Here is a 60,596-nt window from a genome sequence, read left to right as displayed (position 1 = left end):
ATTATATATATATAGGCAGCCAAAAGTTTGGAATAATGGACAGATTTTGCTCTTATGGAAAGTAATTGGTACTTTTATTCACCAAAGTGGCATTCATCTCATCACAATGTATAGTTAGGACATTAATATGGGAAAAATTACTATTGCAATTTGAAAAAAATCTTCAGAACTTCTTGAACTACTTCAAAGAGTTCTCATCAAAAAATCCTCCACGTGCAGCAATGACAGCTTTGCAGATCCTTGGCATTCTAGCTGTCAGTTTGTCCAGATACTCAGGTGACATTTCACCCCACACTTCCTGTAGCACTTGCCATAGATATGGCCGTCTTGTCGGGCACTTCTCACGCACCTTACAGTCTAGCTGATCCCACAAAACCTCAGTGGGGTTAAGATCCATAACACTCTTTTCCAATTATCTGTTGGGATTAGGGTTAGGGTTAGCCCTAACCCTAACCCTATAACCAGACAGTTATAGAAGTGCAGAGGAAAGACTCAGTGTCTGTTTCTTTCCCTACTCTAACCTTTTGTTTTTGTTTTTCTGTTTCAAAAGTGGCTTTTTATTTGCAATTCTTCCCATAAGGCCTGCACCCCTGAGTCTGCTCTTTACTGTTGTACATGAAACTGGTGTTGAGCGGGTAGAATTCAATGAAGCTGTCAGCTGAGGACATGTGAGGTGTCTGTTTCTCAAACTAGAGACTCTGATCTTATCCTCTTGTTTAGTTGTACATCTGGCCTTCCACATCTCTTTCTGTCCTTGTTAGAGACAGTTGTCCTTTGCCTTTGAAGACTGTAATGTACACCTTTGTATGAAATCTTCAGTTTTTTGGCAGTTACAAGCATTGTATAATCTTCATTCCTCAAAACAATGATTGGCTGATGAGTTTCTAGAGAAAGCTGTTTCTTTTTTGCCATTTTTGACCTAATATTGATCTTAAGACATGCCAGTCTATTGCATAGTGTGGCAAATCAAAAACAAACACAAAAACAATGTTAAGCTTCATTTAAAGAACCAAATAGCTTTCAACTGTGTTTGATCTAGTACCAAATTAGCAATTTAGCATGATTAGTCAAGGATAAGGTGTTGGAGTGATGGCTGCTGGAAATGGGGCCTGTCTAGATTTGATCAAAAATGACTTTTTTCAAATAGTGATGGTGCTGTTTTTTACATCAGTAATGTCCTGACTATACTTTGTGATCAGTTGAATGCCACTTGGTGAATTAAAGTACCAGTTTCCTTCTAAAACAGCAAAATCTGTACATTATTCCAAACTTTTAGACACCAGTGTGTGTATATATATATATATATATATATATATATATATATATATATATATATATATATATATATATATATATATATTATTATTATTATTATTATTATTATTATTATTATTATTATGACTAATAGATTGTGACTATTATTTTTAATATTGTGATACTGGGTTTGATGGGATGGATGATATGTTAAAAATGTTAACACTTTATGAACAATTTCATATACACAAATGCAAAGTTGCTGCATCAAAACCCAACTTAAGGCTTTTTTTTTAATTGATTTGAAATTATTTCATGACTCCCTATGCTCTACATCTAACAAGAAATTGATTAAAAAAACATCTCTTTTGTTGAAAATAATGTTGGACTCACAAGGAAGGGAACTGCTTGAGTGTGTTATCTGCATGTGTTTTATTATTATTATTATCAGTATCATTATTTGTGTATTTATAATTTAAATGTATCTAATTTTTTTTATTGTAAATGTATTTAAGTGCCCTAATCTTAATAATTTATTGACTTTGCTGTATTAGGCCGGCTCTTTGATGTACATCCACTGTACAGCATAAAAAAGGTCCTCAAGCCAATATTCATATTATTTGTTAGACCAATATGGTTTTATAACCCCTAAAAAAATATTTTCTATTGTGTTATCATTTAATACGTATGTATGCACATGTTGATTTTTATCGGTCTGTAATCCCATGTATTCTCATAGAATTTTTACTTTTATTGCATTGTTACAAAGTTTGAATGTAATTAAAAACAGCTGTAGTACAAAACTGCATTTCTGCAAGTAAAAATGTAAATGTTGTCAAAAACTTGTAAATGTCAAGCGTCTATTCATGTGATTTCAATCACAGATGGGCAGGCGGAGTTTGAATTTGATGTATAGATGCGCGGCCATAATCAAGCTCAGCCTTCTCAACTCAATCCTCAAAACTAAACGCCATTACAGAACTGATGATGACAGGAGGTAAACATAATTTAAAAGATAAAATAGATAGAAATGGTGTCCGCAAATCCACGCGATGTCGCCAGAGAGATTCAGACACGTTTCCTTTAGATGAGGTCATTCTGCTGCTGTGGATTTCCGGTTTATGAGGTCTGAGAACACGCCTACATACAAATCCGCGATTATATTCTAGAGGAGAGCAACGCTTGTTTACAGTATCAATCTGGGGCTGAATTAGTACATATAAAATCAACGATGAAAGCGTGCAAGTCTAAACAAGTGCATAAGTGACTGCACGAAGAAGCACTCCATATTGAATAACATCAGGCATTTGGTTTTTGTTGAAGTAAAATCAGATTGGTGAGGTGAGGAAACTCCAAAAGAAGTTAAGGCAAATTGAGAACTCGGAGATCAGAGATTCTCGCACTCCCGAGGAAAAAATAAAGGTGCAGAATTATCCTGCTCTTCTTCTCTATTTGTGTATTATATTTGTGTATTCTTATTGCATTCATTAGTACAGAGCTTACTGATGCTCAAAACACACCTTATCTCTTCAGTTCAGCTAAGGACACACTGGTCTGATATAATCACCAGGTCAGTGTACTCATTCTTCTTAAGTCATAGACAGCGAACACACATGAAATGATCGCAATTACTCAGATCTGACTCAGTAACAGGAAGCGCATCCTTTCAAATCTGGCTAATGCATTGTTATAAACCATAATGTTGATGTTGTCTTTTCTGATTATGTTTAATTATACCATGCCATGAAGTACCACCACAAGACACCTCTGTCACTCTTTGTAGGTCTCAAAGAAGGTGGAGCTTTGCTCCAGATTGGCTGAGCTTCTGCTGCAGCTTTCTGGCCCTTAGCAAACTGATGGCATTGTGGGAAAAGAGAACGATAAAATGAAAAGACAAGTGTAAGAATGAGCGACTAGGTAGGGCAGGAGAGAGAGTGAGACAGTCAGCGTGCCCGAGATTGAACTCTAGTTCTCTCCCCGTGGCGAGTCCTTTGCTCTCTGCTGTCTAGCCAGTATTGATTCATCATATTTCTTTAAAAAGACTACCCATGAACTCCCACCATCCTGCTTTCTGTCTAACACGTTATTATTTAATAGTATACTTGCTACAACAAAGCTATAAGCAAGACAGGCATGTGATTAACACCTATGGCTGGCGTGTGAATCGTACAAAAGTGTATTTGCTTGATGATATGTTATCTTTCATGATAGGGAAAAGGTCACAGAGCAACATGTTGCTCAGCCTCCTGTGCTGAAGATAGCATGAGAAGAGAGAAGAGAGAATGAAGAAGCGATTGGAAGCAAGGCAGATGGCGGAGGAGAAACACATTAATCTCCAGTGAGCCCCAATGAAGAGGAATAAGAAGGTCAAATTAGTGCAGTAATCACACACACAATTACAGTTACTCACACAGATTTTGATTGCATGCCTGCGTGCTTTCACAGGAAATTCTGCCTTATGGCTGTCTCATGTGTTGGTTTAATTAATTTGCATTTACCAGAGAGAAATAAAAGACCACAAATTATATGTGAATTGTATTTTCCTGGTCGGGCATGGACCCATGAAAGGTGGGTTCGATCATATGGGAACACACCAATAAATATACTGATAAAATAAATAGTCGATTTGGATAAAAGCATCTGCCAAAAGCAGAAATGAAATATGAAATAATGTTTGTTTAAACAAGGTCTGAATTCACAGAGATGTACAAGCCACGTTTACTTCTGCAATCTCACTCTATGTTCAGTAAGTAATTTATAAATACAGAGAAGAGTATGAAATAAAATTGTACAGAACTAGGCCTGTTGCGATTATTTCATAATTGCCTGGTCTTGATTATTTGATCTAATTACAATTATTTGACACGACCATGATGTGTTGTTCAGTTTAAATTCCAATTACATATTGCCACCCAAATTTTTAAAAGGGATAGTTCCACCAAAAATGAAAATTCTCTCATCATTAACTCACCCTAATGCCATCCCAGATGTGTATTACTTTCTTTCTTCTGCAGAACACAAACAAAGATTTCTAGAAGAATATTTCAGCTCTGTAGGTCCATACAATGCAAAAGAATGGTGGCCAGAACTTTGAAGCTCAAAAAAATACATAAAGCTAGCATAAAAGTAATCCATACAACTCCAGTGGTTTAATCCTTCCAGAGGTTTAGTCTTCTGAAGTGATCATGATTTCAAGCTTCAACAATTACACTTCCTAGTGCTTGACGCATGTGCAATGCATTATATGTCGCTTGGAAGTGTAATTGTGCTTGAAGTTATGATCGCCAAGGAGACTGCTGATGTCACGATTTATAATGAAAAAGGAGCTATATTTTGTTCTGTTCTTACCTTAAACCGAGTAGATCGCTTGAGAAGACATGGATTAAACAACTGAAGCCGAATGGATTACTTTATGCTGCCTTTATGTGCTTTTTGAAGCTTCAATGTTCTGGTCATCATTCACTTGCATTGTGATGACCAACATTGCTGAGATATTCTTCTAAAAATCTTAATTTGCACTCTGCAGAAGAAAGTCATACACATCTGGGATGGCATGAGGGTGAGTAATGAAGAGAGAATTTTTATTTTTAGGCCAATTATTCCTTTAAGCGAATATAGTCGTTTTCAAGTCATGTCATTTTAATTTGTATAGCGCTTTTCACAACATACATCTTTTCAATGCAGCTTTACAGAAAGTCTTGCTTTAATACCTTAAAGCCCTCCAGTGAGCAGCTAAAGGTGACTGTGGCAAGGAAAAAACTCCACGAATTTTAGATCAAGTGATCAGATTAAGTGATAAAAATTTCAATATACAGTTTATTGTAAGTAAGGCAATATATAAATGTAGAAATGCCACAGAAATGTACATTGGTTTGTTTTTCTTCACAAATCACAGATGCTGAGTTCAGATTCCTCAAACAAACTTGGGAAAAAGTCAAGTTTCATCTTAGAACTCTAGAGGGTCACAGTGGCATCATCATCTGTGCCATTGCTGTCAAAAAACCTTGTGATTTCTTGCAGGTAGTGGAAAGTCTTTCAATAAGTAATTATTGAAAGACTTTAATAATAAATGTAATAAATTTATGACCCTTTTTTATGGGAAATTGCTGACTTATCTATTAGCGCATCTTGTCATCTCTCTGTCCTTTTCTCTCTTTTCTCTGTTTCACACTCTGTTTCTATCAATTTAAGTCTTGGTACAACAGTTAAAGTGTGGCATGTTCCTACGGCTACAGAGCATCGCAGTTTGCGAGGTCACAGCGGTGGAGTCACCTGTCTCATTGCACCACCTCCAGAGTACTGCAGAAGAATGGGTACACACACACACACACATATACACACACACACACACACACACACACACACACATATACACACACTCTCTCAAGGGCCTCTTAATGCTGAAAAGTAGAGAAAAATTGATCCTGTTGATGGGAGCAGCTGGTTGATACAGATGTACAACTTTTCACTCATCCTTTATGCTCTCTCTCTCTTTTCTTCCACCTCTTTTGTTGCAGCTACACATCCCCTCCTTCACATCTGTCCCTCTTGCATTCCATCATTCCTTGTCTTGCTCTCTTTGACAGGGCATTTGTTCCCCACGTCCTTTGTCTTTCTCCCTTATCTCTTGTCCTTCAATCACGCTTTTCTATTTATTTTCTCCTTCTCTGTCTTTCACTCATTCACTTGCTCTGTTGTTCGCAGCACGGGAACTCGAAGTGACTGAGAAGGAAAGATTTGTTATAAGTGGTTCCACACTCTGTTCTGTGAAAATTTGTCCATTGAGCACAGGTGAGACACACACACACACACACACATTATATGGCCTCAGCAAACATTCTGAACATACTTTTAGCCAAAGCCTTTTATTATACTAATCAATCATCAAATACTGCACTCAGTAATTTGTTTTTCTAATTAATTTTTATTTATTTTTTACACAAAGAAAGAAATAAGAGTACTTTGAGAAATATGATTAACATGATGTTCACTCACAAAAGATGAAGGCTGCAAACATATCAGTCTTCTAGAAAAGCTGTTTTATTCTGCATGGAGCGGGGCTCCTCCTCATCAGAATCAGAGTGAGCTTTATTGCCAAGTATGCTTACACATACAGGAATTTGTCATGGTGACAGAAGCTTCCAGTGCAAAGAGAATACAAAAAATATACATATACAACATGTACATACAACATTTGAATATAAATATAAACATACAGTATATACGTAAACAGTGAAATAAGAATAAAAAATAAGATACAACAGATAAATATATAGAGGAAATTACAGTAGGGCAATAATGTTGTTCAAATATGTTATATACAGATATACAGCTATGTGCAAGGTGATTTAATGTATTGTGCAGAAAAGGTAGGATATGTCAAATAAATATAAATGTAATATAAATATGAATGAATAATTGAATATGCACATGACTGTATTGCCACAATGGAGAGTATTGGGGGCAGTTTTAACTGTTAATAAGGTGAATGGCCTGAGGGAAATACTGCTCTTGTCCCTGACTGTTCTGGTGCGCAGAGCTCTGTAGCGTCAGTCAGAGGGCAACAGTTCAAAAAGGTAGTGTGCTGGGTGAATGTGGTCCAAAGCGATTTTTTCCAGCCCTTTTCCGCACTCTGGAGGTGTACAGTTCTTGGAGGGTGGGAAGGTGAGAACCAGTAATCAGTTCAGCAGTCCGGACTATCCTTTTGAAGTCTTCTGATGTTTGACTTGGTAGCTGAACCTAAACAGACAGTTATAGAAGTGCAGAGGACAGACTGAATGACTGCTGAATAGAACTGGATCAGCAGCACCTGTGGCAGGTTGAACTTCCTCAGGTGGCGATTAAGGTACAACCTCTGCTGGGCCTTTTTCACAATGGAGTCAATGTGTGTCTCCCACTTCAGGTCGTGTGAGATGTTAGTGCCCAGGAAGCTGAATGACTCCACTGCTGCCACAGTGCTGTTTAGAATGGTGAGTGGGGTTAATGCTGGGATGTTCCTCCTAAAGTCCACTATCATCTCCACTTTTTTTAAGAGTGTTCAGCTCCAGGTTGTTTTGACTGCACTAGTGAGCCAACCGTTCAACCTCCCTTCTGTATGCAGACTCATCGTCAACCTGGATGAGGCCTATGACAATAGTGTCATCTGCAAACTTCAGGAGCTTGACAGAGGGGTCCTTGGCAGTGCAGTCGTTTGTGTAGAGCACACATCCCTGGGGGGGCACCAGTGCTGATTGTACAGGCGCTGGAAGGGAATTTTCCCAGTCTCACTAACTGCTGCCTATCTGTCAGAAAGCTGGTGATCCACTGACAAATAGAGGTGCGAACCGAGAGCTGGGTTAATTTATTCCATAGGAGAGCAGGGATGATGATTTTGAAAGCCAAACTGAAGTCCACAAATAGGATCTTTGCACAAGTCCCTGGTCTGTCTAGATGTTGTAATGCAGTCCCATATTGACTGCATCATCCAATGACCTGTTCGATAGGCAAATTGCAGGGGATCCAGTAAGGGTCCAGTGATGTCCTTCAGGTGGGCCAACACCAGTCTCTCAAATGACTTCATGACCTCAGATGTCAGGACGATTGGTCTGTAGTCATTAAGTCCTGCAATCATAGGTTTCTTTGGGACAGGGATGATGGTGGATGCGACCATGATGAGATCACATAACCAGCCATGTCATGCAATAAAGTGCAACAGTCTGGTTCTGGAAGTAAAAATCCCATTTTTTTTTTCAGAGGGGAAATAATTATTAACCATAGCTTTTAAACCTTTAAAAACAGACCTACTGTGAGTTTCGAGGTTGTTAATTGATGGTATATGCTTTCGCTGAAGCTATCAGTCCACGTTATTTCAACTTCAGTTTAAAAAAAACCGGAACCAATCAGAGATTCAAACATGCCAATTGAGCTCTGCAGTGACCGTGTACTCCCATAATGCACTGTGAATTACGTAAATGAGTCGGTCACCCTTCACCTTCAAACTACTTCTATATTTGAAAATATCTGAATATTGCGTAATACACTTAAAATTAATTGATTCTACACTTATAGTCAATAACTTTTAATCAAAGGTTTTATATTTTTCCATAATTTATTTATTTGATTACATAAGTCACAGTGCTTTTTTTTTTTTTAATGGGATTGTAGTTTGTTCCCTTGTGAATGAGGTTAAGTACACAGGTTTGTACCTTCATCTTTTTGTTTGATTTCAAATACTTTTTTGCTTTAAATCAAAGTTTTTAATGTTGTGATTCACCTCCCTGGTAGCTGGTTGGTTTGGTTCATGGTTAAAACTCTTTTATGTAGGATTTCATGAAATCTCTATGAAAAAAATCAATGGAAAAAATACTTCTGGAAACAGTATGACTGAAAAAGTGGGCTGGCTTTATTGAGTTACTATTACTAATGAAACAACATTAATAATATGTTTACTTTATTCATCACTTTTAGCCAGGGCTAAAGGCACTTTACAAGGCAGAAACATAAAAATACATCTAAACAAAACAAGCAAACATACAAACAACCTCACTATATGTACTATATACACAACATAACAACAGAGCCCATGTAAACAGCATAGTCCAGAGTGATGGTATAAATCAGCATGGGTGTGAACGACCAGCCTAATAGAATGAGTTGGAATCTCAAACATACAACAGCCAAGGCCACCACACCAAGAAATGCCTCCATCCAAGACACAGCCACGACAAGGACAGAGCTCCCTGCAGTCCGGTCATGGTGCAATGCAGCAGCCAGCCAGCCACGCACCAGCACCAGAAAAACATAGATGAAAAGGGAGCAAGTCAAAAGATAAACAAACACCTTCACAGGGAACTTCAGAATAAAGTCCAAGAACACAGTGTGCTGAATGGCCATTATCTGAATCTCAAATAGCAGTCATTATCTAACTGGTGGAGAAGCTCCTAGTTGTTTTTTAGACACCGCAGTGCCTTTTTATACCCTCTGTTGATGAGGGTGAATTAAATTCAAGTGTGTCACGTTTTGTTTTTTGTTTTTTTTTTGTGTCCTGCTGGTCAGAGTGTTAAGTTCATTTACAACTTCAATGCAGTTGCAAGCCTCTGCTTCATTCCTGAAGGAGAAGGCTTCATCGTCACTGGCTCAGGTAAGCATCTGTGTGGGCATGTGTGTTAGGGTAAGTTGTATATTTATGTACAACCCAGTTACTGCATGATTTTCCCCCAGTTACAAAAAAAAAAAAAAAAAAGTCATATTCCTTAAAATTGTAACCATCGTTTGGATCCTTTCTACACTAAAAAAGGGTAATTGTTACCTCAAGGATCTATTTCTACTTGATATAACCCATAAAAAAATTACTTTTGTTGCTGTAAACTAATTTTTGAGGTTCACTTAATCTTGAACTGAGGAAAACCAATTAATTTTGATGTTACCACATGAAGCACATTTTTTTAGGTTACCTGACAACACATTTTTACAATGTACAGCAAGGCTACAGTTTGTACAAATATTGTGTTGACTGCATTTTTCAAGCTCAGCATGCAACACTGTTAATGAAGTTATTGAAGGGAAAAAAAGGCCATCAATAACTACAAACCAACATTTAGTCCTAAACTATCTGCTTCAGGTTGTGTTGACCATGCCTTGCATCATTCTCATGGAGATATCGTCCTAACGATCTTCCACTAGATGCTGGGAAGCTGCAGGTTTGGAGCTGAAGCTCACAGGAGAACTGTCAGTCAGTGAACGCACACCTGGACACAGTCACCACACTACAGGTGGGCGAGCGCCATGGCAACAGAACTGTGCTATTATCCAGAACTTTCTAAGTCTGCACATGTTAGAAAGAAGATCTTGTGCCTCCACTCAAAACTGAAGTGTTACTGGTACAGGAATATCCTGAGAATACTTTGGCTGCCCCGGCGATCTTATAACACAATCTAAAGTTCACAGAGATGTACCAGGCATTGAAAGGGCAACATTCAAACATTTTCACTTCTGCAGTCTCAGTCTCTGCTTAACAAGAGATTGACGAATACAGAGAAGAGGATAAAATAAATTTGAGCAGAAATAGGCCTGTTGTGATTATTACATAATTGCCTGAATGCAATTATTTGAAATAACCATGATCTATTGTGCACTTTAAAATCCAATTGCATATTGCCACCCAGATAGGGGATTTTAAAGCAAAACGCCACAGAATACACATTTTTAGGTCTGTTTTTCTGGTGCAGTAAATTGTTGTGCTAGCGGAGCACTCCAAATAAACTGAAATAGTTTTGCCCATTACATGTCACCATTCAAGGTTAATAACACAAAAGAAGAGTTGAGCCACTATTTCTATAACAATGAAAGAATGAAGAATATATTAAAAAGGAGAAATATACACAGGAACTCAAAGGCCAGTTATGATATTTAAAATATTATTCTTATATTATCAGGAAGTAATGTTACGAAAAACAACGTTATGAATGGAAAGTTGACCAAGGCCACATCATTAATAATACATTTTTGTTCCCTAACATCATCGTTTTACAAAGTTTGGGGCACTTGAGAGCATTTTTTCAGTTTTTGGTGGAGAAAAATGGCCTTCCACTGTGGAATAAGAGGTGATAATGTTGGAAAATTGTCAATGTGGCCTGCTAAGACTAAAATGAACTTAAATAAATATAAATTGTTTTAATTTATAAGTATAAATAAAAAAATATATATATTTTTAAATGTTTGTGAATATAGTAATTAAAAAAGTATAATTATTTATTTTAAAAATTTAAATATTAATTTTTATGTAATTCTACCCTGTGCAATATGTCTAAAACGCTTTAAAGAAATTCATACATTTCATTGTTTGATTCCAAGTTCAATGTGAATAAATTACTTAAAGGTGCATGTGTATCAAACAAACTTATTGGCTGCTGTAAGTGACATGAACAGAATAGACAACTAAACTGTTAATTGCAATTATATTTGGACAATTAATCATCAGCCAAAATTTCATGATTGTGACAAAACCTTGGAAGAGCAATACAATTAAAGGAATAGCAATAGATATAAAATCAAGTAAATGCTTTCAAGAGAAAGGAGGGCAAAATATCATGTAGCATATTGTAAGGTGAAAGAAGAGGAGAAGATAAGAAACAGAATACTGTTGCATCAAACAGCAGTGACTCTTGTTCCATATTTAATACTGTTAAGTTGGCAGGAGTTGTCATGGAAACAAAGTGGCATTCACCCTCAGTTCTCCACAGTCCCAGGGTCCTCTGGTGTTCAGAGGCTCCGCTGAGGGACATGTGTGTGTGGGAGGTGTGACGAAATGCCGGAGTCCCTCCGCAGGCTGCACCTCTGGGTGCCAGATGTCACTGGGTGTGTTGGGGATGACGGAGTGAGCAGGAGGCTGATTATGAGCCCTCGCGGCAGCAGTGTGTTCCTCTCATATGGCAGGGCCAGCATACAAATTCTGAAGAACGGGTATTATATATTGAAAATCTGGGATTTAAAATCAAATTTAATACAAAATGCAAAACAAAGAAACATTATGAAGTACAATAAATAAGAAATATTTAAAGGGATTGTTCACCCAAAAATGATTATGTATTTCATAATTTACTCGCCCTTCATATTGTTCCAAACCCTGACTTTATTTCTTTTGTAAAACACAAAAGGAGGTGTTTTAATGGCAGCCTAAGTCACCATTTTAATTTCCTTGTATCTTTTTTTTCCATTCAAGTGAAAAGTGGCTAACATCCTACCTATCTTCTCCTTTTGTGTTCCACAGAAGAAATAAAGTCATATGGGTTTGGAACAACGTGAGGTTGAATAAATGATGATTTTCATATTTGCATGAACTATCCCTTTAAGAATCTGCACTGTTTTCTTAATGCAAAAGGTCAGATCTTACTTTTCAACTTCAAATACCACTTAAATGATTATGCTGATATTTTAATAATTTGGAGTTAAAAATATTTGATTACATTTGAAAAATGCAAAGTGCATTTTCACTTAGATGCACTATATGCATGTCAACAAAATCCAGTATCTGACATCGACACCAATATTTAGTCAAGATCTCATTTTATAATGCACTTCTCATGGATATTGCTGAATTCCGTAGTGATAAATATTTGATCACCCCCAGTGGACCTTAATTTGTTCTTTGACTCAGGGCTATTTAACAGATTTATTAATGAAATACATCTTGACTGAGTCTATTAGCCCAGAGCTGCTAATATCATCTGTGTCAAAGTCCCAGTGGCTAAGAGAACACAGGCAGGAGAGAGGCTGTTTGCCCCGGGCCAGAGGCAGAAAAAAAAACATGCGGCACTTTCTTGTTTATATCCAGTTTCTCACAGGAGAGTTCTGCTCAAGGCTATGATCTCAAAAATCCTGTAAACAATTACATCAGATAAATCACAGTTACTGGTAGCAACACACTACATGATGTGATCTTCGAAATTGAGAGCACTGAGCTTGATAATGACGCCAATTCATCAAATAACTCGTTGCTGGAGCTCTCAGAGAAATAATGAGCTTCATACAGAGAGAACAATATTTGTATTAATGACATAAAACACACAGTAAAGGTGGCAGTTATTGACAGAATGTAGGAAAGGAGTACTATGAATAGACAAATGCATGGTTTATTTGTATTCAATGTTCTTTCAGTTTCGGTTAACCCTCAAACGCATACTTTAGTGATCCGGGACCTCATTCCACCCCCTGTACCTCATCCAATTTTTGGAGTTGTGTCCACACCTCTTTAGTATTCCTCAATCTATCTCTTATAAATAGTGTAACACACACAAAAAATATATACATAAATAATGGTTTAAGTACCAAAAGTGTATAGGGTCATTAGGGACCCTAGGTATGTAAGAGTGTTTTTTTTAATTTATTTTTTTAATATTAGAATTTTTTTTTGCACTTCCATAAATTATATTTAAATGATTATTTCATATCTGTATATGTTTACTATCACATTATATCTGTTTCTTTGCTTATTTCAAGAGAAATTAGTACTATATTCATACAAATATATACTATATCATATTGAATTTCTGCGCAACAATTAATGATCAATAATGGTAATTATTCAATCAGTATCCCATATGCGTATACATATATATATATATATATATATATATATTTATTATACATGCTATTTCTTACTCATGGTGGCGCTGATGTTTCAGTGAATGACTTGACTTACATTTGACATTTCTATTTGATGAAGAAACAACATGGAAGTAAACTATAGCAAGGACAACACATGAACAGGATGATATGACGATTGTCATTTGGGTGTACAATTGAAATGATTACACTCAATAAATGCCTGTGAAAATACTTATGTGTAACGTGTAGCTTATGTGTTATGTTATCTCAATATGTTTTTGAAAGCCTCATGAAATTTCAGTGTAGAAGTAAAGAATCCTATTCTAGATTTGGCCTGATTTGTTGCAGTATCTCTTTGATTTATGAATAATAAAACATCAAAATATATTTTATTCTATTATTTTCTAATTGCCTTGAAAATGTTTTGAAAATTTTACACTATCTGGGCATTTTGTAGATTCATTTGTAATAGATATAAGTTCCGGGTCTCTAAAGACTCGAGTGGTTGGGAAAATTCCCATGCATTTAAGGGTTAAATGTTGTTTAAAACCGGTTCCTTTTGGTTTCACATCAATTCTGTGTTCAAATACTTAGTGTCTGATGAATTTTTGATTGTGTCGTTCTATTTTAGTGAGGGAAGTGTTATAAAAATAATTCCTAAAGATGTGTTTGCTCTATCTAATCATTTGCAGGTGTAGTGACCAGACTGACCAATCACAGCAGCACTGCTGGTGTCACAGATTGTGTCAATCAAATACCAGGTCTTTTGATCAGCTCATGTTTTGACTGAAAGTACGATAAACCGTAAGTGATTCTAACATCACATTTTCAACAACCCTCAATGTGCAAAACACTCTCTCTGTCTTTTTTTCTTTTCTTTCAGTGTTCTCTCTTCCCCATTGTAAGTACTTGGTTTCGCTCACATCTTCAGATCTTCCCAGAATTCTTTGATTTGCTGCATGGCTAACAGCAAGTGGGGACCATCATTGGGTCACAGGGGGTCGTGCCCTCTTTGTCTGGGAGCAGCTTCCTGGAAATTTTGAAAAGAGGTGTGTCTAAATTCTTCAGAGTAATACATGCCACACTGGTTTATATATAATCCCTATATCTCAAGCCCAGTTGAAAACCTCTGTCCAGTGTACCTCAGCTACCCCCGCCCATTTCCTAGTCCTTCACACATTGCTGTATATTATGTATTAGCTTATACTGTATATCAATTCACTGACATTCACAGAGAGACTCCTGTACCTTTATTACTAATATAAGGCATTCAAAGATCTAAACTTGGTATTGGAGGAGGGAGTGCGGGCTAGGATTCTAAAAAACATCAAGTCTACATCTAGAGATGCAAGGGTGCGCCTTATGCAATTTAAGATTTTACATCGATTCTATTGGACCCCCACTAGATTGTATAGGCTGGGTCTTAAAGACACACCCACCTGCTGGCGATGCCAATAAGAAGATGGGGACACAACCCATGTTTTTTGGTGGTGTGTTAAGATACAAGAATTCTGGTTGAGGGTTCAGAGTTTTATGTGTGACGTATTAGGTACTCAGATCTCATTTTGCCCCAGACTCTGTATTTTAGGTGATGGGGCGGTCATTGATGTAGGGGATAAGTACATGAAGAATCGGATCCTGGCTGGTGTTATGATAGGCAGAGGATCCTTAGAGGATGGAAGTCGGCTGGATTGCCCTCGTTTCTTGAGTGGTATGTGGAGATGGGCAGGGTAGCGACATTTGAAGATTTGTCACATAGAAGGCTAGGCAACATGGATTTATTCAATAAGAAATGGGGCAGCTGTTTAGCCTTTTTAGAAGGCTCTCTGGGAGGGGCAGTGGAGGGAGATGTGTTGTTTTAAATGTGTGTGTTGTAGCCTTTTTTTTCTTTTCTTTTTTTTAACGTATACTTTTTATATACATACATATATAAATATATATATGTATATATTTCTAAATATTTTCTACTGTTTTATTGTCTGTTTGTGTCTTTGTCAATTGGCATTTGACCATTGGGGTATCTGTTTGAATTGGGTGGGGGGTGGGGGGGTTAATGTTCGGGGGAAGGATTGTAAATTTATATAATGTGATTCCAAATATTCTGTTATTTATTTATTTTTTATTTGTATTTTTTTAACATGTTATATGGAATCAATAAAATTGTTAAGAACAAAAAAAAAATAAAAAAATAAATAAATATTATATATATATATATATATATATATATATATATATATATATATATATATATATATATATATATGTATATATATAAGGTATCCAAACCTCTGCTCAATGTTTTAGTTAGTCAGTGTATTAATATGTACATGTGTAATGAGATACCGGCTGGAGTAAAGTTTCTTTGGGATGCCTATTAACGAGAAGTCTGCAGGAACGCTCCAGGCAGAGTTTAATTTACAATGAAAACTGTAGCTCCCATCTAGCGCCGGGTGCTGAGCTAATAACTCTTTTGTGAATAAAATTTTTTTTTTGTGTAACTACATTTCTGTATAAGAAACAAAGTCAAAGTTTGATCAGAACAACCAGGCCAGAAATGAAAAAATATTTGTAAGTTCCACTGCCTTTACTCTCATTGCTGAGGGGTGTAATTTGTGCACCACTAGCTACAACAAACAAAACTGCAAAATTAAGGACTGTTTTCAAATAGGTTTACATTGGTCGGCCAAACAGATAGTTCTGCCCCAAACTCATGCAATTTTCTTATAGTTGTCTCAGTTTTTCATCATGGAAATTACACACTTCAGCTTTAATGATAGTCATGCTGCTTACCGAAAAAGCAGTTTGTATGATAAAACAAGTGATTCAAAACTCATTGATGGTGCACTGTTGTCAGCAAAGCTGTTTTGCTTTCTGCTCCGGGCTGTGTTCAACATCATTCTGTCCTTGTAAACAGTGTGACTCAAGTACCCTACACTGACAGTCTTCTGTTGTTTTTCCTCTAGAGGCGATGTCACAGTAAGACGAGACAGCAGATTGGAAGATTCTCTTTTGGAATCTGACAGAGACTCGGAGGACGACAAAAGTGATGGTAAGAGAGAATGCCAGCCATGGGCGACAGTGCTAAACTGAAGTTCTTGTCCAAAACTTAGTGAGATGCATTACTGCCTACTGCCCACAACAGCAGCTGCCTTTTAAGGCAGCATCTTAACCGAGAAGAAATCTCATAAGTGACCAATTTGGAACACTTTTGGAATTATTTGGAAAGAGTTTGAAGTTAGCGTGTTGCTAAGCTGATTCTCAATACCAGGGCTCACCAAACATTTTGCTGCCAGGGCTAGGTCACTCTGCTATGTTTTCAAGGGTAGCCGGAGTGAGCCTACGTTATTTTTGTCACAGAGATTATTCTTCTGCTTTTATTACATGGATTAATTTTACAATTAAAATCCATTTACAGACCGTGATTTTAATACGACTATTATATGATGTTTTTCCTTGTGAATTTCCTTGTTGTTTTTTTTATGTACAGTAATTTCAGGGGGCCTGGGTAGCTCATCAAGTAAAGATGCTAACTACCACACCTGGAGTCGCAAGTTCGAATCCTGGGCATGCTGAGTGACTCCAGTCAGGCTTTCTAAGCAACCAATTGGCACGGTTGCTTGGGTGGGTAGAGTCACGTTGGGTTAACCTCCTCATGGTCACTATAATGTGGTTCTCGCTCTTGTGGGGCGCGTGGTGAGTTGTGCGTGGATGCTGCATAGAATAGCGTGAAGTCTAAGTCTCCGCAGTAACGCACTCAACAAGCCACGTGATAAGATGTGCAGATTGACGTTCTCAGACGTGGAGGCAACTGAGATTCATCCTCCGCCACCCGGATTGAGGCGAGTCACTACGCCACCACGAGGACTTAGAGTGCATTGGGAATTGGGCATTCCAAATTGGGAAGACAAATTGGAATGATTTTGGGCATTTCACCCTCTACAGTGTACAATATAGTTAAAAGATTCAAGGAATATGGTCAAATCTCGGTGCGTAAAGGGCAAGACGAAAACCACTTCTGAAAGCGTGTGATCTCTAATCCCTCAGACATCCCTGTCTTAAAAAACATCATTCATCTGTAATGGATATCATGAATATGGGCTTGGGATAACTTAAGTAAACCTTTGTTAGTCAACACCACTCGCCACTGCATCCACAGATGCAAGTTAAGACTTTACTATATTTTTATTAGCATTTTTCATACTGTCCCAACTTTTTTGGAATTAGGGTTGTAAGTTGTTTATCACTTCATTGTATTCATAATTCATCTGGCCCATTTTCTTGTTGAACGAGATTGCAGAATTGTAAAAATAACTTGCCTCCTACTCTCGTTTCAGCAGATCCTCGTTAATGATAACTGATTTTATGCATTGCATTTGCGAACAAGTGTACCAGTATGTTCAGTTCCCTCATGAATGAGACATTTCATCTTGTGCAGACTCAAGCGACTGACACGAACTTCAGTAAAGGGACATATTCGTTCAGCGGGTGAAACCAATGATATGCTCCTTAACAGCCTGCACTCAAATGCTATTGGCTCACACCATAATCAGTCTTACAGGCATGAAAAGCCATTAAAGCAGTCTCGCACTTCCAGTGCGGGCCGGTCAAAACGTGTGACAGACATGGTTCCGCGGGCCGTTGATAGCACTTCGGAGGGCCGTATTCGGCCCGGGGGTCATAGGTGGGGGACACAAACAAAATCCAAACATACCACAGAACAAACTAAATCCAAACATTCCACGGAACAATATTGAGTTAAATAATCTATTTTTATTTATGTTACGCTATCTTTTATCATTGATTTTCAGTATTGAATGAATTATAGGTATATTTACAGTATAATCAACATTTCAACTGAAATTAAATGAAATCTCACAAGTGGCCGATTTGGAACACTTTTGGAACAATTTGGAAAGAGTTTGACATTAGCATGTTGCTAAGCTAGCTCACAATACTCCACTAAGCAAAAAATTACACATCATACAACAGTATTGGGTAAAATGAGACAGTTTTGAATGAAATAAGTATATTTAAAATCAACATTTTATCTTAACTGAAAGGAAATCTCATAAGTAGCCGATTTGAAACACTTTTGGAACGATTTGGATGGTCGAAGGGGAAGGTCCAGAAATAACTGGAAAGGAAGAAAAGGAGGAGGGAAGGTCAAGGAACGATGATGGAGTGTGAGAAATAAAATGAGGGGACTGGAGTTGAACAGATTTAGTGACTGGCAGAAGGGCAGAGACAGCAGGAGCAAAAGAAACAACAGACTGTTTTCTATGTAAACACTGATCCAGTAAAACCTACCACATTGAGAGTATTTATCATTGTTGGCGTTTTCATCTATGTATATCTATAGCGTTGTTCATCACTGTGGGGCTCCTGTTTAACCCTACATTAATTTATATTGATTTCTCTGCCAAAGCCTTTTTCATTTGTCCTATCGCTGCTACCCTAAAATAAACGAATAATTTTTCTTTACTAAAACTGGTCTTCAGAGTATTATTAAGCCGTTTCTTTCTTTCTGTCCAGCTATTTTCATCTTCAAAATTCATTTATTTTCTTCTCATTGTCTGTTTAATTTGAACCAGTTAAGAAGCATAATTAGTATTTCAATCTTTCCTCCAATCCCCTCTCCCCTCCCTCTTTCTCTCTCTGTCTCTCTCTCTCTCTCCCTCTCCCACACTCTATTTCTCACTCACACAATTTCTACATCTCTCTGTCGCTACGGCAACCAATGCTTTTCCCCAATTCTAGGCTCTCTCCCTCTCTCCCACTCCCTTCTTAAGCGGTAAGAGGTAAGCACGTGAACTGATCTGTCTTGAGTGTGTGGATCTGCATGTTTTCAAGTGTGTGTTGTCTGGAAGTCAGAGTGTAGAATTTTCAAACAGATGTTCAGTTTTGTCAATTTTGGGTCAAGATGTGGCTTCACATAGGAAATGTATCCACAGGTGTGTTTACATGCATTCATGTGAGTGTGTTTTTCTGTGAATCTTGCACAACAGCATATGATCTGGCATTTGAATGATTGATGAATGCATGCATGCATGCTCAGTTTTGTGTGTGTGTGTTGGCGTCACTGTTTAATGTGTATCTGAGTTGTGAATGTGTTTTTGCATATGTGTGTGTTTATGTTTGTGTGCTCTGTGAGCCAGCAGGGTATTTCTCCACTACAGCCATCTGTTTATAGTCTTTTAGTCAGTGTCAAGACTGAACCCTCCCCCTTTGCACCTCTTTTTCTCTCTTCTCATCCCTCTCTGTTTATGTCATTCTCATTTAAGAGATGATTGGAGCGGTGAGGACTCAGTGAAAAGACAGAAGCGATGGAGCGATGGTAAGGGGGAAAAAAGAAAGCTGAACATACGAACACACTGACTGACTGTTTTGGTTGGACTGTGCTCTCAGATTTGACCTGTTAGTTTCTTACAGCTAATTGGGTTGCAAGTCATCACGAAACCCTGTTCGTAACTCATTTTAATTTTGTAATATGGCATATATCTGAATGAAACATGATATTCAACGAGAAAAATGTAGAGCGGGACTTAAATTTAATCTATCATGAATTGATTAGATTGTGAAAAGTGGGTGTTTTTATACTAGAATGGGGCCAGACCTGAATGTGAATTTGCTAAAATAATGCCTAATTAACTATTTGACTGTTTGTTAACATTAACCAATAGCATCAGAGTGGCCTAAGTGAGGTCAGTGGAAAAGGAAAGTAATTTTTTTTTTTTTCAGTGGAAGAGCAAGTTTTTTCATTTGTGTTAAAAAGTCAATGTAAATTGTCATTTACTCGTTTACTTCTGTGGTGTGACAAATTTTCTATCGAAACAGGATATTCAGTGTGAAAAAGGGCAGGACTTCATTTAACAGGAATTTATTGGATTGAGCATTCCATATCAGAATGGAAACCGACCTAAATGTGAATTCAATAAAATAATGCCTTAGTTACTGTTTAGCTATTGATTAATGTGATCTAATAGCCTGTCTACTTGATGTCAACAGAAAAGTCAAATTTAGAGGAAAAGCATGTTATTACATTTGGATTACGAAGTCAAAGTTAATAGCCATTTGCAACCAACTTTGCTTTAGGATATTCAATTGGATAAAAGTAGGACGGGACTTGATTTTATCTATCGGGAATTGATTGGGGTGTGAAAAGAAGACTTCCCATACCAGAATTAAACCAGACCTGAATGCAACTTTGCTAAAACAATGTCTAAATAACTATTTGGCTATTGGTTCACATTATCCTAAGTAATGTCTGCAGAAAAATAAAGTTATTGCAGAGGATTTACATTTATTTCATATTGTTGTTACATAAATATTAAACAGTAATTACATTGTAATTACAAATTATGGCTTCCCATCTCCTTGCACTCTTCTCTCCATTATGTGTTTTATATACATCTTCTATACATTCTATACATAGCTTTTCCTGTTCAATCCATTCTGTCTTCTTTGCTTTGTCTTTTCTTTCCTCTAGCTTCATCTCTCCCCGCACTGGATTCATTCCCCTTTGGAGCTTCCTGATGGTCACTGTAATTTTTTGCACTGCCACCGGTGACACAGATGAGAAGAAGTGGGAGGAGCTGGGTGAAATGCAGATGCCAGTCACGGTGCAGGCCACGACCACTCAGCTCTGGGCAGTGGACTGGGGTCCCACACAGCCACTGGAGGAGGAAACCCATCACTTCCTGTCCAGCTTGGAGACGGATAGTCTGAGGAAGACCACCACATCTGAGGACTGGTCGCATCATCGGAGTGTGTCTGCCAATCAAACACAACACCCAATAACAGGAGATGAGAAAAAGATGGAAACAGAGGAGCAAGACAAGGAAGGTTGGCATCTGTGAAAATGTTTCTTTTTTTCTTTTCTTTTTTTCTTTTCTTTTCTGAGAGCTGCATTGCCAACAGGGCTCTTGGCTTGTGCTGTTTCTTCAAAGCAGAAAATTTGTATTTACGGAGAGCTTAGATTTCACACCCATTTTGTAAGAGGCAAGCATCAATCCAATCAATACGGTTTTACCTGATTATGACACTCTACCCACACTTTTACTCCCCCATATTTTCCCTCTTTCACTCTCTGTAACTGCTCCTTATTGTTTTCACTCAATCCTCTTTATACAAACTTTGTTTTTTCTGAACTTTTTTGTCTCTCTTTTCTATATATATACAGAATGTATACACCGATCAGCCACAACATTAAAACCACCTGCCTAATATTGTGTAGATCCCCCTTGTGCTGCCAAAACGGCACCAGCCCGCATCTCAGAATAGCATTCTGAGATGATATTCTTCTCACCACAATTGTTCAGAGCGGTTATCTCAGTTACCGTAGATTTTGTCAGTTCAAACAAGTCTGACCATTCTCTGTTGACCTGTCTCATCAACAAGGCATTTCCGTCCACAGAACTGCCGTTTTTTTTGTTTTTGGCACCATTCTGAGTAAATTCTAGAGAGTGTTGTGCATGAAAATCCCAGGAGATCAGCAGTTACAGAAATACTCAAACCAGCCCATTTGGCACCAACAATCATGCCATGGTCCAAATCACTGAGATCACATTTTCCCCATTCTGATGGTTGATGTGAACATTAACTGAAGCTTCTGACCCGTATCTGCTTGATTTTATGCACTGCACTGCTGCCACACAATTGGCTGATTATATAATCGCATGGATGATTGTTGGTGCTAGACGGGCTGGTTTGAATGTTTCTGTAACTGCTGATCTCCTGGGATTTTCACACACAACAGCCTCTAGAATTTACTTAGAATGGTATAAAAAAATATTAAATATTAGATCAAATGACTTCAAAATCAACCTTTAGATATTACACGCAATGATTTCATGGAACAGGAACATATTGCAGTGCACAGTGATAGTCCAGTAGTGGATTTTGATGCTATTTAGTGTTTTGTGAGAAAATAAATTCAAAGGTGCCTTTTACCCAGGGGGGCCTTTAGTGCCATTGTACCCTACACACACACACACACACACACAAACATACATATATATTACATATGCAACATGACTCATTAAGACAAAATGGAAACCTTAAACAGAATTAAGAAGCCACCTGTTGGGGCCTGGGTAGCTCAGCGGGTAAAGACCCTGACTACCACCCCTGGAGTTCGTGAGTTCGAATCCCAGGGCGTGCTGAGTGACTCCAGCCAGGTCTCCTAAGCAACCAAATTGGCCCAGTTGCTAGGGAGGGTAGATTCACATGGTGTAACATCCTCGTGGTCGCTATAATGTGGTTCGCTCTTGGTGGGGCACGTGATGAGTTGTGTGTGGATGCCGCGGTGGATGGCATGAAGCCTCCACATGCGCTATGTCTCCGCAGTAACGCGCTCAACAATCACGTGATAAGATGCGCGGATTAACAGTCTCAGACGTGGAGGCAGCTGAGATTCGTCCTCCGCCACCCGGAATTAGGCAAGTCACTACGCCACCACGAGGACCTAAAGTGCTTTGGGAATTGGGCATTCCAAATTAAAAAAAAAAAAAAAAGAAGTCACCTGTTTTTGTCATTTTTGTTGAAAAATTAGGCTAATGTTCTGCCTTATTTAGGGCCCAAGCACTGAAAGTGCGAAGGCCCTATTGTTCTTCTAAGGATTATTAGGGCCCAAGCAATGAAAGTGGGCTCTGTAACGCCCCCTTGAAAAAGGGCATGTAAGGGGGCCTCTGTAGCACTCCAATTTTCACGTACAGTCACCAAAATTGGTACATATATAGTTCTTATCAAGCCGGACAACTTTCATAATTATAGTCATTAGCTCCGCCCAACAGGAAGTCGGCCATTTTGGATTTTATGAAAATCGCAAGCTCTGAACTTTTAAATACTCCTCCTAGGAGATTCATGTGAGTGGCACCAAATTTGTGCAACATCATGCCAAGACATTGTAGATGCTAAATTGTGAATGGATTTTTGATATTTGAAGTGGAGTTGCCATAGCAAAGCAATACATTTATGGCTAAAAATGTGAAACAGGAAGTTCCTTATATCTTCTGTGTGCATTGTATGATTTTGATGAAAATTCAGCTGTATGTTTGGTAATGGGGCTGATAACATTTATGCAGCTATTATGGGTCACGGTCATAGCGCCCCCTTTAAAATTAGTGTGTACGACGGCATCTGTAGCACCCCCATTTTCACCTACAGTCACCAAAATTGGTACATATATAGTTCTCATCAAGCCAGACAACTTTCATAATTATAGTCATTAGGTCCGCCCAACAGGAAGTCGGCCATTTAGGATTTTTTAAATATTGCAGTCTCTGAACTTTTAAATATGCCTCCTAGGTGATTCATGAGACTGTCACCACATTTAGACAACATTATGCCAAGACACTGAAGATGCTAAATTGCAAACAGATTTTGATATATCGAACAGTGTTGCCATGAGGCATTAAATGAATGGTGAAAAATGGGAAACAGGAAATGTCCATATCATCTTTGTACTATGTGTGATTTAGATCAAAATTGAGATGTTATGTTTAGTCTTGGGGGCTAATCACATGGATTTGATTATTTTCGGTCATGGTCATAGTGCCACCACCTGGCAGTAGGAAGTGTGGCTCTTACAACAGACTTTAAAATAGTCCTCTTATATTTACACAAATTGCTTCAAAATTGTTTAGAATAATGTCAAATACCAAATGCATGTGTCCACCTTGCACTGTTTTCCGAAAACCACCGGGTGGAAATGGACCAGTTGTGCTTGGGCCCGACATCGCTGCTTGCAGCTATATTTCCTTTTGTGTTCCATGCAAGAATGAAAGTTTTAGAACAACATGATGGTGAAAAATCTTTATATTCAGAATCTTTGCCTAACTGTCTTTTTAAGCTTCTTTTTGTTTGACTCTTCTTTTTCTGTGCCGCCTTTTCTTTCTTTAGTGGACCCACAGTTTTATGTAACAGTAACAATTTCGTCTCTGCTGATTCTCTCTGTGGTCATCATCTCTGCGAAACTCTGGTGAGATGTTTCAACACTTATTTGCATCCACAGTCCTGTGACATGTCCTCTGAAACCGCCTGCTTGTGTGTGTATGTGTGTGTGTGTGTGTGTGTGAATGAATGAATGAACAATCAGACAGATTTCCGCAAAGTTTCAAACGTGGGTTCTGCTGTTCGATAGAGTTCCCTGTGGAACTGTTAAAATTTTTAATCTATGGATATTCTAACTCTGCAGACAATAACTGTGTGGAGACTGTACAGTGTTTTATTGTGCTAGTTTAATTAGAAACATAGCCTAGAGCGTTTGGGGACATCAGGTACAAGACTGCATTTTTACTTGCTTGGACGGCAGCATTTGATTGAACAGATGATCATTAAAATGATATAGAGAGCTGAGGAATGGTCCATATCATCCTGAGCGTAACTATAAACACAGGGTGACAGGTTATGAGTCTGATTTATTAGTACCTTTAAGTTTATGATAGAATTTTCCACTCACTGATTTCAGTTCCATTGGAATGTGTCGAACACTTCAACCAATCACATCGTTTTGCTGTGGCAAAGCAATGATGCAGGTACTACAAATCAGACATTATGGGAATGTTTGTGAGCTTGTTTGGAAGACAGATAGAGAGGTGTAAAACATTTACACTGCGATTTCCTGGTTTTAATTTCCATGTGCGTCTACAGTTCACATACATGATCAGAGCAGCTCTCCCGAGGCATGAGCTGAAGCCGATTTTATTGCGTACACAAGCTGCATCTATGCAATTAATCTCTGTATGCCGGACACTTGCCATGACACCCTGCTCATTTAACTACTCCCAACCCTCCTCCCGTCACTCAATCATAGCAGTGGGGGAGTGAACTCACTCCTGAGTCAGTGGAGATAAGTGTGTGTGTCAGGGTGAGGCATTAATATTACATGAACTGTGTGTCTCCACATCCTCACACTGTGGGAACTCACGCTGTGTCTGCCACACTTTGTCTTTCTTATGGTTGCTGGACAAATATGGTTTTAAATGAATATTTCAGCTTCTCTCTCTCTCTTTCTCTCCCTTCCTTTTTAAAGGTGTACTCTGTGATTTTTTTCCCTGTTAAAAAGATTTTCTCCTAAAGAAATTAATTTTAATTTTGAAACATATGTATAAAATCATGATTACTCACATAAGATGAGGACTCTAGTCATATCAGTAACCTTATAAAAGCTGTTTATTCTACATGGGGTGGGGGCTCCTTCATGGGGACTGCCAATTTAGAATCACATGACCAGCTGAATACTACTGGCTTAATCTCAGTAACCATCTTGTTATTGGACACTTTCACTCTTGGATGAAATTAATCATGGCTGATTGTAAATAGTGAATTTCTACAATGGCATCTGTAACTGAAAACTACTGATTTTGAATGATGCTGCATCCACACCACTAGGTGTCACTATAAGACCAAGATGGCACAAGCAAAAAGTTACTGAGTGCACCTTTAAATATTTATTGGCATGATTGTTTTTATCCAATATTGACAAAACATTAATACATCAACCATTAATAAAATATGTCAATAAAAAAAAAAACAATCTCAATATACAGTATAAAATAGAACAGAGTAAAAATAAAACATACTTTCAGCAAGATAATAATAGACATTAAAGGGATAGTTCACCTAAAATATATTGACTCGTATTGTTTCAAACCCGTAAGATTTTCTTTCTTCTGTAGAACACAAAAGTAGATGTTAAACAGAATGTTGGGGACTGACAGCCTCAGTCACCATTCACTTTGATTACATTTTTGGGTGAAATTTCCCTATGTTGTACAGACAGGATTAATGAATAAATTAGTGAATATGATCAGAGCAGTGGTTGGTTTCTGAGGGTGTGCAATTCAAATTTAAATTTGCATTAAAATTACATAGTAAAATTGAATTTGATCTCTTTTTAAGAAAATGTGGAATTACTTTTTTGCTTTTTGTTTTTGAAGAAGAATATTTCTTTTGTATCTTTAAATGTCTGGCAGTGAAGGAGAAAGGAGAAACGTTCTTTATTTCACCCCCTCTGTTTTCAGCTGAAGGAATTTATGAAATTGAACCACCAAGTGAATGAACTTCCAAGTGTTTGTCATCTTTTCTGCACCATAATCTTTTTTTTCCAAGATTTTTTTACTTGCTGTTTTTCCACCTAATCACTTTCTCTCTCTCTCTCTTTCTCTCATTTAGTTATGACCGCAGTCTCTCCCAGCGTCCTCCCCCCCTCTCTCTCACCATCCCATGTTCCATAGCTCAGGAGGACAGCAGGCAGACACTGCACAGCACTTCATCCTTCCCAGACAGAGAGAGGTAGCATATGTGTGTGTAAGCCTGTGAGACAGAGGAGAGGTGCCAACAATGATTTAAATACTTAAGTACTTGTGTGTGTGCGTGTGTGTGTGTGTGTGTGTGTGTGTGAGAGAGAGAGAGAGAGAGAGAGAGAGAGAGAGAGAGAGCCAGGGAGCCCACTGCAATGTGCTACGACTCTTCTTTTCTTGTACCTCAAAATGAAGGTCTGTGCAAAGTTTGGTCAGTATAGCTTGAAAGTTCCAGGAGGAGTTACAATTGATAATTTTGGTGTTGGTTTAGGGATTTTGGAAAAAATCCTGAGTCAAGTCTATAGAATAATAATAGGCTTTTGTGATAGTTGTGGTCGAGTTGTTCAACTGTCCTGAGAGGCAAAGCTGGATCTCAACATCATTGAGCCACTTCAGTACCTGGAGTTTTTATGTGTGTGTCAGAAACAGTAGACAACTTCACCATTCAGGACAAACCAGGGACTCATACCACTATCACAAAAAGCTGCAAGCAGTCATTAAAGTTTGAGTAGGTAACTGTTGACATTAGAAACTAAGGGTATGGAAACTTTTGAACAGGATCATTTGTGTAATTTCAGTCATTACTTTGTCTTGTGGAATATGCCAAATATTTGTGATATCCTGTAGTTTTAAATGGGCAGTACTAAATGAAAAAAAAAAGATAAACATCTAGAAGATTCTGCAGGCGGTATGTAAACTTATGAGCAGAACTAACTGATTTATGTTTGAAACCATTTGCATATTGTGTATGTCTTCATTCGTGAAAATGAAGGTGTCTATATAAAGGGTATGTTTTCAGGTCAGTCATAATGGCTTGCAATACTAAACAGCCAGTTAGACACCGTTGTGGATGTTTTCCTCAATCTGTGTGAATATTTCAACAGGAGAGACAGACAGAGAGAAAAAAAGAGTGAGAGAGAATACGCCATCCATGAAATCAGACATCCTCCTCCTGCTTCATAGATTTCAGAATTAATCTCACACTAGATAATAGAGTGAAGCTCATGTTAATTTCATTTGCCGTCTCTTCCTTCCTCTCTCTACCCCACACTACAGGATACCGGTGGTCAATCTTTGAAGAGCTGACTGTTCCGAGCGTTATAATTTCCTGTGGGCTTCATATGGACTTTGGTATGGCCACTAGTGTGAAGCCATGGGCAAACCCCTCTGAGTGTACATAAAATGTAGATAGACACATTTGGATATATGGATGCATACATCTGGTTGGACACTCTGATGGTGACGTGGCTAATGTAACTTGAATCCTATGAGAGATTTTGTGTTCCAGTGGCTTTTCTGGCTGTTCTACTTTCTTCCAGTGCCGTTCGTACAGTATTATATTAATTAGCTCTCAGCACAGCCATTCACAAAGGATTGAGAAATGCTCCTCAACCAAGAACACAACCATTAGCTTCTGATCTTGGAATAAGATGTGATGTGTTGTCATTAATTTAGTAACCGCCATGACATGCTTGCAGTAGCCTTTCTCTCATGTATCCAAAGGTCTAAAGGTTACATCTGCCCACCGCTGCCTTTATCGAATTTAGTGTAGCCTTTATTTTAGCTTAATGGATGACTGCAGTTATTTTGAGGAGTTAAATATAATTCACATCTGTTTATTGCGTTTTTTGTTTAATATGACTCTGTGTCCCATGGCAACAGTGGACTGCGTTGACGTCAACTGATATAAACAGACTTCTGGAAACACCTCTGCAGTGTTACCTTATAATTTACACAAATGAATTGACAAATGTTTTTGTAATTATGGATCAACATCTGGTGAGGTGTTTGTGAAACCTACGTAATTCTATTTCAAGTGTTGTGGTGCTAATTATTAGCATTATATTTTCTACATCATGGCCATATATCTCCACTTGGTTGTGTTGAAACACAGCCTCAAAAGAGAGTTAGTGAACTCTGTCTTTTTGGTTAGCAGACTGCTTATAGCAATTTTATACATTATAAAGATTTATTTCCTGGGTGTTGTTTGTGGAGAGCACAGTCCAGAACTTTCATATGAAGATAAAATGAGAAACAAGTCTGATGCTTCCATGGTTTAATTAGTTTCAAAAGCAAATTAAAAGACACCCCTTTTTTGATAACACAAATTTGTTTGAAGTATAGCGAGGCAGCAGGATACTCTGGGGTTTGTCTTTTATATTTATGAACTGCGGGTTACAGGAGGGTTTTTTTTTTTTTAGATGATAGCAAACTTTTAATTTCTTTAAAGAAGTTCTGCTTCAGGCTACATTTAGTACAAAGTTTGTACTTTCAAATAACCATGTAACTCGGGAAGATACAAAGTAGCCACAGAGAGGTAACAGGAAATATTCCCTCACCTAGGCTGTTTGAGGGTTCCACAGTTTTTATGTGCCATTAAAATGTATAGCACATTATTTTCTGTAATTATCCTTTGATTTTACAGTACATGCACAAGAAGCTGCACCATGTTAAATATGTCCAGAAAAGTTTTACATTATGTAACACTGCCTTAAATATGTGGTTCAGTGTACTATCAAATCAATAAATAAAGCCATCTCTGGTGTTTTAAAACATATGTATATGTATCTTTGGTATGGATTTTTAAAGAACTGTTTTAATGAAAGTTACTTAAACATGTAATTGCACTCACCAACCTGAATCTTGTCACAGGCCAGACAAAACACTGGGACACACATAAACATGCTTCACACCATCTCAAGGCAAACATACACATGCAGTATGTAAGCTGCGAGAGTTCACAGCTCCCATCTGCTCAGAGCTGATACTGAGAAACAGTGAACCTCAATCACACTGACTGAAATTAACACTACTATTTATAGCGCGAGAAAGAGAAAAGGGGCTGAGTGTGTAAGAGGATCATAAATTTTGAGGTGGACAGATCTCTACAGACACAGAGAGAGAGGAGGCAAGGGTTAATGTAAAAGTAGATCATCACTCTCTGCTTTTATTGTTCACTTCATTTATGAGTGGGTGCCACAAGTCAATTACTACCATTACATACCATTATGCAGGAGACAAGAGAAAAGGATTGCTTTAGGCAGTATGGCTGACCTTTTTTGTGGCTGTATAAAGGGCATTTCACAAAACACTTCAGGAGAGAATGTATGTTCCATTGTTAGAGAGAGAGAGAGGAGTAAACCAAACCGGAATGTTATTTCGGGGCTTCAGCATTAAAGTATGGCTAATTAATGCCATGACCTCTTATCAGACATGTCCACATTGAGACGAAACATTTACCACCACTTAACATTAGAGGAAGGGAAACATGAAAGCCAGAAACAACCCAGCGTGACAGATGGATATAATTTATTCATTGGTTTCATCAATTTACATCCAAATTTAATGATGAACAAAACAAACAAACAAACAAACAAACAAACAAACAGGGAAATGAGTGAGTCAAATTAAATGACATATACATTATACACATATATAAGCACAAGCACACATAGTTGTGTAAAAGTCCTGTATTTGTTGTAGATGACGGTTTGTGTATGAGAATTGGCCATGGTTTGTTTATCCATCTATCCAAGCCTTCCAGAATATTATGTCTGTCTGTGAGTAGGTGATCTCAGTGCTTTTGTAGATCAATTAGACTTTGACCAGATCTTTCCGCTCCCACGAAGCCTGAAACATATAAAAAGGAGGAGTTTTTTATTTGATATTTTAAATAACAAAATTATTTTCTTGGTAATGTATTTTTCTGATCATTAGGGATTCCGGTTCCTTAATGATTCAATGAATGATTATTTTAGTAATACTTTAAGGTAAGATATGCAATTCTCACTGTATTTACTTCTCTCAGCAGTCTGTTGCCAAATTATGCTATATACACATTTGGTAACATTTTATTCATTCATTCATTTAATAAATGTATTTGCATTTATTTTTATGAAATGCCACTAAATACAACACAACTTATAATTTGTATTTTTAACAACACTTACCTACTGATCATTTTCTAATATAAAAACTGTAATCATTATTGGACAAAAAGCAGTAGCTTCATACACAGGCTACGCATAGCCTGAATGTAAATGATTAATCTCCACTGACATGTCTTTATTACCTTGGACATGGCTTCATCTGTGTCAGATCGGTCCTAAATTAATTATACCTCTTCTTAACTGACACTCTTCAGTGACAAAGGAAAAGCAGTGGTGATCAAACTCCCCTTCTCTCCAGAGCACATGAGCTTTCCAAACCAGGACAGAGACAATTTAAACTCATCAGGACTTAATTAGGACTATAAGCCTGTGGGTGATTTCACATAAATCACACTTAACTAAAGCAGGGAACCAGTATATAAAACTCTTAACACTGAAAAACAGTGAGAATCATATGCTGCACCTACGCACTCAATGCCATTAGTGAATACAGACTCCCTGCACTGTGTGAAGTATGAAGTAATGTGTGGTTTGTGTGTAGTGTGGTCAGTAATAGCTATGTAAATGTAAGTGGGGCTTCTTTAATTTGCACCTGCTGATTTATGAAGTGTTATGATTATGATATGTTATAGAGCTATTTAAAGTTTATACAGTAGAGTTAATAGCAATTATGACCAATACGAGGGATCTGAAATGAACCACTGTAATCGGAGGAATCCCAATCAAAACTAGGAATGGGGGATATATGGAATATTCACAATATACTGATGAGCCAAAACATTATGACCACTCACAGGTGAAGTTAATAACGTTGATCATCTCCTAACAAGGGCACATGTCAAGGCCTGTGTAGATAAGATGGTTAGCGAACAATCAGTTCTCGTAGTCAACATGTTAGATGCAGGAGAAATGGGCAGGAGTAAAGACCTGTGCGACTTTGACAAGGGCCAAACTATTATGGCCAGATGACTGGGTCAGAGCATCCCTGAAATGGCAAGGCTTGTGGGGTGCTCCTGGTCAGCAGTGGTGAGTACCTACCGACAGTGGTCCGAGGAGGGACAAACCACAAACTAACTACTGGGTGTTGGGCACCCAAATCTCATCGATGCGCGAGGGCAACGAACGCTATTCCATCTGGTCCAAACCGACAGAAGATTTACTGTTAAGTCACAGAAGATTTTAATGATGGTTTCGGGAGGAATGTGTCACAACACACAGTGCAACGCACCCTGTTGCATATGGGGCTGCGTAGTGTGCATAGCGCAGAGTGCCCATAATGACCCCTGTCCACCATCAAAAGTGTCTACAATGGGCACGCAAGCGTCGGAACTGAATCTTGGAGCAATGGAAGAAGGTCACCTGGTCCGATGAGTCCCATTTTCTTTTACATCACGTGGACGGCCGTGTACATGCGCGCCATATACATGGGGAAGTAAAGGCACCAGGATGCACTGTGGGACGACGACAAGCCGGTGGAGGGAGTGTGATACTCTGGGCAATGTTCTGCTGGGAAACCCTGGGTCCGGCCATTCATGTGGACATCAATTTGACATGTGCCACCTACCTAAACATCATTGCAGAGCAGGTACACCCCTTCATGGCAATGGTATTCCCTGATGGCAGTGGCCTCATTTAGCAGGATAATGCGCCCTGCCACACTGCACACATTGTTCGGGAATGATTTGAGGAATATGAAGAGTTCAAGGTGTTGCCTTGGTTTCAAAATTCCCCAGATCTCAATCTGATTGAGCATCTGTGTGATGTGCTAGACCAACAAGTCCGATCCACGGCGGCTCCACCTCGCAAGTTACAAGACTTGAAGGATCTGTTGATAATGTCTTGGTTCCAGATACTACAGGACATCTTCAGGGATTTTGTAGAGTCCATGCCTTAGCGGGTCGGCGCCGTGTTGGCAGCATGCAGAGGACCAACATCATATTAAGCCGGTGATTATGATGTTTTGGCTCATCAGTGTATATACACAATGATTTTGCAGTCAAAATAAAATGGAGCACCTAATGTGCTTTTATATGGCTATTATGTTTTCTAAAAAGCATGCCATTAGAACAATTTTGCCATCTGTCCTTTTAATACCTTTTTAAACCTCAGTACCAAACACAGTGTTAAGAGTTGCTTATTTCGATTCATTTCTATGAATAAGTTCCAACTGTCCATTTCAATGAATCAACTGAACTCTGATTCAGCAATTTAATGTAATATTTTTCATATTTAAATTGTTCTATGAACGTACATAAATATTGCTCTATCAATATGTATTGTTATATTGGGGCATTTAAATAAAACAAATATAATTTTTCCTCATGATTACATTTAATAAAATGTGTTGAAAACATGCCTTGACTACCTACCTAACTAACTATCTATAAATATATAAATTAAATATTATCAAACTGCTCTAAAATATTGAAATAAAATAATTTAAGCAATGTAACCATCCCTAATTTGTTTTGAACTCCAAAACCCTAAAACACAGTTCACTTACCCTTTGACCTTTGAACTCTTTTTTCCTGGTTGCCGTGGTTCCTGAGAGGAGGCAGGGTCTCTTGGCTCAGCTGGCTGGTCTGCATCTTGGTTGGATGCTGCCCCAGCTGGGGCAGGGCCAGATGATGGGGAAGCTGAGCTTGCCTTAAGGGTTTTCTGTAAATTTGATACCTAACAAAAAGATAAGATAAAAGGGTCATGTTTGCCAGGCCACTCAAACAAAGTGATTTTTGACAGCACCACAGAACCACAGTGTTTACACTTTTCGGGGAAAACAACCTATGAATGGTTTACTTGTCTCTGCATATTAAGCTGGGATAGAAGAAAGTGTTTTAACAACAGCTTTAAGTTTAATACAATGTCTAATTTCACTCTTCAAACTGTTTAAATTAACCCAAAAATGGCCTTCACATTTAATAGGTCTATGAGAATTTACACACACCTCTGTCTCCACTTGAACTTTGACCTTGAGCTGGCTCTCTCTGTATTGATTGGCTCTTGACACCTGCTCCTCAATGCCACACAGAACTGCTTCACAGCCAGCACACCTGAGAGAGACAGAATATTTAACATTAAGGGCAAGGCAGTTCATTTATTACATCACCTAAAGAATCCATCTCTGAAATGCAACCACCAACCAGCACACTGACACAAACACAAATGTACACTTACCACTCCTGCAGTGTGTTGGCAATGTTGGGTAATTCATTGGGGCCCAGGTCTCGACCTATGCTGCAGTCAACCTCTACCTGCTGGTTCCTCTGGTCCAGTTTGCCATGGATAATGTCACTGTAAACAGCCTCGATCAGCAGGTCTTCTAGCTCACGTACATTCTTCAGTTCTAACTGCTGAAGCAACAATGAGTATGGCAGACACTGCCGAGAGAGAGAGAGAGAGAGAGAGAGAGAGAGAGAGAACAGCAGAAAGGGAACTAATTTTTTTGTTTGTTTCTGATGAAATAGTACGCTCTGTGGGAAATTAAACATTATAATCTGACCTAGTAATATTATAAAAGCTTCATAAGATAATATTGGATCCATCAGCCTTGCAATCAATAACACTAATAGCCATACTGCTAACACCTGCGTGTTGATCATAAAACAGTAATAAAACCAATTAAAACCATTCTTAAAGAGATAGTTCACTCAAAAATAACAATTCTGAGGACGTGCTGAGTGACTCCAGCCAGGTCTCCTAAGCAACCAAATTGGCCAGGTTGCTAGGGGGGTAGAGTCACATGGGGTAACCTCCTCGTGGTCTCTATAATGTGGTTCGTTCTTGGTGGGGTGCGTGGTGAGTTGAGCGCGGATGCCGTGAAGCCTCCACACACGCTATGTCTCTGTGGCAACGCGCTCAACAAGCCACGTGATAAGATGCGTGGGTTGATGGTCTCAGACACGGAGGCAACTGGGATTCATCCTCCGCCACCCGGATTGAGGCGAATCACTACGCGACCATGAGGACTTAAAAGCGCACTGGGAATTGGGCATTCCAAATTGGGTGAAAAAGCGGAAAAATCCCAAAAAATATCCAAAAAAACAAACAAACAAACAAAAAAATAAAAATAATAATTCTGAAATCATTTGCTCACTATCATGTTTCAAACCATATGACTTCTTTCTTTCATGCAACACAAAATGAGATGTTAAGCAAAATGTTATGCAGACGTTAGGCTGTTTCTCATTGTGCGCTCTTATGTGTTTTTATGTTCTTGTGGACTTGACCAACGTCATCATCCACTGCCCAATTTCAATTCCAGTACTCAAGAATGCAAGTACTGAGAATGTAAAAAAATTACCTGGATGTGTTCTTGATCAGGCCAAATATCAAGGATGTATCGAATGGTGACTTGTGGGCAAAAACCCATTTGAAGTCCCAGAATTCATAGTGACACTACGGTGGCAGATGAAGGACATTTCTTGTGTTTTCCCTCAAGAGTTTCCTGCTGTAAGCTTGCATTTGTTGTATTGTTGGGCATCATTTTAATACAGTAATAAACACATGGAGGAAACGAGTGTTAACAGACTTTTTCCTTCAAAATGTCACAAGTCCTGCAAAACATCACTGATGTTATAATGCCAGTAGTTCTGTCACTGGCTACAAATGTGCTGGGAGGGGAAATTGTGCAACAGGAAGATTGCAGCACATCTTAAAACTTGCAGTAGATGCGTTCAATGTCCTCCTGTCCTCCCAAAATCATTCCTCCAAGGTAGCTTGTCAAGACTGGTCTTCATAAAAACACAAGTCCATTCCCTGTGTTCTTAGCACTGAGAAAAACCCTTAGTCTTATGGGGCTTTTCCACAGCACGGTACAACTCCACACAACTCGACTCTGCTCACTTTTTGCGGGTTTTCCACTGTGGATATAAAAATAATATGGCGAGCAATGGGAGGGAGAGTGCCCTGGACTCGGCCACAGCGTTGTTGGAGTCCACGATGGTGGATGGTACGTTTTGTCACGTCAGCTCTATATTCTGCTTGAAAGCTTCACTTTATTTAGTTGACCAGCTACCGGAAAGCTTGCTTCTAAAACAACCAGGCCAATTTAACTGTTACACTTGTGTAAAATCACCATACAACAACTGCTTTATGCAGCATAATGAGCTAGTAGCTAACAGCTAGCGGTCGTGTTATTGTTTATGGTCAGTAAGGTTTGTGTCGCGTTTAAGATGATGTCACGGCAGTAGAGCCGGCGCAACCATGACGATCAGCCTATAATCCCACCCACGTTGAGGCGGCACTAAACTGCAGTGGAAAAGCAAGCTCAGAAAAGTAAAGCGAGCAGAGTAGAGTCGAACCGTAACGTGCAGTCAAAAGTGCCATTAGTCACCATTCACTTTTATTGCATGCATGAATGCACAATGAAAATGAATAGTGACTGAAACCAAAATACTGCCTTACATCTCCTTTTGTGTTCCACAGATGAAAGTAAGTCATGAGGGTTTGGGCCAACATAATGGTGAGTAAATGACAGATTAATTTTTGGGTGAACAATACCTTTAATAGACCCTGGTTTGAAGATTTATGAATCACTACCTTTAGGTTGGAGGCCAGGCTGATTATTGACAGGTGACGGAGCTTGTTCCTCTGGGCGGGTGTGAGTTCAGGAAGTGAGGCTGCCCTCTCTAAAGGGCAGACATACATTAAATTAACATTAATCAAAACCAACTTTTCAAAAACAGCATAGCTAAGAGGAAAGTAGGCAGATTACACTACATTCCTGGTAAAAATCTGCAACAAAACATGGGCCAGAGACTCTTGCTTCCACCTCACAAGAGCTAACTTATTTTGTAAAGCAAAGGGCAGTGTATACAGTGTAAAACCTAATTTTGAGTCAGAGTAGAGAATGAACTCACTGCCTCAGGGGGCCAATATCTAGCTGGATCATTTGTTGTCATGGTTACCTTTGTAGTCGCAGTAGGTTCCATACGCAAAAAGATTAAGAAGCTGATACAATGGAGCATGGGGACCCGTCTCCAACTAAAAAGAAGAGCAAAGTAAAGACAGATGGGTGACAGCGTTGAAATATTTTGCATTTAGTGGGTTTACTTAGCACTTTAGCAAGGCTAACACTATAGTATTTTAAAATTAGATCTTTAGGAATTACTTTACAGTGTATGAGACAGCATATGCAGTGGAGGAGGGTATCTATTTCCTTCATCTGTGGAATCTCTGTGCAATGTGGGATATGGAAGTGGTTGAAAAGTATTTTTTTCAGGAAATGTTTATAAAAAAAGAATGTCTTTCTAGATGAAGTAACAATGTCTGGAAAATTCAACAGAAATGGTTTTGTAGCTTTTTTATATACTGACATTTAAATGCTTATGACTAACTCCTTATGTCATTTGCTTCTGAAATAGACTTTTTGCTTAGTCATAGGCTTAAAACCAATCAGAATGAAGTAAATGAGTATTATGGGATGTGATCATGAAATGTAACATTTATAAACTTGTGTTTAAATTTTGCTGAGCTGAGTCTCCCACTGCTGCGTCTGATTGGGACCTCCCGACTGTGAATAAATAAACGAAGAAAAAGAAAAACTGTAGCCTGTCTGAGTTATTGCTGCAGCACAAAAGCATGATATGTGAGACCCTGTGTCTACAGTTAGGTGAATGTATCAGTGCTTATGTTGGATATACGAGACCTTAGAAAAAAGTGAGTATATCTAATGAAGACGTGATGCCGTCAAGCTATCGGCAGATTCTGAGTTGTGAGATACTGGGAAACTAGGATACCAGTGAAGGATTCATGTCAGACTTAGAAATTCTACCACTAAGGTCACATGTAGTTTTCTGAATATCTGATGACAGCTGCTGACTTGTCAATTTGTATTTAATGTATTTACTATATAAATAATAAATGCATTACAACGATGCATATTATATGACTTAAAATGAAGGTGACATCCTGAATGACAAAAAACCCTTGAGTTGCGATCTGACTGAAATGCATCTTTAGAAATCCATAGTGAAGCAGATTTCAAACCATGAAACCATTTGAAATAATCAGATCCCATGTGTAGTTCTGCAGTTTAGACTGTATTAAACTAATCTAATTTGAACACAACATGGGGTAAAAAAAAAAAAAAGGATTTGGGCTGTGTGGAAGTGTAAATACTACCACAGACAACCTGACAAAAGAAAAGTTCACCCAAACAAGAAAATTCTGTCATCATTTTAGCACCCTCATGGACTTTCAAACCAATATCACATTCTACCTTCTGTAATACACAAAATGAGATATTAAGTAGACTGACAACCTCAGTCATCATTCACTTTCATTGTATGGAAAAAAGATACAAAGAAAGTGAACGGTAACAGAGATTTTCATTCTACCTAACATTTTAATTTGTGTTTTACATAAGGAAGTAAATCACAGGGTTTGGAACAATATGGGGGTGAGTAAACAATGAAAGAAATTTCATATTTGGGGGAACTATCCCTATAAACCTGATAAAACGTGTCAAGAAAGAAAACAAAATAGCTTGTAACACAATAAGCTGTGAACATAAGATTCATCTACATAACATTAAAGATGACACACACTATTGTGATTATCCAAGTAATTATGGTTGACACAGAAGTCATTAAAATTCATCAAGCTGAACTGAAATGTGCATTTGTCGGCACACATACTCAATCACACAATCTCACCTCACGGACATTGGGCAGTTCTAGTATGTCTGAGAAAACGTAGAGGCCTGGAGTTTCCAGCAGAGAACTGATGGCCTGAGCCAGAGCTGAACCTGAGAGAGACAGCAGCTGATCCACCTCCATCTGACAGCAGGAAAGACAGAGGGAGAGGCGAAAAAGAGAGTATGAACAACCACTTAACCATTCCTCAGGCTAAGTATAATGTGCAAGAAGATGGAGAGCCAAGCATGTGAAAGGATAACGTGGATATTTCAAGCCAATGTTAGAAGAAGAAGAAGAAAAAACATATTTCGTCAATAAAGAAGACTATGACCAGACTTCAGCTCTCATTAATTCATGTGCATTCATTGGGCTGCTGATCCAGAGCAATATGCTTTCAACGCCACAGTGATGCAGGAGTTTAATATGAAGGGTGGCTCGTGGTCAGACAAATATAACTACATCAGCAAGGTGAACTTAAGCATGACACACTTTTATGATGATTAAAACAACTCTGCCAAGTGCATAAAAAGTTTAGGCTACTGCACTGAGACAGCCAAGAAAATGTGCATTTAAATTCACTTAACAGATTAGACTATTTAGGCGACTTAAACTGATAACTAACACACTATATGATCAATTACAATATTTAAAATAGCAATTTGGTAAGATATATATTTATTTATTTATTATTATACTAAACAAAGGTGAGAAGTTTCTGACTATGGTTGGAAACAGCCTTTTCTGCTGTTATGGTAGAGATCTGAAACGACTGACTAGCAATAGATTGACCCGTTTAAATGCTGTCAAACCCATTCGTTGTTTATATGAATAAACTGAACTGTAAGTACAAATGAACTGTAGTGTTCTCGTGTTCATTGCTGCGCACTAGCATAATGGCTGTCAACACAGCAGCAGCTAGGCCTTCCCTTCATTAAACCATCTTTTTACATTAACATACTGAGTCAAATACATCGCAGAGCATGGTGAGTGTGTAATATTTATGTAAAACTCCGTTTCACATGCTAAAACGTACAGGCGAAGAGACATATTTACCTTTTGAATAAAGACTTAGGTTGTGTCTCAACTGTGGTAACACTGCTACTTCCGTTAGCAAGCGTCCTACGACATGAAAACGTGATCTCTGATTGGCCGAATAGAGGAAAGGGAGGGCGTGACCATGGAGTAATAGAAAATTAGCGGACACACATCGCCACCTTGTGGTCACGAGAAGTCACATTTAAAAAACAGACACCACCAGCCAAAAAATATCTGCAGGTATGCTAAGAATGGTGTGTGCCCAGCATGGAAGACATATAATTCTTTTAAAGATTTTGCAGTGTAATGAGAATTGAAACTTTAACTGAAGTATTACTACTTGGCTCACAATATTGTTTATTCTGGTGAGTGTTTACATCCTGCCACAAGCATGCATGAACGCAGCGCTGCAACAGCTGGCTGATCACATCACAGACGTGGAGCAACAACACCCAGACTCTCTTATCATTATTCTGGGAGATTTTAATAAAGCTAACCAACCCCCTTGAACTGTCAAAATACAAACAACACATCACATGCCCCTCCAGAGACAGAAATATACTGGACCACTGTAAAGGATGCATATCGCTCTGTCCCACATGCAGCTTTAGGACTCTCTGATCACTGTATGGTTCAACTTCTCCCTACCTACAAGCAGAAACTAAAATCAGCTAAGCCTGTAGTAAGGACTATAAAGAGATGGACCAATGAAGCAGAGCTGGAACTACAAGCCTGCTTTGACTGCACTGATTAGAGTGTTTTTGAGGCTGCAGACACAGACCTGGATGAGTTCAGAGATACTGTGACATCATATATCAGTTTCTGTGAGGATATGTGCATCCCTACTAGGACATTTGTATCATTCAATAATGATAAACCATTGTTTACAGGAAAACTCAGACAGCTTTGTCATGTCAAAGAGGATGCTTACAGAAGTGGGGATAAAATCTTGTACAATCAGGCCAGAAACACACTGAATAAGGAGATCAGAGTGGCTAAAAGAAAATACTCTGAAAAGCTGAAAAAACAGTTTTCAGCCAACGATCCTGCATCTGTGTGGAGAGGCCTGAAGGATATCACCAAGGACAAGACCCCACCCCCTCACTCTGTAATTCCATGCAGCTTCAAACGCTCCACCATCATTCCGGTCACAAACTCCCCCCCCCAAAAAAAAACACTGGACTTAATGACTACAGACGAGTCACTTTCACGTCTGTGTTCATAAAGTCATTTGAGAGACTGGTTTGTACCTGAAGGACATCACTGGACCACAATCAGGTCTGTGGATGAAGCTGTCATCATGGGACTGCATTATATTCTGTAACACCTCGACAGACCTGGGACTTATGCATGGATCCTATTTGTGGATTTCAGTTCAGCCTTCAATACCATCATGCCTGATCTTCTCTCAACCAAACTGACCCAGCTCACCATGCCCACCCCAATCTGTCAATGGATCACCAGCTTTCTGACAGATAGTGAGACTGGATAAAATCACACCCGGGACCCTCACTATTAGCACTGGTGCTCGTCAGGGATGCGTTCTCTCTCCACTGCTCTTCTCCCTGTACACAAATGACTGCACTGCAAAGGATACCTCTGTCAAGGTCCTGAAGTTTGCAGACGACACCACGGTCATCGGCTTCATCAGTGACGGTGACGAGTCTGCTTACAGAAGGGAGGTTGAATCGTAACAAGTTTGTGAGACTAATAAAATAAAATAAAATAAACAAATGGCAATGTGATCTTATTGGCTGCATCACTATCAATCAGCTGCTCTAGAAACATGTAGTGTTTATGTTACTGAAGCTCTAGCCTCTGTTAAATATTGTACTCACATTATTTTGTTGGAACTCTTGGTTAGGCATCAGTGTACCTTTTATAAAGTTGTAAGTAGGCTATCACATTTTTTTCTCCCCTGCATGCTGCCACTTCTCCTTGTCTATTCATATTTTTGTGTTTGTATTTTTCAAAACATATCATTTTTCAGAATCAAAGCCAGCCATGCTTAAAAAGACCAGCTAAAACCAGCCTAAGCTTGTTAGCTGGTTTTAGCTGGATGCCCAGCCTGGTAATGGCTGGTTTTATAGGGGTTTTGAATGCATTATTTAGCTGGTCAGGCTGGTCTCAGCTGGTTTAGCCTGACCATCTAAGCATTCTTCAAAATCCCTCTAAAACTCATCTTAAACTGGCACTGGGCGACCAGCTAAAACAAGCCAATCAGCTTAGGCTGCAGAGAGGGCTGCAGAAACTGTGCTGTTATTGTCAGATGTCCCAAAAACAATGTGTAGATGGATCTAATCTTGGTCCAAAATAAAGTACCATCTGTGTTTATTTACAAAAATTCTGATTAGGCTACTCAAACGTGTGCTCTCAAATGATTCTAAATAAACAATTTAATAGTCTTTAAAGTATTTGCTTCTATTTCAAAAACATGTCTGGACTCAGTTTTATTGCATAAGACCTCAAGGCTTTTTTCTTTTGGGGAAAGGGGATCGTGATAATGAGAGGAAAAAAAAAACACTGCACAATGTTTTAACTTCCCTTAAATCTCACATAATAAAAAAGACACACACACTGAAGCAAAATTCTTAAATCACATTTCATTGTTTATTAAAAAGACAAGGGTCAACAGAAAAAAAATAGAAACACGTATTTTGCACACTTCAACTTCTATTCATATGCTGATGGTGATAGGATCCATCTCACAGATACGTTTGTAACTGAAATGGCAGGGCACATCGAACCATGTTTTGGAACGAGAATCCAGCACTGCGCAATCCTCTCCATGAATCCCATCGGACTGGTGATTATTTGGCTCTTTATGCCATTCATTCCAGAACCTACAGAGGACAGTGTTAAGTCCAAAGACACATGTAGAAAAAAACATTTGACATAAAATCCCATGTGGGACATAGTAAAATCTGAAATCCAACCATCATTGTGGGGACCAGCCACTATGCACAATGCAGAAAACTGCTTAGTAAACATACTGAAAAATTTCAAAATGAAAATCTAACAATGCAAAAAGGTTTCCGTGAAGGTTAGATCATCATTAAAATATTATTAACTCACTATAGAAAAAACAGAGGTCAAAGGACAGTCCCTACCATGCTAGAAAAACAAACGTGTGTGTATGCTCACGTACGTCCTATTAACAACTGTGTTATCCACCCATTTCCACACCCCCTCAGTCTCAGTGTCTGATAAGCCAATCCAGAAATGATAGTCTTGTCCACCACTCTGGTGTGCGACACTCTCAAGGGTGTGCTACAATAAAAAAAAAATGTTTTAAAGTATCAACTAACAATAATACTGGAACAGCACTTAGAACGAACACACATGCCGCAGACATGAATTACCTATTAACAAAGTTGTGCATACAGTACACAAGAAGCAAGCATACATGTGCATTCACACACACTTACATGTTGCTCATGGCTGTGCAGTATAGTCAGATGTCCACCCATAGATGCACAGCTGTCTTTGCTGTGTTCCCAGTCAAGTTTGTCCTCACTAAAGAAATAACACCTCCCTTCCAAATGCATCCAAGCCTCTGGGCATGGCATACACTGGATCACTGGGATGTTCATAGATGCATGGATGAATGGAAAGGAGAAGAAAAAGAAAGAATACCAGGATAAATTTGCAGAGACATCTTTGGATGTCTTGTAATGTAATCACTGTCCGGACTTATTAGTTCTAGAGGACTGGGCTATGCATCCACAGTCCTCAAAGTCTTAAGCTGCCCTTTTGGTAAATTATTTGTTGTGACAAACGGCATTCAGAGGTACACGAGACACTCATTTTAGATCGCTAGAACAAGTGACTCAATTGCAACTATAAGCATGTGCTTCTCACCCTGTTTTGAGCATGTCTGTCCAAGAGTCATGTATTCAGAGCAAAGGCGAGAGAAACGTTCCTGCATGGCGGTAAGTTTGAGAGACAAAGAAGCGGCCTCAGATTCATCACTCTCAGCTTGCAGTACAGTAGGAGATGATTTGCGACTGTTTACTAATGCAGAGAGAAAAATCTTTTATTTTCATTAATATATTAATCCTAGAGCCTAGAAAGACTGATTAGACAACAGCATGTTTTTCTGTCTTAAACATTTCTCATATGTGAGAACCCAGTGTTTGGAATGAGATTAAGTTAAATGAAATTTTTTTTTATTAATGCCTGTTGAATAACATGTACATATAGTATGTACTGTACACCATAAACCAAGTTTTCTAATAGCCAGAAACAAATTTTATAATCTATGCACTAAATACTAAAAAGCTTGTTATGTGAAAATATACATGCTGAAATCCCTCAATCTTACAAAATCACTTGGATTAGATAATTTTTGCTTTATGTTCAAAATGTCCCCGGGTTTGGGGATTGTAAGTGTCAGAAAGGTAAAATTAAATATTCAAAATTACAAGCATGATGCGCTTGTTTGGTTGATAAAAGGAAAGAAATCATCACATACTTTGATTATACCACAGTTTCATTGTCATAATTTGAGGAGGGCCTGTGTGCATATGTAAATGTGTACATGTTAAAGTGTGTTTACTTACAGAGAACACCAAGTACTATGTTTGCACAAACAGAGGCCAATAGGGCAATGGACAGGATAAGAGAGGCCTGCCCCCTCAAACACTTTGCCCCTTTGTCGACACCTGATGGAACACAAGATCATGGAGATCTGTTTAGTACTCTGAGAATGCCCACATGTCACTGAACACCTCTACAGGCACATTCTCATTTTTCACTCTCCCTGCAAGTTTACATGCTCATCCCAACCCCACAACCCCACCCCCAGCCTTCAAATGCAACCACACACACACACATACACACATTACCTTGTTTGCCCTGCAATGTGTTGAGTATTGGTCTGTTTCCACTATGAGAGATATCCTCTGTGAACTCTTGTAGACTGGTATAGTTTTCAATGTCTTCCATCTTTAAAAAAAAAAAAAAAAAAAAAGTTCAGTAGATCAGTCAAGTTCAGTCTTCTTTATCTACCCACAGAGTTACTTAAGTAGTCATCTGCACAAGCAATGTCTCTGTCTCCTAAATGTCACAACATTGTGAAGTACTGCTCTCCAAAGCAGAAAAAATAAAGAAATAATAGTGCTTGTAAAGATGAGAGCAATGAAAAGGAGCTTCCTAAAAGATATAAGTGCAGTTCCTTTAGAAAGTTCCTCCTGAGCTGAACTTCTCTGTCTGAAGGTTTTCCTCTGAATGTTCTGTTTGTTTTGCTGCTGAGATATGTAGCAACTGCTCCCTTTTACAACTCCCTCTACACTAACTTTTATCCATGAATTCACTCCCTCCATCTGTGTTTCTGATCATGCAACACTTCCAGCCTCCTCTTCCCCTTCCAACCTTGTACACATTGCTAAATTTTCTGATTAACAAATAAACTCTAAATCAGGTTGAGAGTTAAAGAGAAACAGAGCAAGGACAGGCCCCAAAAATATCCATCTCAGGGCTGGAAGTTTGTAAACACTGTCAGGAAGAAAGAGAGGAGGGTTTGTTGTGCAATATGAGATTTTCACCATAGACAAAAAAATAAATAAATAAATAAATAAATAAAAAAGACACATTTGCAATGACTCAGCAGATCATTCTAATCGATAATTATAGAACATTTTGTTCACAAAACTCAAATGCTTTTTAGGTATATTCCTGTAAAATATGTCATACTGAGCATGTTGTGAAACCCAGCAGTAGACAAAACCTTGAAAGCTGAAAGATTTACTTAGAATCATGTGTGGGCATTGATAAAAAAACAACCACTGCAAGTTATAATGGATTAATTAGTTTTTATTTTTATTTTATTATTATTATTTATTTTATTCTCCTACCTAACCTGACTTAAGTTTAAAAAAAATTACAGCAACAACTTGTTAAATTATAAAATCCTGCGACAGGTAAAATATTCCAATGTGTTTTCTGAGCAAGAACAGCAAATGATAACTAGTGATATTAGGTTTCTGTGGTGAACACTTGGCTGAACACTACACTATGTTTATGGTGAATACAGGTAAAGTGGCACATATAAATGTAATCATCTGCTGTGTCAATAGGTATATTATTCCATTACAAAAGAAAAAAAAAAAATCAGCATTCATACTAAACTAATGTGGACTGACACTGATGTAGCCTTTGGATCATATTTAAAAAATATTATCAATGATAAACAATCCAAGAGTGTCCCATTTTACCTCTTGTTTTGGCAAACAGTGAACGCTACCCATAGAGACTGATATGAACAGTGAAATAAAACAAAAAACAAACTTTGAACAAGTCAAATCTATGACACAGCACTGTCATACAATTATGACTTAAACTATTGATCAATCCATGACTCAGGTGTCAGGACATATGCAGATTAATCTGGCCTGGTTTACAATGAAACTGCTGTTTTTACATGTTAGAAGATTTCTGACAGAGCTTTGTATTGTTTTTCTCTCAGGGCCAGAATACATAAACCCTTTAGCCCAAACCCAGTGGTTTAATGTTGGATTAGTTTGGACACTGTTCCATAAAGTAAACAACACTGATGCACTGGCGTACAACCCTATGATTATGTCAAGGTCAAATATGTTTACTGAGTGGTTTGAAATTTAAATCAATCTCCAGAGCTAATACGCTGTAGACTTACTGTAGCGCACCGTGTTCACACTTTCTAAATGACAGCAGAAAATAATAGGCAAAATAAAAAGATAATTATTGAAGAGATGGCTAAATACAGTATACTGTGCTAAATTGCCTAATATAACTTCACTGAATGCTTGATCCTATCTACACTGCCACATTTCAGGCACCATTCACTTTTATTGAATAGAAAAGGAAAACTTGCAAAGTAAATGGTGACTGTCTGAAACTAACATACTACCTAACATCTCCTTGACAGAATTTTTATTTTTGTGTAAACAATCGCTTTAACCTGTAGAAACTGGTCAGCTAGCGCAATTCCCAGTACAGACCGAGTGTCTCTTCCCTCTTGCAGCTGTTCGTTTCTCAAAGAAAGGTTATTCTTCATGGCCTCAGCTGCATTCCTTTCCTCTGTCTCCAGATGTTTTCACAAGAACTGCTGCATCTCCTCAAACAAGCAGAGATCTGGACTGAGAGCAGTTGGGACTTCTCTTCGGACTGTCAGTGGGAAAATAAACATTCATTTTGTTAATATGTGTTATAAGAAATACAATATGCAACCATATGTATGATATATGCATTTTGTAGATTCATAATTTGTTTTTCTAAAACTATAGGAATTAAGGACTGTCCTGTTGTACTTGCCAGAAATTAACTTCTCAGCTTAGAGGCAAAATCTGCCCTTTGGATTTGATTATTAGGCACATATTTTATTATTATTATTATTATTATTTTTTTTTTTTTTGTTTTGTTTTGTTTTTTGTGAGGGCATATGTTTTCTAATCATGTTAAAAACTAATGTCAAATATTGTATTTTAATGTAATAATCTTATTAACATAAATTTTCTATCTGAGTAATTAAAGGTGCACTCAGTAATTTTTTTTACTCATTAAAAAAGTTTCACTTCTAAATAAACTGATAATAATTTTGAAACATAAGTATAAAATCGTCAGCATTCACATGAGATGAAGACTTTGCCATGTTAGGATCACATGACCAGTTTAATACTTGCTTAATCTCAGTAAACACCATGTAATTGGACATTAAATTAATCATGGCTGACTGTGACTAGTGACATTTTATAATTGGTAAAACTATTGTATTTGAAGGATGCACCTCTAGGTGTCAGTGTGAATCCAATACAACATACATAAAAATCTTATGTTTTATGCAATAATATGTACAGTAAATCTCAGCGTAGAATACTATATGAAGAAATATATCAGATGCCACATATAAAACACAAAACAACTTAATATGGTGGCATTATTTTGCCCCTACATTTAAAATTTCAGGGTAATTATTGTAAATTTTGGTGGCATTTTTGCAAACCGATCATTGTGGTTTTAACTTTGATTTGGTAGGTCTGGGTTGGAACAGCAAATTTTTGTCAGAGGGTCCTCAAGGACTGGAGTTAAATTTTACACTAACAATATTTCACTGTAAAATAAAGATAGCATTGGGCATAATAAAAATAAATAAATAAATAATAATTAATATATAATATTATTATTTAAGAAATCCTCACTTTGAATGTTTTTCACAAGTGACTAAACTTTTGCACTGTACTGTATATATATATATATAATCATTAACTGACATTGGTATTACAGTATCACAATCAAATTATCTACATCAAAAACCACTTTGAGGTATGTAATATGGTGAAAATGTGTGTAACTCTGAATTAATACTGTGACATTTGTATTGGTCTCATTGTTTTCAAGATTCCCCAGTCTTCTTAATTTCAGCCCTCTTTTTTAAGTACTCTGTTGTATTTGGCTAGAAAACCCACTGCATCCTTGAGAACTTCCTTTAAGATAAAAACACTCTAGTAAAAGACTTCAGTCATTAACTGCTGTTGAGCTGAGTGTTTAAATCTTGCAATATGTTTTGAAGAACAGCTTATTGCAAAATATACACTTGATTTTATTCCCCCAGATATAATCAATAAACTTCAATAAAATATAATCAAAAAATCAATAAAAGTTAACTCTTACTCAGGCAATAAAAATACATATCTAAAAAATGCATTACAAATCCATTTTAAAACCAATTAAAACAAGAAATGAGAATTTAAATACACATGCACAAAAAAGACCCTAACCCTTTTGAGACCAATGCCTCTTTTACATTGTGGATTTCAGCAAAAAAATAAAAATCAAATATAAAATATACGGCATATTTTATTTCAATTAAATTTTTTATTAAAAATAAAAACATTATTTAAAAATAAGAAAAACAGAATAACTTAATAAATTTACAATATTTAGTAAAACAGTAATGAAGGACAAATCTCAGATTCACAGTGCTTAAATACGCAATGATGATCAAACATTTAGCCTAAAATAGATACATGTAAAACTAATTCACACATTTATAAACAGACCCTTTTCACATGTTTTCTGTAATGAAAATCCAATTGAAATATGACGTATAATGTCATATGATGACATTGATATATATGGCTTGCATACTTTATATACTATAAACTTAATCAACAGATATTGACATAAATAAAATAAAAAACGTATAATTCTAAACATTATACTAATTTATATACTAAAGCATTAAACTAATCTAATTTAAAGATAAACCTGTTTATCTCCACACCACACTGTGTGAATAAGAGACATATTGTCTGCATTGCAAAATACAACCAGGCATCTCTCACAGTCTACATAAACCCCAACTCTGCTGGGTATAACCTGGTTGACAATTATGGTTTGTTGACTGCCCCTTACAGCATACAGTCTGTTATCTTTAACTAAAAGAGAGATTTTTTCAAAACCTTTTGAAAAAAGTGTCTGCCAAAGAGAAACATTTTTCTCCTCTGGATAATATCTAACTGTGAGTCCATGTTCCCACCCTGGTTCAACTCCTATATCAACTTCCCAGAACACCTGACCATTATGTATGTCCTCCACGTAATTGTCCTTATAACCATTGTGAAACTTCTGGAATTTGGCAAAGTAATTTCCCCCTCCAGACTGCATATTGTTCTCTTTTTTGATAGCCAGTTTCATGTCTTTGTCTATTGTAGATGTACCCTCTAAGTCTAAAGAAAAAAAATAATTAGGAAACAAATATAATTCACATTCATGAAACTTAATAAATACAATAAATACAAGTATGTTTCCATAAAACTTCAGCAAGTTCACTTCAAATTCAGTAAGGTTGTTATGAAAAATAGTGAAGAATTCAGATCTGAATACCTTTTTCCATGCTGTAAACTGGTGACGTAGTGTCTACCAAGATGTATTTACAGAAACTTAGCAGCATATTAATTAACATTTTTGTAGAGAGTATTAACCCTTGTGCACTTTTCGTTTCTGAGTCACACTTGTGATGTTCGCGGGTCAAAAATGACCCAAACATACATGTGTAATATTTTCCTTTTTTTGTTTACATTTTTTAAAAGATATGTAATAACATTCATTTTACTACAGTAAAAACATTAAAATTGTGCATTTTAAAATGTGTGTGTGTGTTGGGGGTGGGGGGGGGGGGGCGGGGGGTTGGTGGGCTGGCTATGGTATTTAGATTTATTTAGCTCTAAATTATTAAATTACACCATTCATTTTCATATAAAATAAGCACATTTTATGTTATCTTCACTTCAATAAAAAAAACTTAATTTCAGTAAATTGAAAGTGTCAAAACATTGCATTGGGGGTCTCTGGTGACATCTGTTGGAATAAAAAAAAAAAAGATTATTACATGAAATATCTGTTGCCAATAGATGGCTTCAGTGCTCCATCCATTGGCTGATCTCTATAAGCTCATGTTCTAAAAAAAAATATTTCTAGATATTATCACAAGTTAAGCATTGTGTATATATTTAGACATTATATACATATATATATATATATATATATATATATATATATATATATATATATATATATATATATATAAACTATTATTTGTCAAATTGTTGCATTTTTTTCTAAACCACTTGTGTTGAAGTGTCAGATTTTGCAATGATGATCCAATATGCTGTCAAACATTACAGTGCTCCACAGTAAAATCTGATTGTGCTACAAAGAAATGGCAGAGTTATTATTTTGTTACCTATCATTTATTTCAAACATCAAACATACAAATTCTAGCATAAACTCTGTCACACTCTGTCATCCTGTGTGGTATGTTTGGTATATAGACAGGTTTGTTTACACAGTAAAAAAAAAAAATGTGTCAGATGATGCTGATCTTTAAATCTAGTCATGTGCACATGTTTGTGTGATGGTTAGGGTTATGTTTAGGGATAGAGTCTGGAAATAGAAAATATTGTTAGCCTGATATGTGTGTGTGTGTGTGTGTGTGTGTGTGTGTATGTGTGTGTGTGTGCTTTCTGCATTGTTTATGTTTTATAGTCTCACCCCTTCATTATGTGTGGTTGTGTTCTGCTTTGTGTTTGGTTTATTGATTTTTATTTGACAAAATCAAAAACTCTGTATTTTAGTATTTCCCATTCATTTCACTGGAAACTAATGACCCCTTAGACTTATCGAATCAAGTCTAGATATTTTTTTGTGTTCAGATAGCTAGTGGAGGAAAAGTCACCAAGTCTTGTACTACTCAGATAAAGGATACCATTTTTTATTAAAGAAAAAATATCCATACGTGTCCAAGAAGACCCGAACTGTGCACAAGGGTTAATGCATTTTTTCCCCCCTCAAACATTATGATGAGAAAAAGCGATACTTGCTTTAATGTTCATTAAGGGTCAACTCACCACATTTAAGGGGGCCTAGTATGTCTCTCCAAACAATTAGAGGCAGATCAGTTTCATAAGGGCCAAGGGTGAAGTGGTCAGAAATCACTTGAACACAGTTAAGTCTTGACCTAAATCTTTGGAAATCATTCATATTGTTCATCTCATCCATGTTGCATAAGACAGATATATAAAGCCATATATAAAGCCACCACTACTGGTTATGGTATGAATCAATACTTCATAGCGATGCATGCATGCTTGGTTGGGCAATCAATGACTTGACTTGCTTACTAATTTTATGGGTCCCACATTATATCAGGTGTCTTTAAAGGAATAGTTCACCCAAAAATGAAAATTTGCTGATAATTTACTCACCCTCAGGCCATCCAAGATGTATCTGAGTTTCTTTCTTCATCAAAACAGAATTTAAGATTTTTAGAATTTCATTTCAGGCCTCCTCCTCTAAACAATGCAAATGAATGTACTCCATTTTTTGACAGTCCAAAATGAATATTTAGGGTGCATCAAAATAATCCACATGACTCCAGTCGACAAATAAAGTTCTGCTGAATCCAAACGACTGATTATTTTTAAAAACAAAACAATACTTTTATACTTTTTAACTACAAATGTTTGCTTCCGTACATCTCTGTGATGCGCGCTCATGAGAGGGATGACGTACGCTCGTTGGTAAGGTCACGCGTCATGTGGAGGAGGCAGGAAACGCGTCATTGTTTACAAGAGAAACTTGTACAGAGCACAGACCAAGCACCGTTCACAAACCAAAACAGTCCAAAACAATTTCAAAACAATATAAATTAAAATAAAAAAAAAATCCAAATAATAATAATAAAAAAAACAATGTAAACAACTACATTTGTAGTTAACCTTACCCCCTAAACCTAAACCTAACCAACACTAAACCCTAACCTCAATCCTAACCCTACTGCAGAACAACATGTAGTTACACAATAAATACATTGTATTGTATGTATTTTAATGTTAGTACATAAAGACACCTAATATAAAGTGTGACCTATTTATGAGTAAGGATCAGTTGGGATGTGAATTCACACTATTATGGAGGCATGAATATTAAGCCTTGATTCTCAAATTGTTGAATGTAACAGCTTACTTAGTTTGAAAGGCAGACTCGTTCTCACTGTCTTCGAGTGCCATTTTGTCAACCAGAGGGAAACCTTCTTCACTCCACCACTGAGTACAATAGAAACAGATTTGATATGTTCATTCTCTGATGTAGATTTGATGAAGAAATCTAAAATACAATGACTGAATCTGATAACTTAGAGTAGTACTACAGCATGTTCCATTTGAAAATGAGTTTTGAAGAGAACAGAATAAAATTACCTCTAAAAACTTCTCAGGCTGGCATATCTTTAGTCCTGACTCCAAAATGGACACCTGGCTGTTCCCCCTTTTTTGCAACTCTGTCAACGATGACACATTTTGCTGCATTTTTTCTTCAGCACTGCTTGCTGCTCTCTGGAGCTCTCTCATCAATATATCCTCCTTTTCCCTCAAGAAGTCATGCATTTTCTTAAACTGAGCATGCATCTTTTCCTCAAGACACTTGGCCCTTTCCTGTGGATTCAATTTCACACTGAATGCATTGTATTAATAGTAGGGGATAAGTGACAGACAAAGACTCTGTCAGTTTTTTTTTTCTCTTCCAGGACAAAAAGGAGTGACACAGACCTAAGAATATCAGAAACACATAATAATATTTTTATATCCTTTATAAAAAATCCTTTTTATAGCCATACCTTGGATTTTGTGATTACAAGCTTCTGACTCAAGAGCATATCACCCATTTGTTTATTTTCATCTGAAATAAAGGTAATTGCTCCTTTCACCACATTCTGAATGAGAAAACAGCCAAAACAAAACAATTTCAGTAACAAAATGTTTGTCAAAAACATGTCATTCTAATATATTTGGTTTATTCATACTGTATAGATGGGTACAACCTCACTGGTCTTCATAGCCTCCTTTACAGGCTTGAAACTATGTCCGCGATGTTTCTCTCCATCTTTGCAGATAAGGCAAACCAATTTCTGATCATCCTCACAGAAAAGTTTGAGTTTCTCTTCATGTTCAGAGCAGAGCATTTCAAGTGCATTGCTGGGAGTCTTTCGTTGATCTCTCACAATGTCTTTTGTCTGATGCTGCTTCTGTACAGCTTCCATAAGATTTCTCAGTGCTCTGTTGCCTTTAACGTCCTCTTTGGTAAAGTTTTGTCTGCATTCCGGGCATTTGTTAGCACCTGCACTTGATGATTCCAAATAGCTTGTAATACACTGTCTGCAGAAAGTATGTTCACATGGCAAACTTACTGGATCACTGAAGTCACTCATACACACTGGACACATGAGGTGGAGAGACAGTGAAGCCATGATGTTGCTCTTTTTAGAGCCTTCTGATGCTCCAAGCAATGCACAAGGTGTTTATTCTAAGCTAAACCTATGCACTTGTTAAAGAGTTTCACCTGTTTTAGTGAGATGCTGTATCATATGTGTCCTGTTCTGCTGGAACAATGAAGCTGAAGTGTTTGTTCAGTACTTTATGCAGTGAGGTTACACCCTCTCCTTGTTATGTAACAGGGAAGCTTTACATACTTCCGTTTAACACAAGAACATTTAAGCATATTCACACATGTATTTTGTGCTACATTTTGCCAACATTTCAGTTTTATGATTTATGATGTCATATCCCACAGGCCATATTTTCAGGCCTTCATAGTGGGGTGTTTTTTTGGTAAATGTTTTTGGTAAATTGTTTTTTTGGTAAATGTGATGTGTGTTTCCCACATCAATACTATTTTTCCATCAGTAAAAAAAGACTAGAGGAGAGCTTTGTTTGTTTTGAGATTCTAAAGCCATGATTGCCACTAAATATAATTTGTGGTAACACTTTACAATATGTTTCTATTCAGTTATATGTTATCTGTAAATGTATACAACTTTAATGTAACAAAAATATATTTTTATTCTAAGTTCATGTTAATTATTGCATTAGCTAATTTGAACAAATACAATACAACCTTATTGTAAAGTGTTACCTAATTGGTTATTTTAGAAGGGTGTTGAAAAATAGAAATATTTTATCCTCAATACCGGCAGAACAGGTCTTTTTAGCTACACACTAAACACAAAGACTATATGCTAAGCCCCAACAAAAAGGTTGGCATAAGGTCTGATATTCCAGTTTGATTACTTTACGTGCCAGACATGGGAGGGGCTGCACCTTGGTTATGCATGTCAAATAAATTTCAAAAGTGAAAGTATTTCAATACTTTCGAAAAAAGGTCTCGGCTGAAAAACGAATACATAATCTCTCTTTTTGAAGAAAATAATTTTCTCTTTGTCTTGGGAAGATTTCCAAGAAAGAGAACAAGCTACTTCTAGCTTAGAATTTTTTAAAAAATGAATTCACCTCTGTCTTTGCAGATAAAGTGCTCAATATGTTTGAATGATTTTACTGATCTCTTGTGAGCACTCATTCTCCCGACAATGAATCACAGGCCACATGCAGGCCAGCCTGGGACCAAACACCTGTCCAGAACACAAAAGTCCTTATAACGAAGAAGATTTTAGTCATCTACTGAGTGAGGAACATGACTTCAGCAGTGAGAGAGCACCTCACTGCAGAACAGAAGTCAGACCACACAGAGAGTCCCACATCTAAAGATGGAACACAACCTTTAAAGCCTCCAGAAATGGAATGTTATGTTCTGAGCACGATGAGAAGCTTAAACTGTTCTGTGAGACTGATCAAAAAATGGTTGTCATCTGCAGAGATGGAGACAAACATCAAGGACACATTTTTAAACCAATGATGGAGGCTACACAGATCAACAAGGTAAAAAGCTATTTACATATGAGTCACATCTGCCTATGATAGCACTTTACAACAGTTTCAGTTCCAGTTGACAGCTTCTATGTTATTTGTGTTACAGTATTCATTACATACAAGTAATATATATAAAAGTACATAAAATAGGTTTCAAAAGTTGAATCCCAGGCTTATGTCATTTTAGATATGTAGTGAACCTTGATTGTTTTTTCCTGTTCACTTTGTGCTTTTATGCTTTTCAAATCATGTCTGACTAGAGGCTTGTTTTTCTGTAGGGGGAGCTGAAGTCTGCTTTGGGTTTTCTTGCCAAAGAAAATGGGCAGCTGGATAACATGATACAACAACAGACAACAGAGATAACCAAATCAGAGGTATCAAAGCATATGACCCAAGAAAAGATAACATATTAAAGATCCTAAGCGTTTGATAGTTAAGCAATACCAAACAAGAGTGCTGTTGTTCTGAATACACAGTGGACGCAGTTAATAACAACTGGGCTGATATGCAGACCAACAGCACAGTTGCAAGTGTCATCATAATGCTTTTATACAACAGTTTAACAAACAATATTATTGAATACCTCATGTACCAGACAAAAAATGGGCTGTTAGTTTGTGCATTTGTACTCCACCAGAAAAAATAGTTCCAAAAGAAGCTGTTGTATTGAGCACAATTTGCTCTCATACTGGTTTCAAAATAGTGGTGTTTTGTTTGTAAACAAATCTGTGGTTTGGTGCCACTGTCCTTTTCTGCATATCGCTGCCCCCTTTGGCATATCACGGCGCCGTTTTGTGGCCGTTCTGCATAACGCAGAGGCTCATTTCAGCCTATCGCGGCCCATACAGCCCCGTTTCGCGGCCGGCCCACTGGGAAAAGTTCCGGTTCTCCCGATGGCCAGTCCGCCCCTGGCTGTAACTCTTGTTTGGTATACCTGTCATGTCAGTTCTCCTGTCTAGTTTGTATTTGTGCTCTGTTATTTTTTTCTCTGTTTTGATTCTCTTTTGTTTTTCATTATTTATAGCTTTTTCACCTATCCCTGCACCTATCCCAGTCTCTTTTGCTATACCTGACAAATGATGTGTTTACTCACTCAACATAAAATACTGTATGTTGATTTGTCGCCTACCTACACCTACTGGTGTCAGGATGAAACCTGCAGAAATGCTCACTGAACAAATCTGTGAAAGAAATAAAAATGAATCATGAATCAAAAATCCCATCACTATTTGTAAAACCACAAACACCAACAAGTGGAAAGATACAAATAGTCAAGAGTCCCATTGCTGTTAAATTAATTACGTGTGTGTGTGTGTAAAATCAATAGTTTAATTGAAATTTAAAAGATCTTATTTATCATAGATCACTCAAATCATTTTGAAGTTAGAACTCATAAGGTGTTTTTATTTATGCATTTACTCCCAAATTACTTAACTTGTTCTTGCATTATTAAACCATCATATACACAGTAGCTTAATAGATCCTTACACAACACAGTCTCTTATTATCAAGATTTCACTTGAAAATATATATTTTTTCTATTTACAATCTTAGGAGAAATCCAAACACTTTTCAGTGCAGATCTCTGCTCAGTTTGAAGAAATGCACCAATTCTTGAGACAGAGAGAGGAGGACGTGAAGAAACAGTTGGAGAGGGAAGCGAAGAGCATTACTAAAGCCATGCAGAAGAACCTGTCTCTAATAGATACAAGATTTATGGAGAGCAAAGAGAAGGGTGCTATTCTGCAGTCAGCCCTGGAGATTGATCAACCAGATCACTTTAGATAACATATAGTTCTATTTTTTTTTTAAAGGATGTTGCTGACTCTAACACATTGTGTTGTTTGGTAGAATTCATAAGTAGGATGATCTGTAAAAAGGAATGTCAATCAAAGTTTTAAGTTTTAACAATATATATACACTATATGGCCAAAGGTTTGTGGACACCATATGTGCTTGATGAACCTTCAATTTCAAAACCATAGGCATCAATTTCCCCCTTTGGTGCAATAACAACATCCACTCTTCTGGGAAGGCTTTCCACTATACTGTATGTAGTAACATGGCTGCAGGGATTTGCTCCCATTCAGACACAAGTGCATCACTGAGGTTCGGCACTGATGTTGGGCAATGGGACCTGGCTTTCTGTTGCCATTGCAGTTCACCCCAAAGGTGTTCAGTGGGGTTCAGGTCTGGGCTTTGCGCAGGCCAGTCAATTTCTTTCACATCAGACACAGTAAACCATTTCTTTATGGACTTTGCTTTGTGCACAGGGGCATTTTCATGCTGGAATAGAAAAGGGCTCTCCCCAAACTGTTGCCATAAAGTTGGAAGCACCGAATGCCCTAGAATGCCATTGTTTGGAGTAGAATTATGATTTATCTTCACTGGTATTAAAAGAGTAACCAAACTCTTTAATTAGAAGGGGGTGTCCACAAACTTTTGGCCATATAGTGTATATATATATATACAGTGCTGTGAAAATATATTTCTGCTATTTTGTGTATTTTTCATACTAAATTGTTTTAGATCTTCAAACGAGATATAACATACAGTTGAAGTCAGAAGTTTACATACACCTTAGCCAAATACATTTAAACTCAGTTTTTCACAGTTCCTGACATTTAATCGTAGAAAACATTCCCTGTGTTAGGTCAGTTAGGATCACTACTTTATTTTAAGAACGTGAAAAGTCAGAATAATAGTAGAGCGTATGACTTATTTCAGCTTTTATTTCTTTCATCACATTCCCAGTGGGTCAGAAGTTTACATACAATTTGGAATTTTGGCACATTCCTCCAGACAGAACTGGTGTAACTGAGTCAGGTTTGTAGGCCTCTTTGCTCGCACATGCTTTTTTTTCAGTTCTGTCCACAAATTTTCTGTCGGATTGAGATCAAGGCTTTGTGATGCCCACTCTAGTACCTTGACTTTGTTGTCCTTAAGCCATTTTGCCACAACTTTGGAGGTATGCTTGCCCATTTGCGACTGAGCTTTAACTTCCTGGCTGATGTCTTGAGATTTTGCTTCAATATATCTACATAATTTTCCTTCCTCATGATGCCATCTATTTTGTGAAGTGCACCAGCCCCTCCTGCAGCAAAGCACCCCCACAACATGAGGCTGCCACCCCCATGCTTCATGGTTGGGATGGTGTTCTTCGGCTTGCAAGCCTCACCCTTTTTCCTCCAAACATAACTATGGTCATTATGACCAAAAAGTTCATTCAAATTTTTGTTTAATCAGACCAGAGAACATTTCTCCAAAAAGTAAGATCTTTGTCCCCATGTGTACTTGCAAACTGTAGTCTGGCTTTTTTATAGCAGTTTTGGAGCATTGGCTTCTTTCTTGTTGAGCAGCCTTTCAGGTTATATCGATATAGGACTTATTTTACTGTGGATATAGATACTTGTCTACCTGTTTCCTCCAGCATCTTCACAAGGTCCTTTGCTGTTGTTCTGGGACTGATTTGCACTTTTCGCACCAAACTACGTTCATCTCAGGAGACAGAATGCATCTCCTTCCTGAGCATTCCTGAGCAAAACTGCGTGGTCCCACGGTATTTATGTACTATTTTTTATACAGATGAATGTGGTACCTTCAGGCATTTGGAAATTGCTCCCAAGGATGAACCAGACTTGTAGATGTCCACAATTTTTTTCTGAGGTCTTGGCTGATTTCTTTTGATTTTTCCATGATGTCAAGAAAAGAGGCACTGAGTTTGAAGGTAGGCCTTAAAATACATCCAAAGGTACACCTCCAATTCAGTACACCTCCAAGCAGTAGCTAATTGGCTAATTGTCTAAAGGCTTGACATAATTTTCTGGAATTTTCCAAGCTGCTTAAAAGCACAGTTAACTTAGTGTAACTTCTGTCCCACTGGAATTGTGATATAGTCAATTAAAAGTTAAACAATCTGTCTGTAAACAATCGTTGGAATAAATACTCGTGTCATGCATGACTTGCCAAAACTATAGTTTGCTAATATGAAATCTGTGGAGTGGTTAAAAAATGAGTTTTAATGACTTCAACCTAAGTGTCTGTAAACTTCTGACTTCAACTGTAAAACAAAAGCAACCTGAGAAAACACAAAATTCAGTTTTCATATATATATTTGTTATTGAAGCAAAAACGTTATCCAACACCTATATCATCCATGTAAATACAAAACTGTAATAAAATACTTTTATAATACTTGTCTATGAGGCCCCAAATCCTTGCAGATGGTATAGCTGCCCATTCGTCTTGGCAAAATGCCTCCAGGTCATGCAAAGTCTTTGGTTGTCTTGCATGAACCGCACGTTTGAGATCTCCCTAGAGTGGCTCGATGATATTAAGGTCAGGATACTGTGATGGCCACTCCAGAACCTTCACCTTTTTCTGCTGTAACCACTGGAGGGTCAACTTGGCCTGGAGCTTAGGGTCATTGTCATGCTGGAAAGTCTAAGAGCGTCCCATGCGCAGCTTTCGTGCAGAAGAATGCAAATTATCTGCCAGTATTTTCTGATAATATGCTGCATTCATCTTGCAGCTCACACACCCCCAAAACATCAGTTAGCCACCACCATGCTTCACAGTGGGGATGGTATGCTTTTCACTATAGGCCTTGTTGACCCCTCTCCAAACATAGCGCTTATGGTTGTGACCATAAAGCTCTATTTTGGTCTCGTCACTCCAAATTACTGTGTGCCAGAAGCTGTGAGGCGTGTCAAGGTGTTGTCGGGCATATTGTAACCAGGCTTTTTTGTGGCATTGGTGCAGTAAAGGCTTCTTTCTGGCAACTCGACCATGCAGCTCATTTTTGTTCAAGTATCGTCGTATTGTGCTCCTTGAAACAACCACACTGTCTTTTTCCAGACCAGCCTGTATTTCTCCTGAGGTTACCTGTGGGTTTTTCTTTGTATCCTGAACAATTCTTCTGGCAGTTGTGGCTGAAATCTTTCTTTGTCTACCTGACCTTGGCTTGGTATCAAGAGATCCCTGAAATTTTCACTTCTTAATAAATGATTGAACAGTATTGACTGGCATTTCAAGGCTTTTGATATCTTTTTATATCCTTTTCCATCTTTATAAAGTTCCATTACCTTGTTACGCAGGTCTTTTGACAGTTATTTTCTGCTCCCCATGGCTCAGTATCTAGCCTGCTCAGTACATCCACGTGAGAGCTAACAAACTCATTGACTATTTATACACACACTAATTGCAATTTAAAAAGCCACAGGTGTGGGAAATTAACCTTTAATTGCCATTTAAACCTGTGTGTGTCACCTTGTCTGTCTGTAACAAGGCCAAACATTCAAGAGTATGTAAACTTTTGATCAGGGCCTTTTGGGTGATTTCTGTTATCATTATGATTTAAAAAGGAGCCAAACAACTATGTGATAATAAATGGTTTCATATGATCACTATCCTTAAATAAAAGACAGTTTTTTTGCATGATCAGTCATATTTTCAAAATCAATGCCAAAATTTCACTATTTCTGCCAGGGTATGCAAACTTTTGAGCACAGCTGTATATAATGATGACGGGGTTTTTTTTTTTGGTGATCTGTCCCTTTGAACTTCTTGTTACATGCTGACTTGAGCATCTGTTTTAGGTATAAGTCAAAGGTGATAGATCTTACTGTGCTCCCTTACTCTCTTTTTCTTGGCCCCCATGAAACTCACCTGTAGTTCTTTGTGTGGAAGGAGATGCAGGGATCCATTAAACCAGGTGAACAATATGTCAAACATGCATGATGAGTTTGAAATGCTCAACTAAATCAGGATTTAGTATGCATAAATTAAAATGACATGATCATTATCAGTTACAAATACTCAAACATTCTATAAATGTAAATCAAAGATAGAATTCAAAACTTTAAAGGGATAGTTCACCCAAAAATTAAATTAAGTCATTGTTTACTCATGCTTGTGTTGTTATAACCCCATATGACTTCATTTATTTTTTTCTTAACACAAAGGGAGAAATTTTGAAAATATTTCGTGCTCAGTGATGTCATAAAATTGCAGTTTATGGTGACCACCTCTTCAAGCTTCAAAAGGATGCAAAGTACTCTGATAGGCCTAGATTTTTCACTAAATAATACATTCAGGGGCATAGATTCTTCATAGATTACACCCCCCCCCCCCAATAATCAAAACAAGCAAGTACAA

General features: G+C 37.6%; 4 protein-coding genes and 1 pseudogene across 5 annotated transcripts; 2 read left to right on the top strand and 3 right to left on the bottom strand.

Annotated features, from left to right (window-relative positions):
- Positions 1–2,485: 2,485 nt before the first annotated feature.
- On the top strand, positions 2,486–19,671 carry LOC127452668 (uncharacterized; annotated as a pseudogene).
- Positions 19,672–29,931: 10,260 nt separating this feature from the next.
- On the bottom strand, positions 29,932–39,324 carry cops7a (COP9 constitutive photomorphogenic homolog subunit 7A). 2 transcript variants are annotated; one of them, XM_051718505.1, is made up of 8 exons: positions 39,220–39,324; positions 38,185–38,307; positions 36,436–36,511; positions 36,068–36,156; positions 33,704–33,906; positions 33,474–33,579; positions 33,033–33,202; positions 29,932–30,269 (listed from the first exon to the last, which is right to left on the bottom strand). In XM_051718505.1, exons 2-8 carry the CDS (start codon positions 38,305–38,307, stop codon positions 30,230–30,232), a joined length of 807 nt encoding a protein of 268 aa, XP_051574465.1. In that variant the 5' UTR covers positions 39,220–39,324; the 3' UTR covers positions 29,932–30,229. The 2 variants fall into 2 exon arrangements, with proteins under 2 accessions (XP_051574465.1, XP_051574466.1); XM_051718506.1 differs by having other exon boundaries at positions 38,185–38,376; positions 39,220–39,315.
- Positions 39,325–41,789: 2,465 nt separating this feature from the next.
- LOC127452975 (CD209 antigen-like protein E) lies at positions 41,790–44,540 on the bottom strand. Its single transcript, XM_051718919.1, has 7 exons — positions 44,499–44,540; positions 44,049–44,148; positions 43,764–43,865; positions 43,063–43,215; positions 42,630–42,781; positions 42,350–42,471; positions 41,790–42,044 (listed from the first exon to the last, which is right to left on the bottom strand). Exons 1-7 carry the CDS (start codon positions 44,523–44,525, stop codon positions 41,879–41,881), a joined length of 822 nt encoding a protein of 273 aa, XP_051574879.1. The 5' UTR covers positions 44,526–44,540; the 3' UTR covers positions 41,790–41,878.
- A 3,185-nt stretch (positions 44,541–47,725) lies between these two features.
- Positions 47,726–53,110, bottom strand: LOC127452974 (zinc-binding protein A33). The gene is made up of 6 exons (XM_051718918.1): positions 52,559–53,110; positions 52,355–52,450; positions 51,939–52,172; positions 51,706–51,785; positions 50,589–50,704; positions 47,726–48,908 (listed from the first exon to the last, which is right to left on the bottom strand). The coding sequence occupies exons 1-6, from the start codon at positions 52,982–52,984 to the stop codon at positions 48,436–48,438; spliced, it is 1,425 nt and encodes a 474-aa protein (XP_051574878.1). The 5' UTR covers positions 52,985–53,110; the 3' UTR covers positions 47,726–48,435.
- Positions 53,111–53,804: 694 nt separating this feature from the next.
- Positions 53,805–60,364, top strand: trim108 (tripartite motif containing 108). The gene is given in 6 exon segments (XM_051719504.1): positions 53,805–54,072; positions 54,074–54,194; positions 54,196–54,309; positions 54,312–54,449; positions 54,719–54,814; positions 55,995–60,364. Coding segments are annotated over 6 exon segments (762 nt in total). The 5' UTR covers positions 53,805–54,013; the 3' UTR covers positions 56,229–60,364.
- The last annotated feature ends 232 nt before the right edge of the window (positions 60,365–60,596 follow it).

Source organism: Myxocyprinus asiaticus, chromosome 15 (genome assembly GCF_019703515.2).
Source record: "Myxocyprinus asiaticus isolate MX2 ecotype Aquarium Trade chromosome 15, UBuf_Myxa_2, whole genome shotgun sequence".
NCBI classification, from domain to species: Eukaryota; Metazoa; Chordata; class Actinopteri; order Cypriniformes; family Catostomidae; genus Myxocyprinus; species Myxocyprinus asiaticus.
The sequence above is the reverse complement of the archived record's forward strand: the minus strand, read 5'-3'. Positions and strand labels throughout refer to the sequence as shown.

Coding starts and splice junctions, on each gene's coding strand:
- cops7a (XM_051718505.1), bottom strand. CDS start 38,307: ATGGAGGTGGATCAGCTGCTGTCTCTCTCAGGTTCAGCTCTGGCTCAG. Junction 36,157..36,435: donor AACCTACTGCGACTACAAAG/GTAACCATGACA, acceptor TCTGCCCTTTAG/AGAGGGCAGCCTCACTTCCT. Junction 33,203..33,473: donor AAGTTCAAGTGGAGACAGAG/GTGTGTGTAAAT, acceptor TCTTTTTGTTAG/GTATCAAATTTACAGAAAAC.
- LOC127452974 (XM_051718918.1), bottom strand. CDS start 52,984: ATGGCTTCACTGTCTCTCCACCTCATGTGTCCAGTGTGTATGAGTGAC. Junction 52,173..52,354: donor TTGTAATCACAAAATCCAAG/GTATGGCTATAA, acceptor TTGAATCCACAG/GAAAGGGCCAAGTGTCTTGA. Junction 51,786..51,938: donor AGCCTGAGAAGTTTTTAGAG/GTAATTTTATTC, acceptor TATTGTACTCAG/TGGTGGAGTGAAGAAGGTTT.
- LOC127452975 (XM_051718919.1), bottom strand. CDS start 44,525: ATGGAGGGAGTGAATTCATGGATAAAA. Junction 44,149..44,498: donor GAGTGAATTCATGGATAAAA/GTTAGTGTAGAG, acceptor TTTTTTTTAAAG/ATGGAAGACATTGAAAACTA. Junction 42,045..42,349: donor AACACAGTTGTTAATAGGAC/GTACGTGAGCAT, acceptor TGTCCTCTGTAG/GTTCTGGAATGAATGGCATA.